Source organism: Desmodus rotundus, chromosome Y (genome assembly GCF_022682495.2).
Source record: "Desmodus rotundus isolate HL8 chromosome Y, HLdesRot8A.1, whole genome shotgun sequence".
Classification (NCBI taxonomy): domain Eukaryota; kingdom Metazoa; phylum Chordata; class Mammalia; order Chiroptera; family Phyllostomidae; genus Desmodus; species Desmodus rotundus.
In genome coordinates this window covers 1,361,015-1,428,436 of record NC_092332.1, presented here as the reverse complement: position 1 = coordinate 1,428,436, position 67,422 = coordinate 1,361,015, and the positions used below count along the sequence as shown (strand labels likewise).

The following is a 67,422-nucleotide window of genomic DNA, read 5'->3' as shown; positions in this document are numbered from 1 at the left end:
TCAGCACTGCGCACGGTCTGCTCTTCCGGGGGCCTCCCCCAACGCCGTGCATCCCAGGGGCGACCCGTGTCCACGGTAACCGGCTCCCCCCAGAAACTGGGAAACGCGGGCGGCAGACATCCCGCATTATCCGAAATGCGTCGTTTGTGCCGTGCGGCCGTGCGGCTGTGATTTAGCACAGTTTCCAGGTCCCGGCTGCAGGAAAATAACAAAGAGCTATAATAACAGGGATTTGCTGGCTGAGCTGGGAGCCTCCGGGCTGAGCTCTCCAAACTGGGCCCTAACTCCCCACCTGAGGATGCTCAGCCTGCTTTAAAAAAAAAAAAAAAATTATTTACTTTTAGAGAGAGGGGAGAGAGGGAGAGAAACATCCATGTGTGGTCGCATCTTGCGCCCCCTACTGGGGACCTGGCCTGCAACGCAGGCATGTGCCCTGACCGGGAATCAAACTGGCGACCCTTCGCTTCGCAGGCTGGTGGTCAGTCCACTGACCCACGCCAGACAGGGCTTAGCCTGTATTTTTTGATGTGGCTGAAGACACCTGTCGCTTTATAGGAGGAGACTCATCAGGGAGCCGCTTAGGTGTAGAGGAAGCATCACATGGCCACACACGTTGGTGCAGGTGTGGCCTCCCTCTCCCCACCAGCTGGGTCCCCGGCCCCAGCTGGACGCGGTGGCTGCTGGGTGCAGGGCCAGTGCGGCGGGGACCGGCTTCGATGTCGGCTCGGCCGCAGCCACCAGGCTCCGTGGAGCCCAGCAGTGGCATCGGAAAGCCAACACACAGCTACAGAAACACTCATCCGTCCACGGGCCAGGAGACCACCTGCGTGGAACACCTGCTGCCCACCGGCCACCTGGCCCCTCACGGTCCCACCCACACTACCACTGCGCCCCCTTGCAGCCCGGCCCCACCACCCCGCCCCCCATGTCCTCTCTCCCGGCCACAGTCCCACACGTGCCCTCCTGTGTCCACAAACATGTCACTGCCCACTCCGGCTGCAGGCCACGCGCCATGGTGCACGTGCTGGGGTGACGTTCCCCCAGGACAACGCTGAGCACCAGAACTTCGGGCACCCGACTCGTTCCAGCTCCTTCCCCGCCCAAGAGGGGCAGGGCCCACGTGTGGCAGCCCCTCTCTCCTCAGAATGTTCCAGAATTCAGATAACTTCTGCCTGTGATAAGATCGTCCCTCACACCCCGGGGTGAGGAGCTGGTGGGAAGGTGCCTCATCTTTACCTATGCGCAAACATCTTTTTGCAACTCCTGTCTCTTGGAGTCTGTGTAGGTTACAAATGCACAGCCCAGCAGGTGGGGGGTGGATTGCACTGTTGGCTTCAGCACAAACAGCCCCAGGGGGGATGGGGGGCGGGCAGGTCCCCCCTGCTGTGCCGACCCTGCTGTGCTCACTAATTCCTCCTGCTGCCCCCAACACCCAGCACTGCCAAGCATCCAGGAGGCAGCTCCCACGGGAGACCGATTCAACACAGAAGAGAGGAGGAAGCGTGAAGGACCAGTATCCTCGGGGTTTCATACACAACTTCGCTTTTGCAGGAAAAATGAAAAGAAAGGAACACACACTGCCTGATGCCTGTGTGTGCAGCAGACGGGGCTGGACGGGGCAGAGGATGGGGCAGGGATGGGGCAGCAGATGGGACTCGACGGGGCAGGGGCCTGCTTTTGCTCCAACACAGCTCCTTCCTGCCTGAGGTTCCAGTGGGGGCTCCGGGGTGATGCAGGGAGAGTCCCCGTGAGAACCATGGCCCAAAAGGGGAAGGACACCCAGGTTTCTGAATGCTCCATCAAGCGCCCCGAAACTGGCTGAGTGCCCCAGGGAGCTGGCACACAGCAAAACTCTGGGGCAGCCACCTCAATGCACAGTAGCAAGATGTAACCAGCCCTTTGCCATGAAGAGGAAAACTCTCTTCCACCCCCAGAAAAACCATCTCCGGTTGCGACTCTCTCCTGGCTCTCAAACCCCGAAATCGGAGGCGTCCTCAGCTGGGAGGAGGGACTCAGAAAAAATAAAATGTGAACACAAGTCGGAATCTGCCAGCGTCGCCAGCCGCCCCAGCAAAGCTGACGGCTGCTCCTTCCAGCAGCTGCCCTCCCAAAATAGAGCCGGTCTGCACTCCGATATCAAGTGGCGGCCAGAGGTGTGTGCGACAGATGCCGTGCCCTCGGTCAGAGGGACGCTTTTAGGGTGTTGAAATGCGGTCCACTTGTGCGGTGGCCACAAATAAACTGCCCCGCTCGGATCTGAGGCGCCCGGCAGCTGTGGGGGCGGCAGCGTCTCTTGCACAGATGGGGGCAGAGCTCAGGGAAGTCACCTTGTCCCACAGGGCCGCCCCGCCCCCCACCGGGCCCCATCCCGAGCGTTCACATCAAAGACTCCCTTTTCGTGATAAAAACACTCTTCTGCCTGCCGCTTCCCCCAGCAGCGTCACTCACCTCTGTCTGCACCACCATCTTTTTCTAAAACTGAATTGACTGTGAGAACTGCTTAGTAACATGATAGACACGTCTCGGGTGCAACATTGTAACTCAGCGCCTGTCTATCTCCTGCTCACCTGGCAGACTCCAGTTTCCAGATATTTCACCCTCCTCATCCAGTTTGGCTTTTTCCCACTCCGCCCTTTGGTCTTCTGTATCTGAGTATGTTTTGTTGCCTTGCTTGTTACTTTCTTGCTTTCTGTTCTACATTCATTGCAGCGCTGTTTGCAATAACCAAGACATGGAAACAACCCTTTATTTGGGAGCTAAAGCTGCAGCCCTGGGCTCCTTGGAGCTCTCAGCACCCGCGGTGGCCTGTCCTCTGAGCTCCAGGGACCTCGGCTGGCCGGGCTTGGAATGAGTCGCAAGCCCAGAGCCCAGCAGGCCAGAGCTGAGAGTGGCAGCCACATTGGGCTTGGGCCTCGATTTCGGCCCCATAACTGTCCCTGTGCACATGTGTGTGCCCCTGCCTGGAGAGGGGACAGTCTCTCCTGGGCACTCAGAGCATACGACACACAGATCTTCAAATGTTTGTGGGCAGAGCACACGTTTCTGAACGCGTGACACAGAAGGACGTCCGCTTTCAGTGACAACGTCGAATGGCGAATAACAGGTGGAAGCACAATTCCGCCGCCAGGTGGACATGCTTCCCAGGGACCGGGGGCAGCCCCTGCAGAGTGGGAGCGGGGCTTGGGGACACTCTCCACCACAGGGCCTCTCCGGCTCCCCCTCCAGCAGAGGGAGCCCCGGCCCCTCCCTGCAGCCTTCTGTGAGGTGAGGTCACCCTGCGGGACCCTCATCCATTTATCTATCACCTAGCATCGATCTACATTCTGTGTGTCGACCGTGTATGATCTCTGACCAATCTATCCATCCATGTACCTATTACGTATCTGTGGGTTTTCTATGTATCTACGTGTGGACCACTGGTCATGTCTGTACACCCAACAAGCTGTCTTCCATCCACCATCCGTCTGTCTGTCCGAGTTTATGCATCTGTTCATCTACCTGACTCCCTCCCTGCTCATCTGCGCCTGTCTGTCTGTGTGTCTGTCTGCCAGTCTGGAGCGCCTGCGTCTCTTTCTCCCCAAGCTCAGTCTCCGAGCCACTTCTCCAGCACTCGGGAGTCCTGCGTGTCAGAGCCTCTGCAGACAGCGCTGAAGTTGCTTAGGCCCCCGGTCAGGTTCTTGATCAGAGAGCGGCGGAAAGCACCCACTTCCTTCCCAGAACCGGCTCTGACGCTGCCACCAGATCCTTGGAACAGCACAGGCTGCGCCCAGCCCAGAGCCCGCGGAGAGGACGAGTCTGGAGGGCGCGCATCGCCCCGCGAGGCCGCGCATGGGAGGGTGGGAACGCTTCGCTCGTCCGTGAGCGCTGCGAAATGCCGCCCGCGCTTTGAGAGCTGGCGATCCGGCCACCACAAAGCCCGTGGAGCGGAGGCCTGGCGAGGTCCCACGCTGAGGACTGGGGGTTAATGACACCCCTGAGGTTCTGTGCGCACACAGCAGCCCAGCTTTCGGGCCCTGAGCACGGGCATTTCCTGACCTGCCGGCGCGGAAGCTTGGGGGCAGGAACCGGACCTGCTGCTGATTCTCAACAGGACACACCCCCAGATGTGTGCAGCCCCCGCAACACCTGATTCAGCTGCCCTGCTCCGTCGCTCCTCCACTGGCTCCCCCGAGACGGTGGCCCACACACAGTGGGTCAGCGTCTTCTTGGCCTTGGGGCCCCGGTGAGGTGTCCGGGCAGCTTCCTCTGACCCGTCTGTCCCCACACACCACACTGTGCTGTTTCAGAGCCTCATTCGGGGCTTCTGCTCACACACAGCAGTCGGGGGCGTGCTGTGCCCACGCCCGATGTCCCCCGCCATGACTGTCCTGGGCCTCTGTAATGAATGACCACCAGCCAGGGGCTCAAACCACAGGCATTCACCTTCCCTCGTCCTGGAGACCAGGAGTCTGAGGTCCAGGTGTACCAGGGCCGTGCTCCCTCCACAGGCTCCAGGGAGGGGCCTTCCCGCCTCTTCCAGCTCTGGGGCCCCAGGCGTCCCCGGGCTGGTGGCCGCATCCCTCCCGTGTCTGCCTCCATCTCCATGTGGCTTCTCCTCTGGGTCTGTGTCTCCTCTTCTGTCTCTTCTCAGGACACTGTCATTGGATGCAGGGCCCCCCTGACCCAGGACGACCTCCTCTCAGACCCTCCCCTCATCCTACCTGCAAAGGGCCTGTTTCCAGATGAGGCCCCATCTTGTAGGTGCAGAGCGTTCTGAGGGCCCCCCCATGCCAGCGGGGGGAATGTGCATCGTCATTCTGCAGCATGGGCTCTGATACAGGCAGCATCACCAGGGTGGAAACTGGGGGCATCCTGGCTGAGCCCCATCGTGGGGTCACGGAGGTCACCAGGACCCCGGCCAGCATCAGGGTCCCATTGAGGTCACATCTAAGAGCAGGTGAGGGCTGGGTGGGGTCTCAGAGCTCACAACCCAGGGGCAGGTTTTGGGGGCACAGATGGACACGCATGTGGACTGGCCATAGCTGGGTGTCCACAGTCGGCTTCAGCGCCCAGCTCACGGATGCGCAGAGAGGGCCCCTCCCCGCCCTTTTGTATCTGGGACCCTGGAAACTCCTGTTCCTCAGTGGAACTCGGACAGGAGTCTCATCTTCCTTCTGAGAAGGCCCCCAGAAAGCCCCGTGTCCCCCCTTGGGCAGCCTGCCTGGGCCCTTCCCCTCCCGCTGAAATGTCTCCCGCATGGTGGGAACAGCACACACGAAGCTGGCACCCAGCGTCACGGCGTAAATAAAAGATTGTTCACAGATGGCGCGTTCCCCATGCGCTCCCTCATGGGCACGGGGGTTAGAAGTGTGGACGATGGTCGTCGTCGTCACTGAGACTGAAACTGGAACGCGTTACAGGAGAACCGAAGGGGACGCCACTGGGATGGCCTTTCAGTCTTCGCCCGGTCCCCCTAAAGTAAAACGCCTTCCAAAGGGAGAGGCGGCCCCGTTTCCCTACGAACAGATACTGGGGAAGTGCTGACTCAGGCAGGAGCCCACACCGGGTCCCGATGAGGAGACACAGGGCTGGCACTTAGGAGAAGGGGGAGGGGACAAGGACACCCGCAGCAGGGAGGCGTGGCTGTGGGTGCAGATGACATGGCGTCGTGCTGCTGATTCTCAACAGTGTGTTTCATTCTCAGTCCTGTGCTCATCCGTCCACTCGTCACCCCATCTGCCTTCCTGTCACCTTTGCAGACAGCTCTGTGGGACACAGGTGGCTTAAGGCCCCGTGCGGAGGTCACTTTGTCCTGTTTTAACGCCCACAGGGTGGAGGCATCCGTCATGCAAGGCAGCTCCTCGGGGCTGGTGGCTCCGGCTCCATTTCCAAAGTGGCTTCGTTTATTTTATTGTTTACATCCCTAATATCTGTTTAAAATAATTAAACCACAGAGTACAGCTGCCTGAGCTCGGGTCTGCTGGTCCCAGTCTCCAAACTCATCTCCAGCCAGGAACTCTGGACCCGAATCCTGCACCCCCCGCCCCCAAGTTCTGCCGGGATGGGCCAGAAGCACCGTTCGCGTGCTTCCATCAAGGAAGCAGGATTTGCCGACGACAATCAGCTTCTAATTCTCCGTTGCGCCGAAAGGATCCATCTCCGCCCTTGTCTCATCTCAATCCTCCCTCGGAAACGCAGAGAACCTCACAGCTTGTCCTCATTCCTCACCAGGAGCCCCGCTCGCCGGCCCGCCGCGTTCGTTCGCGGAAATAGCGGCAGGCGGCTGCCACCTTTGCTCTGCGCACCTCCTGCATTTTACCTACTGTTCCCTGCATTAATTCTTAGTTTGTGACCACCTTCCCGGAAGGGGGGTGCGGGGGAGCTGTTCCGGGTGAGGTAATGAGAGAACGCGGGCTCTGGTTGTGGAATGTGCATCTCTGCCCTTTATGAGAATACCGAATAGACTTCATTATTCCTTCCCATCCCGGAGCGCGCGTCCCGCCGTTTGATTACGTGAACCAGAAGCATTTCCATACGCCATCCATCACCCTGACCAGGGCGAAGCGCTGAATATTCAGATTAAATTGGAACTTTTTCCCTATGAATAAGGAATTTGATTCTCTTCTGTAATATACACTGTCTCCGGGGACAGGAAATTGAGTTGAAGGTGGCTGTAGGCAAGTAAGGAAATTTTATTATCCAAATACGAGATTCTTTTCCTCATCATCAAAGCCCGGAACACCGCCGTGGGGAACCAAGGGGTCAGGAGAGAATTCAATTAGAGATGAAAATGGAAAAGGGGCATTTTTCAACTTACCTTTTATTCCCCCAAACAAGTGCCAGCGAGAAGCAGCAGGGATCAAAGGGGTGTTTGTCAAGGTCTGTGATCGACTCCCGACGGATCAGGCAGCCGCCACCGCGCGGAATCGCATTTGCCATCCCAGGGACTGCCAGCCCGGCCCTGACCCTGACCCTCACCCCAACACCGCCCACCTCCCCGTGCAGTGTGCTCAGCGACCATGCGGGCCCATCTCTGCTCCTGCAATTAATGCCATACACGTCCCCACATCTCAGCGGGACGGGGGCAGCCTCTTACCCCCCAACTCAAACATGCACCCGTACGCCACCAGTGGGTGGAGAAGACAAGGCACCAATTCCCCCTGCAGCCCACAGCAGGATCCCACCCCAGCGACTGAGACCTTGGGCTTCCGAGCCCCGGAACAGTGACAGGACACGGTTGTGTTGTGCTGAGCCCCTGAGGTGGTGGCAGTTGCTTATAGCAGCCAGAGGTCACTCATACATCGCAGCGGCCTCCTCACGGGCATCTCGAGGCCCACGCCTGCGGCGGATTGGGTCCTCCATGTCAGATGTAAGTGCCGCACCCATGTTCCGTGGTTTCAATTCCCTGGCTCGAAAACCTTCAGCGGCTCTGTGTTGGCTGTGTCCATCAGCTCACGGGGCGTAACAACCGTCCCAAACTCAGGACTTGGCTGATCCAGGCCGGTCCTTCTCTCTCACGTCCCTCACGGGGGTCCTGGTCACATCAGACTTCTTCCCTTGCCAGGAGCCCATTTGCCCACCTTCATTCTTCCAAACGTCTTCGCCTTTACCAGCTCTGGTCCCCAGAGCTGTGCCACAAGGGACACACTCATGATGGAACGGAATGACCCTGCCGTCTCCAGGCTGTCTGCCACATGTCTGCATTCTGCTTGCAAATGCTACGGTTGTCTCTTTCAAGAGCTCACTTGCCCAAGGCTGCAAGGAACAACCAGCCCCCAGGTGCGGTTTCTGACCCTCCCCCAGAGCTGCAGGTGCGCAGGGCACCTCTTCTGCCTCTGAGATTACCGGAAGCAACAGGTGGAGCTAACGTCTCGGCACAACAGAACACAGGGCATTCTGTCTGCAGCTTCCCAATGGAACAGGTCATACGTCAGAAAGTCCAAACCTCTTCACCAGGCGCAGAAAGCCTTTCACAGGAGAACCTCAAACGCTATTTCTACTTTCGTTTCTTCTGGGTTCTGTCCATGCATTCTGGTCTCCCGTGTTCACCGTCCTGAAAAATTCCATGTCCGCACCATGGCCCCTCACAGGCTCCTCTCCGCTCCCCCAGCCAGTCACTGCCCCCCCCCCCGTTTGTGTTCTGTCACACCACGTTGTGTTGGATAATTGCACAGTAAATTATCTAATTGCACAATCCCCTCTCCCTCCCCGTTACACCGCGCATCTGTGAGACCGTCCACTGTTTTATTCATCTCTGTCCTCAGGCCCCTGCGCGCATGCCGAACACCCGATCCTAACCAGTTTAATTAGGCTCTGCTCCAGCATAATAAACATGTTGTGAGTAAATTAACACAGAAAGGACTGGTAGAGGCAGGCAAGCGGATGGGAAGAGCTCACAGTGAATAACACGCATTTGGACGGTAGCTGGATAAAAACAAACCAAAAAAAAAAAAAAAAAGAAAGACAAGAAAAAGTATGGCCCCTCAGGGGACAGGGGGTCCCACAGGGGGGTTCACTTTTATTTATGTTTGTTTTTAGAGACAGGGTAAGAGAGGGAAAGAAACATCCATCAGCTGCCTCCTGTACGCGCCCGACCAGGGACTGAACCCGCAACCCAGGCAGGCACCCTGCCGGGGAATCAAACCAGCGACTTTCACGTTGTAGGATGACGCCCAACCCACGGAGCCGCACCACCCGGGGCTCCCCTCACGGCTGCAAACCGGGATGTGGGCTACAGCAAGTGAGTGAATGTTTGACAAGGTTCGCCACACGTGCTTAGGGAAAAAGCACAGAGTTACCTCAGTGAACGTCTTTCTTGTGGATGAAAGGGCAAAATTTGAGTGCGCCTCAAGATTTTTGGATTGGGTTTGGTTTTTTTTTTTTTCGGTTCTCTTTACTTTGGCTAGAACTGCTATCACTTAGTTACATTTTCCCTGATTTGTTCAACCCTCTCATCCTTCTAAGGTTTATCAAAACGGGCGCTAACAAAATAAAATTAGTGTTTTCAATGACCGGGGCCACCTAGCATTTCATCTGAAATGATACTGTTTGGGCAGAAATGTTAATGGGTTGCCCCGCTTTCTGTCCCGATCGCAGCGCGACGAGAGCCCATAAGGAACGGCCATAAAACTGTCTTGGCTGTAAAAACCTTCAAAGGCCATTTGATTCATCGTCCTGTCTGGCGAAACCTCTCCCGTAAAACCACTCTGCTTTTAATCAGGAAAGCAGGGCGCTGGGTGCTGGCTCGCCTGCGTGCGGCAGGAAGGGGGTGCCGGCTTCACAGGAAGGAAACGTTTCGGCGGCGACAGTAATGAAACATGCGACGTTCAAAGCGTGGACTGGGCCTGCCGGTCAGCGGCCCGTGCCCCGTGACGGGACGGACGGGACGGTCCCGGAAAGGAGCAAATCCCTGCACTTAAACGTTGCTCGGAAGGCAGGCTGATGGAGCCACAAACGAAACCAAATGTGGAAAAGGGAATCGGTCGGCAATAAAGCAAGTACCAGTGGGGAAGGGAAAGGCGGAGGTGGAATTCATAAGCGGCGCGAAGGCCCGCCAATCAGAACAGGACTCGGACAGAGGTTTCATTGAACGCCTCGTTAGCTGCTTGCAGAGGAAACGACTGGACATCAAACATGTGCACCGTGGTGGCAATGCCAGCGTCCGCTGCAAGGAGACAAAGATTCAAACAAAAGAAACTCATTTCCGTTCACACAGGTGGCAGACAAAGCTCAATCCGCTTCTGATCTCTGGTGGCACCCGTCACGTGTACTTGGCGCTCAAGGCCAAGTCCAGGGCCGGTGGGTTCCCCCTCCTTGCACACTTCCTCGGGGGTGTCTTCCCTTCTCACGCCCGAGGGTGCCACCAACCACTGGGGGCTCTGGTGCACGCAGATTGTGTGTGATTCACAGTGAGGGGATGGCATGACCTCCAGGCGCAGCGGAAGCTGCGGGTGTATCACCAGGTGTGGCACCAGGGCTCAGGTGGGCCAAGGAAGGGGGGATCCACCCTCCCACCTGACCTAGATAATACAGCTCGGAAGCAAGGCCATCCAGCTGGTGCTCGGGGCTCCTTACCGGCAGCCCTCCAAAATTCCTCTTCTGTGAGCACCGTCCCCACCCCCTCTTCTGTCCCTAGGCCCTCTCACCACCCCTGGGAGACAGTAGGAACCAGCTCAGCTTCTTCCCCCTCCCCCTGGCTCCTGCTGGGGCTGTCGGTGCCCGTTCCCCCAGGCCTCCAGGCCACAGCCCCTCTTTGTGCTCCGGGGGCAGCTCGGCCAAGCCCGAACACACCGAGGGTGCGTTCTGTGCCTCTCCTGCCGTGGAGCTCTGTCCGCCTGGCAGCCGCACAGGCTCTCCCTTGGCCTCCCCGCTGCGCCCGGGTGGATAAAGCCGTCTTGTGCAGCAGCTCCAAAAGCCCTCTGCCCCCCAAACCGCTGATGAATGGAGCTCTGACAGGCAGCTCATTACAGACCCCGAGTGAAAGGCAGCCTTGTTCTGGGACAAGAGGGCTGTATGCGATACTCAGACAGACAGCTGTGCGCATGCGTCCTTCTCGCCAGAAGGGACAGCGTCGGGCACAGGGGCATGTGCTTCCCGGTGCGTGGACCTAACTCTCAGAACCCCTGCCGTGGTGCTGTGCAGACTCTGGGCCCACGGATCTCCCTCTCCAGTCGGGGACACGAGTTGAGCGTGGAATCGTTGACTTAAAACAGTTAGGTCGTCGGTCCGGCTGTCTGCACCCTGTGCAGAAGTATTTAGCAGAACCCGGCTCGTTGCACCCTGCAACTACCCCTAAAAACAGACCAGAAACCAGCAAAAACTTCAGAAAACTTTTATTTAAAAAAAACTGTACAAAATAAGAGCAGGAATGAAGGAAAGAGGTGCATGTGTGCAATGCAGATGATTTACCGACCCTGGAAGAAGCATAATCTGGAATAAACTAGGCATGGGGCAAAGGCATGTAATTAACTCCAGATTTATTATTTTTGCAGTCGTGAAAGCAGTTAAAAAAGAAACAAAACAGTCCACCCTCATCCTAACAGACCAGCGTTGTGCTGCACGCCCCCAACGCATCATTATCGGTTGATAAATTAAATTAACGTAAACCGGGCGCCTGCGCTCAGAACTTGCTGGTTTCATTGAGGGCTGGTTTCATCGCGCGTGCTCGCTCCCGTGCTCGGGGAACGCACTGCGCGTGCCCGGCCGCTCTCGGGGAGCACGCACAGCGCAAGCCCGTCCTCCTGTCTCTCTCTTCCCCTCCCCTCAAGCACTGCCCGACCTCCAGCTTGCAGTCGCTGGACACGCAGTGCGCATGCTCGACCCACCGACCTACTCCCCGCCCACCCCAGACCCCGGCGACCACGCTCAGCGCATGCTCGCACCTCCCAGGCCGTGGGGTTGTGTCGTCCACGCGGGTCGCACCCCTAAGAAGCCCCCAAACAGAAAAACGTGTCTTGGGGCGGCCGCCACTCCCCGGCCCCGCACCCACCCCAGCTCCTACACGCCCCCGGCCCCACCAATTACCCCGGCAGAACCCCGGCTGCCGGCGCCAATGTCAGCAGCGCCGCGCGCCGCCATGATGACGCCACGCGCCGCGGTGACGCGCGACGTAGGCGACTGTGTTTGGGAAGGCGGCTGGCGCGGCCGTTTTGAAGCTGCTCTGAGGTACGCGCGTTCTGCCTGGGCCGCCTCCGCCGGCATCCCCGAGTCCGTGCAAACCGCCAGAGGCGCGGGCGCCGCCCGCCGCGTCCGGACCGCAAAGCCTCGTCAGGCCGGCCGCCGCCTCAGCCCGGCCGGACGCCGCCTACACTTGTGTCCTGTATCCCCGAGGTCCCCGGCGGCCGCACTTGGGCCCCTGGCGTGAGCATAGGGGCTCCCAGGAAGGCGGGGCCGAGCCTCGGAGATGCCGCCCGGCAAAGCCCTCCAGCCCGTGCTGAAGATGAAGGTGGACGAGCTGTTCCTGCGCTGGCTCAGCGAGGCCGGCACGCAGGCCATGCTGCGGGACTGTCTGCAGAGGATCCGCGCGCCCGGCCGGGCCGACTGCGGCGGTGGCGACGCGGGGCGGTCCCGGCCCGCGGCCGCAGCCCCGGCCCCCGCGGCGCCCGCGCTGCCCGTGGGGGCCGCCTCCAGCCCCAGGCATGGGCCGCATGTCCGCGGGACTCGCAGGTCGGCGGGGCCGAGAGGAGTAAGTGTCTCTTCCTTCCGCTAACGCCTGCCCAGGGCCAGGTCACTCGGGGCGCCGTCGCGTGGCAGCGGGTGGCCGCGGCCGACGCGAGCGCTGGCGCAGGTTGTGTGTCCCGCCCCGCCCCCTAAAGAAGACAGCCGTGCATGCTGGAAATGCAGGTTCCCACGTTGGCTGTAATTTTGGAGTTTTGTTCAGGTGGTGTGAAATGGTTTTTTTCCCCCCCCACTGGACAGAGAAAGATCTATGTGTCGCTTTACTCAATCATGCATTCACGTGTCGCTTCTCGTGTGCGCCCCGACTCGTACCACCCAGTTTCACAGGGTCCCCGCCAAAATGCAGCCGTCGCCCAGGGGACAGTGGCAGGTGGACGTCCATCCCACGGCGGGCGCTTGGCTCTGACTTGACGGTGGTGTTCTGTGTCCTGTCGGATCCAGGACTTTCTCTGGAAAGTGAGTGTCTGAGGAGCGTGTGTGCAGTGGGGCTGGGGCCAGCTTCGCAGACCTCCCAGTGTAGACCCCCCCCCAGAGGAGCGCAGCAGGAGGCCTGTTGGGACCCCCAGGAACGCCAGTCCCACGGGAGGGTCGCTGAGCTCTGCCGTGGAGCCCTTCCCAGCGAACACAGAACCTGCACGGCGGAGCCTGGCCTGAGTCTGAGCCTTTGCACCGGGCCGTGCACCCGGGCCGGGCTCGGGACGCTTGCTCCAATACTGACGGTGTTTCCTGCCCTGCTGGTGTCCGTCTGTCTGTACTGTCCGTCCATACTCCCCGGACTGCCCTGGACTGCTCACGTCTTCTTTACGGAGCTCCCCACGGCATCCCTCACTGTGTCCCCGGCACAAGGCCCAGCAGCGCTCCAAGGGGCATTCCTGCATTTGGGGCCCTGTGCCCGAGTCCCCGCAGGACTGGGGACGCAGAGTACGGACAGGTCAGCTCTGTGCGAGGAGGCGGCTGGGAGCCTGCGAGGGTCTGCAGGCATGTCTCGGAGGCCCTGGGACCCTGGCCTGTGACCCCGCAGTCCAGCGAGGGGTCCTTGGCTGGCACAGGGCCTTGCCTTCTGTGTGGGAAGAGCCAGCACTGTTGTGGTGTGGTCCATCCAGGGCTGCCGGGGCTTCTGCAGAGCAGGCAACGGGCCCGCAAGCGCAGGTCCAGGTTGTTTCTGTCTCCCTGCGCACTGGCTCCTTGTGGACTGGAGGGTCCCGCTCAGGGGAGGCGGGAGGGGGCGCTGGGCACCCCTCCAGGAAGGGGCTTCCCAGTGGGATCATGGGGCCCGGGCTCGGAGAAGGGCAGCGAGGGGCGGGGTCTGAGACCTGGGTGGCGGCCGACCCTTGCGTGCCTGTGGTCAGAGGACGGCCCTCCTGCACCAGGAGGTGGGCCGGTGGGGCAGCGCAGGGCCAGCTTTCCCAGCAGCAGGAGCAGCACCTCCTCTCCAGCTCTGCAGGGAAGGAGGAGGATGAGAGCCCCTCAGCAGGAAGCCAGCCGGCGCGCAGGGACTGCACCTGTCTGGGGGTGCACCTGGCCGCCCCGCCGCCACCTGGGTGCCAGTCTGGCTGCAGTCCCCCAACCAGCATCACCCTGAATGCTGCCCATCTGCAGCGCGGTCCTGAGCGGCCTCCTGCATGCGGCCCCTGGGTGTCGGGGCGGTGGAGCTCGAGCACCCACTCGGCGTGACAGCCAGCTCCCAGGGCACCCGGCCCCCTGTCTTCCGTCCCTGTCGTGAGGGTGTCACATCCCAGCTGGCTGTCTGGGCACTTCGAGGGGGTCATACCCTGAGGCCTTCGCAACATTCACAGAGTGGCCAGGAAGGTGGCCTTGCGCAGACACGGGGCGAGGCAGGACCAGGAACCCGAAGGGGGGCCCAGAGAAAGGAATGGGGGTTCAGATGGTGCGGACACTGAAGGAAGAGGGAGAGGCAGCCAGGGCCCCTCCTGTGTGCCCCCAACTCGGTGACAAGTGAGAGGGGTCAGAACTTGGGGTGCTGAGCGATCAGAGGTGGCCGGGGTGGGTGGGGATGAAAGGGACCACCGGTCGAGGAACTGTGTGTGGGTGCGGCGGAGAACATGCTTTGGGGGCGGGGGGCACTGCAGTGCAGCCCCTCCAAGCAGCATGTGAACAGTGGGGCGGGCTGGAGCCCACGGGGGGTGGGGGGGCGAGTGCTCCCTGCCCAGCAAGTGTGACCGCAGGCCGCTGGAGAAGAGGAGGCCATGCATGGAGCAGAGACACGGGGTGGGCAGTGGTGAGGCTGCTGTGCTCTGTGGACCCAGCTTGCTCGGTTCTGGCGCCGCCGTCCCCAGTGGCAGGGGCACGGCGGCATCTGCCTGTTGGGAGCCTGTCACCGTGAGGCTGGGGGCTTGGCGCAGGGAGCTGGCAACCCCTCTGCACCTGGTGCTGGATCCGGCAGGCCCCGGGGCCCTGGGGGACAAAGCGTGGCCACACACGGCCGCCCGTGGGGGGTTTCACTGAGGGGAGCACCCTGAACTGTTCCCAGGGGAAGAGGGTTCCTCCTGGGCAGTAGGCGTGGGCAGGCACCACCCAGGGCCGGGCTGCGAGGGCACGGACCCTGACTGTTTTGGGGTGTGGGACCCAGATGGAGTGAGGCGCTGCCCAGCGTGTGCCTGGCCACACTGGCTTGGAGAGGTCTGCCACTGCGAGGCTGTCTTTCCTCTTGGGCGGCTGATGTCCCGTGACCCCCGCCCCACCCCACCCAAGGCCGCGGTCCTGGCGTCCTGGTGTGAGCACACGGGTCCGGGAGGCCTGCTGCCCCCCGCCCAGCAGAGCCCAGCTCTGTCACAGGCAGGGCCCCTCCCGGGCTCCCCTCTGGGCAGCAGTGGAACTTCCTTCTGTGTCCGCTGTCTGTTCCATGCCCTTCCCTGTGGCAGGGGGTGAGGATACTCTGTGGCCTCGGGGGTGTGAACCTGCATTATTGCTGGCAGAGGTTTCCCTCGGAGCCCCCACGTGGGACCTCCCTGGGCTTTGTGGATGCACCTTTCCTCCCACTGGGGCGGCCTGGGCTGTGAACTCAGCATCTGGTTCCGACCCCTGCCGTCCCCCCACTCATCTGCCTCACGGTCAGGAGGTCCCACCCCAGGGTCTCCGCATCACGTCCCAGAGCTGAGTGGCGTGGCCGCAACGCCCAGAGTCCATGCCTGCCCCTCATCGCCGGGCGGATGGCCTGAGCCTGCCCTGGGGAGTTGAGATGCGTGTGGGCGCTGAACTGGCCGGGGGGAGGGGGCGGAGCCGGTGGAGCCCGCGTCTGTGCATCTGGGGAGGGAGCAGCCGCCCCCGGTCCTCGGCCAGCACAGAACCGCAGGGCCGGTGCGCGCTGCGGGACAGGTCCCGTCTGCTGCTGGACAGCCTCCCCTTCTCTGGAGCGAGCCTTTGTCCCCTCCCTCCTGGGAACTTGCAGGCGCTATCCCTGCGTCGTCTCCGCCACCGCCCTGCTCACTCTCTGTCCCAGTCTCTCAGGCGGGCTGAGCTGTGCCCAGAGCTGCCTCTGCACCCCTCCCGCCACCGGCAGACAACAGCTCCGGCAGCCGCCCCGGGCTCCCTCGTTCCCCCTCCTCCACTGCCGGCCGCCGGGCCCCCAGCTCAGCCGCGCTGCCCTGCCGGCCCTGCCTCCCCCACCCTCCAGCCATGTGCCCGCCTCAGCCTGTGGAATGCGTGCGGCCCAGGGCCGGCCCCCAGAGCGCCCGCCCGGCCGCGCATGGAGCGCGCTGAGCCCGGACAGCCTCTCCGTCCCACCCGGCACAGCTGCCGCCTTGAGCCCCCCGCCCCGGCCCGGCCCCGAGACCCCGGGCCCCTGCGGCCCGTGCGCGTGGACATGCGGCTCCGGGACCTGTCCCTGCGCCAGGACCCGGACCTCCGGCAGGAGCTGGCCTCGCTGGCCCGCGGCTGCGACTTCGTGCTGCCCTCCCGCTTCAAGAAGAGGCTCAAGGCCTTCCAGCAGGTGCAGGTCGGCACGTCCTCCGTCCGTCCACTGTCTGTCTGTGTCCCCGTGGGTCCTCATGTGGTCCCTCGCTCGTCCCTGGGGAGGGGGCTGCTCCCAGTCCCAGGTGCCTTGCAGCTGCTCCGCTGGGGGTCAGTGCTGGCTCCGAACTTTGCTGGGGCAGAGTCCCCTCGGGAAGCGGCTGTGCTGTCTCTCCCGCGGTCTGGCTGCCCTGCTGTGGGGCTGGCTTCAGTGAGCGCCACACGGCCAGGGCATGGAGTCGGTGGGGCTCGGCCCTTTGTCGGGGCCCAGACGCACTGTCCCCGCACAGACACAGTGCTCTGTGTGCACGTGTGTGCCAGCGACGCCTCACTGGGGCGGGCGGCACTGTGCCGTGGGCTGCGGTGCATTTTAAGGGGTTACGGAGACAGTCACACCCCGTGCCACCCGGAGAACAGAGTTCAGTGCTTTGAGGGACCAGTTGGTGGCTGGGCTTGGCCATGACCCCTGTGAGCACCCAGAGAGGTGCGGTGGGGCTCCAGGTCCACTCGCCCTGTGTGTTCCGTGAGTTAGTGTGGGCAGCCATGCAGGGTCCCCGCAATGCCTGTGCACCCACCCCGTGACGGGCGGTTCTCCCGGGGGCCGGGCCGCACCCTGCCCTCCCGTTCTCTGTGGGCAAATGCCCTGTGGTGGCCGGGACACAAGGCTGCATCAGACCACTCGGTTCACTCTGGGGCAGAGGCCCGCCGTCTGCTGGGGTTCCGGCTGGGGTGCTTTCTGGGGTCACACGGCAGCTCGTACGCAGCTTCGGCTTCCTCCTGTCTGCCCCGTGTTCCCGAGGTCCAGGCGCTGTCTGCCAGTGGCTTGGGGCTGCGGTTTGCCCCTCCTCGTGAAGGGGAGTCTGTCCAAACTCATCTGAACGTGGGGCCCTCACGGTGGACGCAACGAGGCGTGCCCTTGCTGGGCACAGACGGAAGGCGGCTGTGTGGCCGTCAGCACCCTGTGGGGCGGTTGGAGAGCGTGTGGTACGTTGGTGCCTGCTCCTCGCGTTGCCGGCTCCGCCACAGGCCCCCGTGTCCTAGTCTGCACTGTGTTAGGGCCACTGCTCAGGCAGATATGTCACCGTCTGGGGAGCAGAGCCCCCGAGTCCCCTGACGGGACGTCGCTTCTCATTGCGTGGCTCTCGGGACCACGGCGGTTCCAGGGAGGACAGTGCGTGTCGCGTGGGGTGAGGGTTCCCGTGGGCAGGGAAGAACCAGAGGGCCTTTCCTGTGGGGGGTGGGGCGGGAGGAGGAACCTCACCCAGGTGTTTCCGCCCGGTGTGGTTCAGCGTGCGGGGCTGCCCGGCCTCAGCAGGCTGGAATAGTGCGTGGTTGGGAATGGGGACGATGGGCCCCTGGACTGTGAGGAGCCCGCAGGGTGATAGTGAGGGTGGGGTCCGACGTGACAGGGATGCCGCGCTGCCCGCCAGGCAGGCTGCACAGCGTCCGGGCCGTGGGGGGCCTGGAGCATGGCGGCGAGGTCCCTGGGCCACGTCCACCCACCCACCCAGCACTGTGCTTTGAGACTGTCACAGGCTCAGCAGGTCACAGTGCCGGGCAGGGGGTCCTGGGCACCTCCCACTCTGGGGCCCCCAGGGTCCCTGAGCATGAGGCCAGGGCACAGACCCCCACGTGCTGCTCCCCATGCATGGCACGCGGCTGGCACCGCCTGTGCCGCGTCCCCCTGCCCTGTGTTCTCCGTGGACAGGCACACCGCCACCTCCGCCTGTATTGTAGCCATGGGTGCCCATCTCCCCCGGGACGTGTTCACTGACTTTGTAGAAAGGAGGAGACGGGGAGACAGATGTGCGTGAGAGAGACACCTGCCTGGGGCAGAAGCACAGGCTTCCTGAGTCCGGGTCGGCGCTCCCATCTCTAAGCCTCCCGGCCAGGGTGCAGGCCGGCGGCCGCTGAATGAACCTTTGCGTGTGGCCTGCTTTCTTACTTTGTTTCTGGCCCCTCTGGGGTAGACACGGGCCTGGTCGCTCACCGTGTTCATCGGGTGGCCCCCGGGGGTGTGGGGGCCCCGGGCGCCCAGACGGAAGCTGTGGTCTCCTGCCAGGAGAGGCAGCAGCACTGTGGGCACCCGGCTCGCCCGGAACCCTCGTGCTGCCACGCTGAGCCATACGGCCCGGGCCCAGCATGGTGGCCGGTTCTCGTGTCGTGCTGGCGTCCGCCCTGGCACACCGCGCTGCTTCATGGCCACGCGGCCCTGCTGCCCGGCCTGCCGGGCCCCTCCCACGTGCCACGGCTGCCCTGCCCGGCCTGTGCGGTGCAGGGGCGGGCTCACTTCCCAAGTCCCGCACATGCCTGGGGCACCTGGGCCCGGCCCCCGGTGGGAAGCAGTGTATCCCCAGGCCCGGCCTGGCCCGGCCGCTGTCTCGGGGGGCGGGGGGGGGGGCTCCCTGCGCTGCTGGCCCGCCGCCCGCATACACACACGGCTCGCCGTCTACGGGGCGTGTTTGCAGGTGGCACGCTGTGTTCTGGGAGGCCACAGGCATCCCTGCGATTCCCGGAATTGGGTCGGGTCTGAAATAGCTCTGTGTGGGGAGGTCGCTGTCTTTACCGGGGACAGGGCGGGCGGCAGCGGCCGGTGAGGAGCGGGCTGTACGGAGGCTCCTTGCCGCCCGTCCTCCCTGGGAGGCCCGAGGCCCACCGGACGGTCCTCCTGCCCCGCGCACACACTCACGTCCTCGCGCCCGCCCGGCTGCTCTGTGCTCCGGGCTGGCGCGCAGCCCGGCCACCCTGCGGTCAGGAAACGCTGTCCACGCGGCACAGTCCCCGCGGCAGCTGGCCAGCTCCCGGCAGGGTGGGAAGAGAGTGTTCCGCAGCTGTGCCGGGCGGCTCTATTTCTGTCCCGGACGTTAAGCCTGCAAATCCCCGGGTCCACACCGGCCTGTGCTGCTTCTCCTCCTCCCGCCAGCTGGGGGTGGGGCCCGCCCTGGGCACGGCCTCCCTCTGTGCTGGGCTTCGGCCCTTCCCGCCAGCGCCTGCCCTCCGCCCGGCACTGCATGCTCGCTCGCGGTGTCACGGTTCCCATCCACCCCCGGGACATGGGGGCACTCTTGTTCCAGGGCGCACCTCCTCCACCTGCCCGTGGGCACAGCAGCGTCCCCCTCAGCTTGCCGTGGGGTCACACGCCCGCAAACCCGTCGTGACGTGGAAATGCCGTACTCTGAACGTGCACTTAACGTGCGGCCATCGCGGCCTGGCCCGCTTCCACCGAGTGCATTCAGACGCCCCGGCCTACCGCTCGCTGCTGTGTCCCCACCCTTTCTCTGTCTTCTCAGAAAACGTCCCCCTCACTGTCCTCCCGTGTCTCTCCCAGATAAACGAGGTCGTCTCCAGGCTGGCCTGTGTCTTTGGGGCAGCATATTCACCCATCTACAGGCCCCATCAGTCTTCCCCGTTCTGGTCCGTTTTCAGCCTCATCTGCTGTCCATTCCCGTCCTTTCTCGGGTCCTCTTTACTGCTTCCTCGCCCACCGTGGAGCACACCCTTCTCCCGGCTCACTGCTTGTCCTGGACGTGGGGGCCGCTCTCGTTCCCTCAGTGCTCAGTGGGTGTCCCCCCCCCACACGCAGAAGTGGCTGCCGTCCTGCGGGTTGCAGCGGGGGCGAGGTTGCGTCCTCGTGCCAGTCCCCGTGCTTGGGGTGTGTGGCCCCACTCCCCACCCATGGAGCTGCAGCAGCTCCCTGGCCCCTCCTTCCTCAGTGCTGTTCAGGCCGTGTTTGGGGCCCTGGACGCCGACCGACCCGACACGCGGCCCACGGCGTTTCCTCGCACTGTGTCTGCTGCTGGTGAGCCCATCATTTCTCTCTGGCTTTGCGTTTCTGAGCAGAGCCAGCACGAGCCCCAGGGGTGCCGCACACCTGCACGGCCTCTCAGGGTGTGCTTGTGTGTGTGCCCTCAGCAACAGGGGTCGGTGCCAGGCGCCTGTTCCCAAGGCTCAGCCCGCGGGAGCCCAGGCTCCCCGCCCCGGGGACGGCCTGTCGGCCCCTTGCGTCGTTGCCCGAGTAGCCTGGGGTGGGCGAGGCACACGCGTGTGAACGCACTTCCAGTCCGAGTAGACTGAGTCCCAAAGCTGTGGCTTTGTGGCCACTGCTCAGGACACGTCCACCGCTGTCCACAGAAGGGACAGTGGTGGGCAGCAGGTCATGACCTGGTGTGCCCAGGATGTGCACGGCAGAGCCCACGCCTGTCCTTTTACGGCCCGACATGGGGGTCCGCAGCACAGAGTCCCCAGAATGGGGCTGAGGCCGGCATCGGCTGGGGCTGGGGCTGGGGGAGGGCCAGGGCCAGCATTGGGGGGCATCCTGATGTTGTGAGGACACAGGACAACCAGGACCCTTGTGAGCTGCATACAAGGCCCCCCACCCTCATGGGAGCACGTACGGCCCACCTGTGCAGCCCTGACCCCCAGGGGGGGAAACGGGCAGTAGGTTCTGCACAGCACAGGGTGGCCTCAGCAGCCGGGGTGGCAGCCGTCCCTGCGCTGGGGTCCCCCTGCCCCGGGCAGGGCGCAGGGCCATGTGGATCGGGCCCCACGTGGCACTCGCTGCGGGAGCGTCGCCTGCTGTGTGTGTGGCTCGAGCTGCAGGCAACCGCAGGGCCAGTGAGAGTCCCCTGTCCACACTCAGGGCAGGTGGCTCGGGGCCAAGTCCCAGTGGTCTGTCACGCGTGGGTGCGAGGCACACTTTGTACCCTGAGGTCTAACGGAGCTGCCTCCTGTCCTGTCTCCCAGGTCCAGACGAGGAAGGAGGAGCCCCGGCCACCAGCCTCCAGCCAAAGCATTCCCGCCTTCTACTTTCCCCGCGGTCGGCCGCAGGACACGGCGAACACGGACGCCATCATCGCCAAGATCGAGAGGACCTTCGCCCAGTTTCCACACGAGAGGGCCACCATGGAGGACATGGGCAGAGTGGCCAAGGTGGGCGTGCCGCGGTGGTCGCGCTCACAGCTGGTGGCCCGGTGCCGCCCCCTTCAGGCGGGAGGGTCAGGCACGCAGGGCCTTGGGTTCACTTCTGCCCGAATGTCAGGGAGCAGGCGAGTGTGTGCATCACCTCCCAGGGGAGCGAGGGTGCCGCCCGCGTGAGGTAGGGCAGCAGCCGCGTGCCGCCAGGTGCGAGTCCTGTGTCCAGGTGCGGCTGCACGCCCTCCCGGCCCGGCCTCGTCTTCTTGTCCCCGTGCCGGGGTCTGTGCATTGTGGGCGTCCTCAGTGCCGGCAGAGTGGCTCTACCTCGCTCTGCACGACGCCCTACGGGTGCGTCCTGCGTCCCAAAGCCGCGAATCCTGGCCCTGCCGCGCCTCCCGCGGGTCCTGCGCTGGGGTGGGAGGCTTGGTTCCCACCCGGAGGGCCCGGCTGCATTTCCGCTTGGTCTTCTGCGTCGGGCGCTGTGGCCCGTGGGCGTGTTCGCGTGGGGAACAGCGTCTCTCCACAAGAGTTGGTCACAGGCGCGGCTGACCACTTTCTGGACTCTGCCTGGTGCGGCCACCCACAGGAGCTTCGGCCACAGGCGCCTCATCAGCTCTGCTGGGGCGGCAGCTCTGCCTCCCCACGCAGGAGAGAGGTGACCGCCCCGCTGCTTGGGGTCCCCGTGCGCCTCAGAGTCACCTCGGCCTCTGCACAGCCGCCTCAGCGCTGCTGTTGGGCGGCCTCCGGGGTGCGGGTGCAGGCCCCTTCCCGGACAGAGTCGGCCAGCTCCGACCTCCGCAGGCGTCCATTTGGGGGCGTCGTCAGCACGGCTGCGTGCTGCGCCCAGGCTTTTCCTGTTCAGGCCTTCTTCCTCCTTCAGCAAATGCGTGGTCCCTGGGTGTCACCCCGCGGGTCGTGTTGGGCATGGTGTTGGGCACGACAGGGTTGTACCTCGGCAGGACAGCGCCCCGCAGGGCACACCCCGGGTGTGGACTTGGGTGCGTGACCGTGTGCCTTGTGGGCGGAGCCCCCTCTCGTGTTGGACCCCGCGCTCCCACGGACGCACAGGTCCCCTCGACCCCTGTGTGGCCGGCGTGGAGGGTGCCTGGTCTGTGCTTGTGCGGCAGCATCTGCTGTGTGGGCGTCAGGGCGCCTGGTGCTGGGTCCCGCAGGGATGTGTTCATTCCCGTGTGTCCCGGAGCCGCTTCCTCACCGTGGGTGCAGCTTCTCAGCGGACAGCGTGCTGAGCTCAGCAAGGAAGCTGTTTGGGGGGGGGCTGGTCCTGGCTGCTCACTTTGTCCCGATGACAACTTGTTTACAGTGGGGGACGCAGCTGGGAGACTGCATGTCTGGGCTCTCAGCTGGCGGCTCAGCGGCTCATGTGTTTTTTATCAGATTCTACAGCTGTAGGGTCTCCGGTGACCTCGTCCCCGCCACTTCTTACGCGGACACGCGGATCCCATCTCTTTATTCTCCACCCCTCTGCCCACAGTGTTTTAGTTTTCTGATCTTTCCTGAAGTATAGTGTTCCGTTTCAGTGCTCTTTCTGTTACGCGGATTTCCAGGCTTTTCTGTGCCACGTCCCCTTTCCTGCAGACACGGGGTCTGTCTCCTCTCAGCAGCGTCTCCCTGCGCAGCCGCGCCCGCCCTCCCTTCGTCCTAGGCGCCCCGCTGTGCAGGGTGGACTCACTCCGGAGCACGGCCCCGGGGGCACACACGCGCAGCTGTGGGGTTTCTCAGTTCTGTCCTGTGGTCGTGGGGTCGCACTGTCCTGCCACGTCTCCCGTGAGCAGGAGTCATGTGGACGGTGGTGCTGCTGGTTTTTATGTTTCTCAGCTCCTTGCACGGCCGGCCTCGGTGGGTGTTCGACTTACCCCGTGTCGGCTGGCATGGGCTCTGACTGCCTGCGTTTCCGCAACCAGGACTTGTTTCGGGGTGCGGGGTGGCCCAGCTCGGTTCGCAGCCTGGGGCACGGGGACGGGCGTCCCGCTGGGAGAGGAGTGTGCATGCCCTTGGCTGCCGCTCTCTGAGCTGCGCGTGTGCCTGGGAGCGACCTGTGCTTACCCGGCCTGCGGGCGGGTGGGTGCTGCGCTGATCCCGGTCACTGCGTGTGTGTGCTCCTGCTCTCAGGCCCTCTGGGGTCCCTGCCCGCTATGCCTGCTGGCGCAGGTGGGGTCAGGACATGCTGAGGGTCTCTGCGTCCGCTGAGCCTCCGTCCTCGCAGGACCCTCCGGTCTCTGGGTGCCACTGCTCTGAGCAGCTTGAGGGCGTTAGGTCCACAGTGGACAGAGACTGAGTGCTGAAGGAGAGTTGTGTTTCCTTCCCTGCCACGCTGTGGGCGTGGGCAGCGGACAGGGACGGAGGACAGGCCGTGGGCGTGGGCAGCGGACAGGGACGGAGGACAGGCTGTGTGTGCGGACGGGAGGCACAAAGACCAGACCGACCACTGAGAGGACGTCGGCCTTTCTGTTGTGTCCCTGTGGGGCACACGCGCTCATCTGCTGTCTGTGCACGTTACTCGGTGACTGGTTGGTTGGCGTCGAGGTATCCGGCCTGTGCGTCCCCTCGGTCAGCCGCTCTGGAGTCCGAGGTGGCCGTGACCCTGGGCACCGGTGTTCGGTTTCTGCCCGCGGAGGGTTGTGGAGTTCCCCTTGATTGTTCCAAGCTTTTCAGGCTGCGCACTTCGGGTTTGGTTGGTCTTCCCACTTGAGTACTTGCTTTCTCTCTCATGCCTGCCTTTCCTCCTTGCTGAGCGGAGGTTGCGTGCCTGGGTCAGCCTCCTTTCGCAGTGCGGGGACGAGGGTCTGGGCCTCGTCCTGGTCGTCTGTGTTGTGCAAGGAGTGAGGTGGCCATTGTTGCCGCACTCACGCTATTCCCCAGCGTACACTGTCCTTGGCTCCCTGGTGGCTTACCAGCTGCTGCTTCGCCTCTAGGTTGAGGGACCGGCTGCTTGCTGCTGTCCAGGTGCTGCCCTGCTCGGGGTGGTGGCCCCGCAGTGGGAGCCACTGGGGCGCCCGGCACAGCGGCACGAGCGCGTGCTGCATCCCGGGTGTGCAGGGGGCGCGCGCTCACGCCGGTGCCCTGTGCGCAGGCCTGCGGCTGCCCGCTGTACTGGAAGGGGCCCCTCTTCTGCTGCGCCGGCGGGGAGCGCACGGGTTCCGTCTCTGTCCACAAGTTCGTCGCCATGTGGAGAAAGTGAGTCCTGGGTGGCGTGGGCTGGGCGGCCGGTCGGGCCACCCCTGTCACAGCTCGTCCCGCGGGGCCCTGTTCATGCCCCGCATGGCAGCGCCCCGTCCCCGGGGCGGGCAGTGTGCACCCATGGGTGTGAGCAGGACACGCGGACGCCCTCCCTGCCCCCAGGATCCTGCAGAACTGCCACGACGACGCGGCCCGGTTTGTCCACCTGCTCATGAGCCCCGGCTGCAACTACCTGGTGCAGGAGGACTTCGTCCCCTTCCTGCAGGTTCGGGTTCGGCCTCGGCCACCGCCCCTCCTCCGCCCCTTACCCCCGACAGTCCACAGCTCACACGCCCCGCCCCACGGCCACCCCGTGCACCCCCTCACGGAGCGCTGCAGCGTGGACACCCACACAGGCTGGCCTCCTGGCCACGCCCGCGGGGGCTCCCACCACCCCCCAGAGCTGGCTCAGCGAGCGGCCCCTCAGCTCTGAGTGCAGACGGCACAGGCGTGTCCCTACAGGCCGTGCCTTATGGGACGTGGTGTCCCTGAGCTGGAGGGCAGAGCACCGGCGTGGGGCTCCTTGGTGCGTGGGCACGTAGTCGTATGTAACCGCGTGTCTGGGCCTGCACACGCAGCCCTCGGAGCAGCGGAACGGGGCCGGGTCCAGGGGCGGGGCCGGGGCCGGTGTGCACAGCCCCTGCGGCGGCCCCGAGTGCCCAGCTGCGCCCTGTCCCCTGTGCAGGATGTGGTGAACACCCACCCCGGCCTGGCCTTCCTGAAGGAGGCGTCGGAGTTCCACTCGCGCTACATCACCACCGTGAGTACCCGCGGCTCGCACGGGCTCCAGTCCTCACCCAGACCCCACCTCCTGGCCCTGGATGAGCTCTCTGGTCAGGGTGGAGCGGGGCCAGGGCCAGGGCTGGGGAGGGGCATGCTCTCGGCCAGGCCCCAGGGCGTCCCCAGTCAGCAGCACAGTGAGGCACGGGAGTGCCAGACCCCTGCCTTCCCCCTGCTGCGCAGGACCTGACGCTCCCTCCCATGATGCGTGCAGCTCTCCAGCGACTGCTTTGGTTGGAAGCACCCATCCTGTAACACCCAGGGGCCGGGGGTTGTGATGCACACTCAGCCCGCCCGTCACCGTCACGGGGTGGTCACGGGGCCGGGACCTCGGACAGAGAGCAGACAAGGGTCTGTGGCCGGTCACACGAGGGGTGCTGCAGGCACGCGTGTCCACACGGCACAGGGCCGGGGTGGGGGGCATCCTGGGGCACGGACAGCTGGGGGCGCGCAGGGCTGGCCTCCGTGTGTGCTGGGACGTGCTCTAGCCCAGCCTTCAGTGCCCGCTGTTGCTGCGGTGCTGAGTTACTGGGGAGTGTTTGGAGCTGATTGTGGTTTCACCAAACGCAGCCCCACCACCGAAGCCCAGGTGTGTCTGTCTCAGGCACAGGCCCCGCCCACCTGTCTCTTCTGCGGCGCCCTCTGTTGGCGGCGGGTGGCTCTGCAGCCGTGTGCCCTTCTCTGCTGACGCTCTCCTGCCCCGCAGGTCATCCAGAGGATATTCTACGCTGTGAACAGGTCCTGGTCCGGGAGGATCACCTGTGCCGAGCTGCGCAGGAGCACCTTCCTGCAGGTGGGGGGCTGCGGCGGGGCGGGGCCTGAGCTTCACCACTCTCCGTCCCTCTGACCGTCTGTTCTTCCTGCCAGCTGTGCAGGAGGCAGAGCCTGCGGGACGGGGGAGCACCCTGCACACCGGGGGCGTGTGGGCACGTGGGCCTGGGGGACCGCGGAGCGGGGCTGACCCCGGGGGCGGCTGTGCTCCCACCCGCACGCAGGTCCTGGGCCCCGTGGCTTCCGGGGGGGTTTCTGGGGCCCCCACGCGGGAGGCCCGCACCTCCCTCCGGAACAGCAGCAGCCTCTGGGGTCCTTTGCAGAACGTGGCGCTGCTGGAGGAGGAGGCGGACATCAACCAGCTGACGGAGTTCTTCTCCTACGAGCACTTCTACGTCATCTACTGCAAGTTCTGGGAGCTGGACGCCGACCACGACCTGCTCATCGACCCGCAGGACCTGGCCCGGCACAATGACCACGGTGAGCGGCGGGCGGCTCGGGGGGGCCACGGGCAGCAAGGTCGCGGCCAGTGCGCTGCTCCCTGGGAGCCAGCTGGGGCACTTGTCACCACACGTGTCCCCGGGGTGACCCTGGCTGTGCGGGGGCCTCCGACTGTCAGGGTCAGGCCAGGGCTGCCGGGTGAATCCTCACTCGCCGAGTGCGGGTGTCTGCACGGGTGCCTTCCCTTCGTCAGCCACTGGCCACGCCTGAGGGGCTCCCGCAGGAGCAGCCGCAGGGGCCCCCCTACATCACCCCCCGTCCTGGAGAGGGCCCGGCGGAGGGCTCCGTGGGCCCGTCCTGTGCGCCCCAGACTCATTTCCTCACCTGCTCCGTGGTGGTAGCTGACCTGCTTCCCGGAGCGGTCCTGCTGGGGACCCGACGACAGGAAGCTGTGCTGTCATGTCGCGCCTCTGGAGAGCAGACCTGCACATTGAGCTAGTGAATGAAGGGGCTGCCCCCGGAGGGCGTGGAGGACGCTCTGCCCACACACAACCACGTCCTCATGCTTAACGCGCGCCCTCCCCATCACCTGCACACTGCACTTCTGAGCTCCAGGCGCCCCTGGGCTGGTGGCCGCACCCCTCCTGTCATTACCCGTCTCCACGTGGCTTGTCCTCTGGGTGTGCCTGTCCTCTGTCACTTCTCAGGACACTGTCACTGGACGCAGGGCCACCCCGACCCAGGATGACGGCCTCCCAGACCCTTCACTCACCCCACCTGCAGACACCCTGTTGACAGATAAGGTGCCGTTCACAGGTCTTGAGGGTCAGGACAGGGACGTACGTTTTTGGAAAACAGGGTCTGCTCTCCCACCTGCACTGATCCCCACGCCGTGATCCCCACGTGCACTGAGCCCCGCCGAGGCAGAGTGCGTGGGGGACGGGCACAGGCTGCCTCCCTCCCGGTCTCCTGGACGCGGTGCTGCCTGTGGACTCAACCGTGTCCTTGGAAACGAGCGTGTGTCGGGGTCCTCACCCGCAGGACCTCAGGGTGCGACCGTCGGGGTGTGGGTCAAGAGGGGGGATGGTGGCATGGGGTCACTAAGGTGGCCCTGATCCCACAGGACTGGGGTCCTTGTAAGAAGAGATGGGGACACAGGCACACCCTGAGGGACACCCGTGTGGACTGGGGGATGATGGCCGTCCACACGCCCAGGAGAGAGGCCTCGGGGAGCCAGCCCTGCCCGGCCCTGGGGCTCAGCCTCCAGCCTGCAGGGTGGGGAGACATCAGCGTGTCTCCTTTGATCCACCTCGTGTGGGGCTCCTTTGGCGGCACCGCAGCCTGTAACGCGGTGCTTTTTGCTCACGCTGACGAGTAATGGTGACCATGGCCGGAATGCGTTTCTATTCTGGTCCCAGAGAAGGTGACGCGGGCCCTGCGCTGTGACGACAGACCCACCCTGTCTGCCCTCCACCCTGTCGCAGGGCCTGGGGGGCCGCCTGGCACGCCCGTGCCTGCGAGTGGGCTCAGCGCGGCCTCAGGAGTGCACGGGGCGTTTGTGACACGTTCAGTTCCCGGGTCCGCCCGCCAATCCTGGTGATTCCGACCCTGTGCCGCTGGCTCTGCATGTGAGGCCGCAGCCGGGCACTCACGCCCGTCTCTCCCACAGCCATCTCCACACGCATGGTCGAGAGGATCTTCTCCGGAGCCGTGACGCGGTACGTGTCTGGGCTGGGCCATTATCCTCCTTGGGGTGTGGCCGCGGGCCTGGGCGAGTGTTCAGTTCTGGGTCCCTCACAGCCCAGCCGTGTGCGCTGCAGGGACAGGAGGTCAGAGGAGGCGACACGAGCTGTCCCACAGGCCTTGCAGGGTCACAGATGACACACACAGTCACGTCACACAAGGTCATGGGGAAGGGCTGGTATGTACTATGGTCACAGGACACCATACAGGGGGGACACGTGGGCACCCACGGCAGTGGCCCATGTCCTGCCCCGGACATCGAGGGAGCCTGCAGCTGGGCCCCTGCAGCCATGAGGCAGTGTGGGCGAGGCCTCGGCAGCCGCTCTCCTCCCCCATCCCGGGTGCAGGAGCCAGCCCCAGGCCCTGGCAGGGGGCACAGGCCGGTGCAACTGGCCCAGCAGGCAGACCAGGGCTGCCTCCTGATGCTGCTTCCTGGACACGGCCTTCTCTCTCGATCCCCCAAATGCAGAGGCAGGAAAGTGCAGAAGGAGGGGAAGATAAGCTACGCCGACTTTGTCTGGTTCCTCATCTCCGAAGAAGACAAGAAGACCCCGACCAGGTAGGGCTGGTGCTGCCACGGACACGTGGGCCCGCGAGTATCTCCTGCCCTGAGCGAGAATGCCCCCGGAGCTGTGCTGGGGGGTGCTTGTCCCAGGGCTGTATCCCTGGGAGTCGGGGTGGGGGGCCGTCACCTGGGTTCTGGAAGGAGGGCTGCGTCTCTGGCAGCCAGACTGAGCTCACCGCCCCCCACCCCCGGCAGCATCGAGTACTGGTTCCGCTGCATGGATCTGGACGGGGACGGGGCGCTGTCCATGTTCGAGCTGCAGTACTTCTACGAGGAGCAGAGCCGCCGGCTGGAGGGCGTGGGCATCGAGGCCCTGCCGTTCGAGGACTGCCTCTGCCAGATGCTGGACCTGGTGCAGCCCGAGTGCCCAGGTGTGGCCGCCGGTGCCCGTCTGAGGGTGGGAGACGGCTTGTGGTGGGGCAGGCCTGTGTGAGCCAGGGCGCCCCGGCCGAGAAGGGACGCCTGTGGGGAGGCCCACGCCTGGCACCTGACGTGCGCGGCAGGGCCCCGGGCCCCGGCACCAGGCACGTCCCCGTGGTGACCGCCTGGGGTGGCCTGTGGGACATGTGCAGTGTGCTGTTGGCGGGGGCCGCCCTTCTCACTGCAGTCAGGGTGCTCCCCCCATCCTGTCCCCTCTGTCCCCTCCGTCCCCTCCGTCCCCCAGCCCTCCCCACGACGGGGTCCTGTCTGCTGCAGAGCAGGCGGAGCCAAGAGGCTGGATGTCCCCGACCACGGATCCGCCTACTCGGTTTCCTGGTCACACCTGTGGGGACTAACCGTAGCCCTAACCCTTCCTGGAGAAGGTGGCCAGCAGGGCTCTAGGATGGACACGGGGCCCCTGGGGTCGGAGAGACGAGGACAGAGGGACACAGTGTGTGGACTCAGACACACCGCCCTTCAGTGTCGCGTGTGTTGAATCGGGGCATGTGAACGGAATCGTCCTGGGACCCTCCGTCTCTGCCCGGGATCCTCTGCTGTCCTTTCCCCGCAGCCCAGACTGTGTGCACAGCGCCCCCTGGTGGCCACAGTGCCCGCGTCCTCAGCCCACTGCTGCCTCGCGGTTGCCTGGGACCCCAGGACTCTGTCCTCTGTCCCCCACCCCGACCATTCCATCTGTGTCCCCCCGACCGACTTCCCGACTCGGACCTCACCTGGGACGAGCTGCCACCTGCACTGCTCCCGTCCCTCCCTCTGGGTCGGCACGTGTGGTCCTGGGTGGGCTGGAGCTTGGCTCTCGTGCCTGTGCCCGGGAAGGCGCCCCAGGCCTCAGTGTCCCCTTGTCCCATAGGGAGGGTCACGCTGCGCGATCTCAAGCGGTGCAAGCTCGCCCATGTCTTCTTCGACACCTTCTTCAACATCGAGAAGTACCTGGACCACGAGCAGAGGGAGCAGGTGTCCCTGCTCAGGGTGAGTGCAGCCAGCCCCAGGGCGCTGCCGCCGCCCGGGCATCTGTCCGCCCACCCACCCGTGTGACACGCATGTCCCCGCAGGAAGCGGAGACGGAAGGCCCCGAGCTGTCGGACTGGGAGAGGTACGCGGCCGAGGAGTACGACATCCTGGTGGCTGAGGAGGCTGCCGGGGACCCCTGGGAGGACGGGTGAGTGTGGTGTGGGAGGGAGGGAGGGAGGGAGGGAGGGAGGCGGGGCCAGGGGCATGGGGCGGGGCCGCGGACAGGCTAGGGCCTCCGGAGGCGGGGGCTGTCCACACACTGCTGTGGAGGGGCCCGGGCCCAGGGACCCTAGTCCGTGCGTTCACCTGTGCGGCCTGTGGGCGGCGTCCACGTGGAGGGAGGACCGTCTCCATCTCAGGACAGGTTTTGGACCACGGGGTCGGGGTGGCCCCCCCCTCCCCAGGTCGCTGTCCACCCGGCCACAGTTCCACACATCCCTGGGCAGGCCGTCCCATCGGCGTCCACACGTCTGTGTGCTTCCGTCTCTCCCCGGCCTCCCGACCGCACGGCTTTGGGGGGTTTGAGGCTCCTTGTGCTGCGGTGGTCCCCAGCCGCCCTGCTCCTGTCCTGGGCGCCGCGTCCTGTCTCCCAGCCCCACCGCGGTCCGTGGAAAAGTGTCTCCCACGACGCCACACCCTGGTGCCAGGTCGGCTGGGGACCGCTGGTGTCCTGGACACAAGCCCTGTACTGGGTGAGAGGTGTGGGCGTTCTGCCCGGGTTGGAGAGCTGTCTGCTCCTGCCCTCACACGTCACCTCTCGATCGTGACGCACAGCGGTCGTTGATCTGTGTGTGGGTGTCCTGGGCTGCGCTCGCTGCCTCCCGTCGCAGACACCACGCCGGGTGAAGGCAGGGACGCTGCGCTGCACACGCAGGCTGCCCGGGGGCGTGGCGACGGCCCGCACAGCGCTCTCCCACCCCGCGGGATGCAGGCGCTGCCCCTGCGGCGTGCTCACAGCCCATGCCCAGCCGCGGCGTGTTTCCTGGACAGCATGGACCTGCCCTGGACAGCCTCCCAAGTCCCCGCGCGTCCTCACAGAGCCCCGCCCCTGTCCCCACCTCGGGCCCCACGTGCCCAGCGGCCCCCTCGCGCTCTCACCGCGGCCCCTACCCCAGGTACGAGGCGGAGCTGAGCCCCGTGGAGCAGAAGCTGAGCGCTCTGCGGACGCCGCTGGCCCAGAGGCCCTTCTTTGAGACCCCGTCTGCCCTGGGCGCTGCCGACCTGGAGGAGGACGAGGACGAGGAGGAGGGCAGTGACGATGACTTGCAGCCCTCGTGACCAGCTCCCGAGGGCCGTGGGCGCGGCCGGCACGCAGCAGCTCCTGTGTGGAAGCGACACTGTGGGTGACGGTTTTGGAGGGTGAGCTCTTTACGGAACACGAGGTCCCCTCGCTCGGAGTGATGAGTCTATTTATTTATTCGGCGCCGCTGAGGCTGGTCGCAGCTGGGCCTGGAAGGGGGCCGCCCCCTGGCCCGGCGGGCAGAGCGGATGCTGGCCCGGGAGACGGTGGGGCCACCTGTGAGTGGGGCCGCCCTCGGCTCCATGGTCTGGCTTCCGCTGGAGCTGTTTGGAGATGGACCGGGCTCGGCTGATGGGTGATGCCCCAGGGAACCCGGTTCTGTCCCAGGAGGACCTACCTGCTCGTGGGACCTGCCCCTGCCCGGTCAGCTGCATCGCTGTGTGCGCCTGGTCGGCAGCGAGCACGCCCGGCCCTGCTCCCCGTGTCCACCCCGCGGCCCGGGCACTGGGCTGCCCCCCGCGGTGCTTCTGCGATCCTTCCCTCCTGAATGTACAAACTATGTACAGTTAACGTGTATTTGCTGTGGAGCGCGATTTTAAAAAGTTTTACGAGATCACATTTGTATTTTCCAATAAATAATTTAAGGGTTTTCAGCCTCAGGCTCTACTCGGCCCGCCAGCAGCCCACGGCCCACAGCAGACAGGCCAGGCGGCCGGGTGCTCCACCCTCAGCTCTGGGTTCTGGCAGTGGGGACGCCCCCACCCCCCCAGGACAGAGGGCGTTTCATCACACAGTCTGGGGGTCCTGGGAGTGTGGGCGCAGAGGGGCAGGCGGGCCCAATGAGACACCTGTGGGGCACCCCGCTTCTCCAGCTGTGTCCTCCTTCAGCCTGTGTCTCAGACCCGGGGGCACTCCCTCTTCCGTGAAAAGCTTGAACCATGAGCTCAAACTCCTTGTGGGCCGGCTGGCAGGGTCCCGCCTCCTACAGTGTACCTGGGCGCCTCCCCTGCCTGCCCGCGGGCCTCTGTCCCCCAGACCCCCATACTGGGTGTGGACGCTGTCCCAGGGCCACAACAGGACAGGTCGCCTGCACTCACCTCAGCCGGGTCAGCCGGGGTGGCCGTCACGCGCAGGGCTGACGCAGAGCACTGTGGCCATGAGGGGCCCATGCACGGCATGGGAACCGCCGTCCTGCCCCAGCTGCTCCCCGGAGCCGCACAGACTTGCCCTCAGCCTCTCCCAGGAGGTCTGGGCCCCAGGACCGCTGGGACGAATGTTGTTTTCCTGTGATCACAGAGAGCAAAGGGGGACAACTGGAGCCCCGGAGGCCCAGACCCTGCTGGGATGGGCCTCACGGACCAACGTCTTGGCTGTGGGGGCCAGGGGCCTCCCCAGAGCTCCCACTCGGTCCACAGGAGGGTCCACAGGCACCGTCGGCATCTCGTAGTGCTTGGCAGGCCCCGAGACCACGGGGCCAGCAGGTCTGGTCTTGGGGTCCCCCCACTGCCCAACAGCTGCAGAGCGGCCAAGACACGGCCTGGCGGGGCTGCTGCGTCGTGGCCTGGAGCATCGCCCCGATAGCCCACGGGGGCCGGTTCCCTCCTGCGTCAGAGCACAGACAAGGTGCGCAGTGGCGCATCAATGAGAGGAACCAGAAGGCGCCCCCCTGTCTCTCCCCACTCCCTTCCTCTTTCGAACCAATAAACACAAAGTAAAGATGTTGGAAAGGCAAGCAGCTGGTGCCAGAGGCTGCGGAGGGGCCGGCATCTGTCGGACCAGCGGAGAAGGTTCTGGCCAGGCGGGTATAGTGGCCCTCAGCCCCAGGCGAGCAGCCAAAGCCCAGGCTCTGCCCTGAAGCCGCCTCCCACCGTCCAAACTGAGACGGAGGAACGACTCTTGCTAATTACGGAGCTTCCCCTGCGACCCCACTGTCACAAATGGGCGAAGTCCCGTAGGGACGTTCCTGTGCCCTCCTGGAGCTCACGGGCCCACCGTTGGGCAGCCGGTCTGTGCTGCGTTCCTGCCACGGGGACCCGGGACGGCAGCCCCCCGGATAAGAGGACCCAGACCGGCCTTAGTGGCCCCGCCTCCCCACAGACAAGACCTCACAGTCTGCAGCAGCCCGACAGGACCCGCACGCTGCGCGAAGACACTAAGCAGAGCCAGGTGCTCTCGCGGACGAGAGACGTACCCAGAAAAAGTGGGTGAGGACCGCGTGGTCCCCTGGACCCTGACCCCACGGTCACACGTCCTGCCCACCGGGTGGCCCACCTGCCAGGTCCCGCGGGGACGCAGCTCCGGACTCCCCCTGGTGGACGCGTCTACCCACGAGGAAAGCAGAGGCCCAGGTGCAGAACCGCCGCCGCCGCCGCCGCCCACGGGCCTCCCGCCCCTTTCCTCGCTCCCAGCAACTAGTTCATGAGGGCAACCTGCCCTGACTCGCCCTGTTCGCGCTGCGGGAATTGGCCTAAATCGCCCATTAGCCCCCCTTGCAGTCTCCTCGTGACCCACCCTCCCCCTCAACCACGAGCGCGGGGAAGCGAGACCTGTGGGGGGAACCCAGCAGGCGCTACCAGGGCAGGCGCAGTCCCAGGATACAGAGCGGCTGTCGCTGCATCAGGTCTCCCGTGTGCGCCCTGCAGCACCTGTGCTCCACCTCGCAGCGCGCCTAGTCCTCCCGCCCCGCCCGCCTCAGCGCGCAGCGTTCACGCTAGCGCCCCGGCCCTCTGTGCGCCCACCCCGCCCCCGGTGCGCGCCCCCAGCATTGCTTAAAAGGTTCTTGTTGACGATAAAAGCCAAAAATGAGAAACTCCTGTGCTTTTAGCGATTTCTCCAGGTCAACCAGAACACACACTGTTGGGGGCTGCTACTTCCTTACGATGTGCGGGTGCAGTGACTAAGAAACCGTGACCTCAGCACGTTGTGCTCACACCTCCGTGAACATAGAAGCCCAGTTAACAAACTGGGTTAATTATCAGAAATCCACTGGATCACATTCTGGGCTGCCAATATGCAGTGCTACATAGTTTTTGAAAGTATATACTCAGGATACATTTTTTTTAAAAGGTTTTATTTCTTTTTAGACAGAGAAGAGAGGGAAACAAGAATGTGTGGCCACGTCACGGGCACCTCCTACTAGGGACCTGGCCCCACTACCCAGGCTTGTGCCTGACTGGGAATCCAACGTGTGACCCTTTGGTTCCACACCAGGCAGGACCTGGATAGATTTTAAGTTAAAAAAATTTTTAAACAATATACAGGGTGGGGCAAAAGTACACTTATAGTTGTATGTGAAAGTTTGTTTTTTGTATCATTTATTATTGTATTACCCTCCATGTGAACAACTGGAAACCTGTATATATGTTATTTTGGGTAAAAATTGAAAATACATATACACTAACACGGAGGCATGGGCCCTCCATATCCGTGGGTTCTGCGCCGGCGAATTCATCCCAGCAGAGATGGAAAACATCCAGGATCAGGATGAGGAAAACTCCGGGTGCTGCTGCCCAGCACTGTGCAGTTAGCAAATGTTACCTTGTTGCCATGTGGTTAGGTCTAACGTGGCTGCGTATGTACCGATCACACACAGACCTTTTCCTTGTCCTTATTTCTGAAACGATACAGTGTAGCACTGACCCAGCATTCACATTGTATCCGGTAATCCAGACACAATTTTACAGTCTACGGGGGGAGGGTGTGCATGGCGTGTACCCTAAGATTCCGTTTCATGTAAGGCACTGGGGCACCCGCGCATTTCGGTGTCCGAGGGTGGCCCTGGGACCCACCCCCGTGGACACCGGGGGACGACTGCAGGCATGTGCATGTGTGCATAAATGCCTGGAAGAATAGACACAAAATCTCGAGTTATTTCTGTGTGGTCACATTTTAACGGATTTTCGTGTCCTTCTGCATTCTTTCCCGCACCTCCTCATCACTCTGCTGGAATATGTCACCTTTTCCCCCGCGGAGCAAAACAGGACTCAGACACAAGGTGACCAGAACACGTGCCCAGATTCCCATCACGGCAAATTCTCCGGGAACAATCAGTGACACTCTCGTGGACACTGTGTTTGGACACAGACGCGGGGTTTATCCCATCGTGGCCACACCGCCCACCAGCCGTAAGGAAAGTCCAATTCCTACGAGGCCGCTGAGGCTGTAAACCGTGGAATGCACGACCGCGAACTCACGCGTTCGATCTTTCTCAAGAGTGCAGGCCCTGGGGCGCACTGGGACGCCCCCAAGGTTGGATGTGGGACTCCCGGGGATGGGAAGGGACCCCAGGGCCACACTCGGGCTACCAAGGTACACTCAGGAGCCCCTCGGCTGGATTCCGAATACCCACCCCAGACGCCCTGCAGACCGCGACCCGCAGCAGGGGCCATCGGGGACAGGCTCGCGCCCCGAGGCCAAACCTGGGACCGCGGGGTCCGCGCTGTGTCCCCCAAGGCAGGATCCGGGACCCCAGGACCCGCGCCGCACCCGGGCGCGGGAAGGCGCCGGGTGTGCAGAGCGCGCGCCGAGAGGCTGGGCCAGAACCCGGCCCTGCCCGCGCTGTTTCTAGTCCTCGGATCAGATGCGAGCAGCCCGCGCGGACGTGAGTCGCGTCCTAGGCGCCCACAGCGCCAGCCCCTTTTCTTCTCGCCGCGACCTCACGTCCCTCGAGCGGCCGCGCACACGTGACACGCACAGCCAATGGAGAGTCGGCACAGACGCTTGACCCTCGAGGCCCCGCCCCCTGGCGCACGCGCGGCCGCGAGATGTGGACCCTGCGGGCCGCCGTCCGCCTGAGGGCCGTGCTCTCTGGCGTGGTTCGCGGCCGGCCGGCTCTGAGGGTCGCGCCTTCGCCGCTGTTTCCCTGCCTTGCTCGCGCGCTCGCTGCCCTCGGTCCCAGCGGCCCGGGGGGCCTGCACGGGCGAGGGAGCGGTGGCCGGGGTCCCTGTGCGGATGGCCGGAGCGGCGGAGCCGGGCCGGCGGGGGAGAAGGAGGAGCCAGAAGATGCAGAGAACGAGGAAGAGGAGGAGGAACTGCTGCGGAGAGAGCCCTTGCTGCCGGCGGGGGCACAGCGCGTGTGCCTCGTTCACCCAGAGGTCAAATGGGGACCGGGGAAGCCGCAGCTGACGCGAGGTGAGCGGGCGCGGGGCGCCGAGGGGCGGGGCTTCAGGGACCTACTCAAAACGGGGAGACGGGAGGCGGGGCTGTAATGGCGGAACCTGACGGGGACCCGGCGCCGAGGGGGCGGGGCTGCGTGTCTGGAACTCAGGCCGGGAAGGGGCTTCGGAGGCTGAAATTCAGCGCGGGGACCGCCAATGCTGGGGGCTTGGAAGGCTGGTTTTCGGAAGGTGGGGAACCGAGGGGCCGGGACTTTATGGGGCGGAGCGATGAGGGGCGGGGCTTCATGGCTGGACTTTTGGGGGCGGGAAGCCGGGGGCGGGGCTTCCTGGACGGCTGTCCAATTGCCAAAAGTCCTATGGTGGAAGTTTGAGGCTGCGGGCTCGGGCTCTTAGGATGAGAGGCCGAGGGGCTAGGCTCTGAGGGCAGGAACTCAGAGGCTGGTGTTCCTGAGAAGGGGGCTGGCTACCTGTGGCGGGGCAGGGGCTGAGGGGCTTCAGTGAACCCCCTCCCAAGCTGCCCTGAGCTGGCTGGAAGCGGCCGTTGTCAAGGATGCTTCTCTCCCGGAAGCCGAGTGGCAGGTGGCGGAGGCGAGAGCTCTGGTCCACACGCTGGACCACTGGTCGGTGGTGGAGACAATGGTGGTGCCGACCAAAACGCCTGAGAGGAAGCTCATCTTCGGCAAAGGGACCTTGGAGGACCTGACAGGTGGGTGTGGTGCGTGCGCCCCTGCCTTTCCCCAGAGGAATAGCAACCGCAGGCTGTTGCTGGGACTTGGATCTGACGTTGAAGAGCCTCTAGCCACATCAGAACTCGATGGATCCGCTGGGGCGGTTGGTTCGGAGAGGGCTGCCCCAGCCCTGCCCTCCCTTTCAGCTGCCCATTCTCAATGTCTGATGTGGGTCCTGCCTGTGAAGCCCGCTCTCCTGGGACCCTGACAGTCCCCACGTCAGGCCATCGTGGGCTCACGGTTCAGAGCAGGTAGTTGGAAGGGGGTGCTCCCTGCCTGTCTGTCTCCCTGAGCCTTGGGTGCATTCACTGCCGGTGGGGACCTGGGCCCCAGGCTTTCCCTGGACCCCAGACCACACCTCAGCTGTCCCGAACCCCTTGCTGAGAGGGCCTGGTGGCACGGCCAGCAGAGGTGCGGGCTGTACCTGGGACAGAAGTTGTGCAGCGGGACCCCTGACGTGACCTTCTCTCCTCAGAGAAGATCAGAGGGTTGCCGGAAGTCACAGCTGTCTTCCTGAACGTGGAGAGGGTGTCTGCATCCACCAAGGTACTCGGGACCTGCTGTGTGCCGTCCACCCCTGCGCGGTGGGGGCACAGGACACAGGGTTCGGGACAGCGCCAGGTCCCCTCACCTGAGGTCCAGTGATGGGGCGGGGCTTCCCCTGCAGTGCTTCACACGCTGTCCCTTTCCAGAAAGAACTGGAGGCCGCCTGGGGTGTGCAGGTGTTCGACCGCTTCACTGTGGTTCTGCACATTTTTCGCTGCAACGCCCGGACCAAGGAGGCGCGACTGCAGGTGGCCCTGGCCGAGCTCCCCCTGCTCAGGTGCTGGCATAGTGTCGGGTGTCTCCACAGGCAGCTGGGCCTCCTCCCTGTTTTCCTGGGTCCGACTGTCGCTGGGGCGTGGGATCCACAGGGTGTGGCTGGCCCCACCCCCTGGACAGCAGAGCTAGTTGGACACCCGATGGGGCTCGTCCCTGCATGGGAACATCACCCAGTGTGGGACCCTGTGTCACGGACAGTGAAGGGAGGCCCCCAGCCCACCAGCCATCTCCGCTCAGGCCACACCCAGCGTGCCACCCTCACCCGCACCCGTGCTGTGAGGCGTCCATGCCCTTCTCCCCGGACGGGCCTCTGCATCTTCTTCCATCCACAGAGTTACCCTGTTCCCACGACAGGTCGAACCTGAAGAACATGGTAGCCCACCCAGACGGACGTGTAGGGAGCTCTCGCTACATCATGGGGTCAGGTAACGTGTCTGCAGTCTGCTCACCAGCTGCCGGGAAGGGGGAGGTGCCGGCAGCCTCCACTGGGAAGGGGACAACATCCCTGCACGATCCCAATGCGGCAGGGGCTGTGCATGGGCCTCGTCTGCGGTCCCATCCAACGAGCTGGGGGTCCGGGTGGCCGTTGTGACACAGGACCACACAGCCCTGCTGAAAACCACAGCAGCTGCCCTGGCTGGTGTGGCACCGTGGCTGAGAGCCAGCCTGCGAACCGAAAGGTCGCGGCTGCTACTCTCGGTCAAGGGTGTGGAAGGGGCAGCCAGTCAATGTTTCTCTCCCTGTCTTTTTCCCTTCGCTCTTTTCTCTCTAAAACATAACTTTAAAAAAGTCATTTAAGAAACAATAATCGTGCTACAAAATAAAACAAACAAAAAAAAACCCAACCAAATTTACATCCCCCTCGGCCCCTGACCTGGAGACCAGTGTCTGAGGCCCAGGTGTCCCAGGGCTGTGCTCCCTCCACAGGCTCCAGGGAGGGTCCTTCCCACCTCTTCCATCTCTGGGGACTCCAGGCGTCCCTGGGCTGGTGACCGTGTCCCTCCCGTCTGCCTCCGTCTCCACGTGGCTTCTCCTCTGGGTCTGCATCTCCTCTTCTGTCCCTTCTCAGGACACTGTCCCTGGATGTGGGGCCACCCTGACGCAGGACGACCTCCTCCCAGATCCCTCACTAATCCCACTTGCAAAGACCCTGTTTCCAAACAAGGTCCCCCACCCAGGTTCTGAGGGTCAGGAGGTGGTACATTCTGGGGCTACCACGCAGCCCACTGGCGGTATCGGGGGCTGTTCTCCCAAGGCTCTCACTTCCTGCCAAGTGAAGGCGACCTCAGACGTTGGAGGGACACGCCTGGCCCCGGGAAGCGCTGTGGGTCAGACGTGAGGTGCTGGGTGCAGCTGCCCGGCGTGGTGGAGCTCACCTGCCCTGCACCCGCGGGGCCTCTGTCCACACGGCCGCCTCGTGCGTTGTCCTGCGTTGCCTGCGCACTGACTCAGTGTCCTGGGGTTGCAGGAGAATCCTTCATGCAGGTGCGACAGCGCCTCCTGAAGGAGAAGGAGATGAAGATCCGTCAGGCCCTGGAGAGGCTGCGCAGGAAGAGGCAGCTCCTGGGGCGGCAGCGGCAGCGGCGGGAGTTCCCGGTGGTCTCCGTGGTGGGATACACCAACAGTGGTGAGCAGGCGGCGGGTGAGGGGGGGCCTTCCCTGTGCGGAGACCCCACGTCTCTGCTTGGACCAGCTGGGCTCCTGGCCAGGCCCCGCGAGAGGCAGCGTGTTCACGGCTCCCTCCACCATCCCCCCACCGCCAAGCACGTGCAGAGTCCGCTGAGGCCCGGCCCTCTCTGGGTGCCGTGGCAGCTCCCTGTCCTGGGTCGGGCCTTGGTGTCTGCCTGCAGACAAGGGTAGTTCCCTCAGATCCTGCAGCACGGCTGGGTACGTCCAGGCGACAAAACCGCAAGTGTACGCGTGTGAACCCCGGGCTCCCAGGGAGTGCAAACACAGTTTGTCGCCATGTGGGACAGTCCCCGGGGACCCGGGGGGTGCGGGGTACCGGGGAGGGCTCGTGACGCAGCGGTGTCCCCGTGCCCGACGTGCAGGGAAGACCACGCTGATCAAGGCTCTGACCGGAGATGACGCCGCGCAGCCCCGGGACCAGCTGTTCGCGACGCTGGACATCACGGCGCACGCGGGGTGGCTGCCCTGCCGCATGGCCGTGCTCTACATGGACACCATCGGCTTCCTGTCGCAGCTGCCGCACGGCCTCATCGAGTCCTTCTCCGCCACCCTGGAGGACGTGGCCCGCTCGGTGCGCAGGGCTGGGGGGCATAGCAGCCAGGCCGTCGGGGCCGGGTCCCCGAAACACAGCCCAGGGGAGGCCGGTACCCTCCATAAGACATGTCTTTTTCCAGTAGCCAAGTGAGAGGTGGCTCGTTTTTTTCTCTTTCTTTTTTTCTTTAAGAATTTATTTATTTTTAGAGAGAGGGGAAGAAAGGGAAACACCAATGTGTGGTTGCCTCTCGTGCGCCCCCTACTGGGGAACCTGGGCTGCAGCAGGGGTGGGGACAGGCGCCGGGGCCCCTGAGTCCTGTGCACCTGGGGCTGCCAGGCAGCACCCCACGAGGAACCTGTCCCCCCGCCCAGCTCTGCAGTCTCGGGAGCCCAGCGCTTGCTGCGCGCGGGCCTGGGGACGGCGTGGGGCAGCTCCCCCTCTCCATCCAGGCCCTGAGCGGGCCTCCGTGCAGAGCTGACACTGGCATCCTCACGTCCTGCCACGTGGCTGTCGGTCCGCAGGACGTCATCGTGCACGTGAGAGACGTGAGCCACCCGGAGACCGAGCTGCAGAAAGTCAGCGTGCTCTCGGCCCTGCGCGGCCTGCGCCTGCCCGACTCACTGGTGGACTCTGCGCTGGAGGTCCACAACAAGGTGGACCTGGTGCCTGGGTGAGCTGCGCCCGCCTGCCCCGTCCCCGCCCACGACTGGTGAACCCCACTCCCAGGGGGACCCAAGAGCCTATCAGGTGGTAGCGAGTGCTGCCCCTCGTGCAGGTGAGGCCATGTGCATGGCGGCCGGGCCTGCTCGGGAACAGGGGTGCTGGGATGCCCTCGACCCAGCTGTGGTGTGTCACGTGTGACCGGCAGCGAGCCCCCAGAGCGGGCGCCCTGCCTGCACCCGGCACAGCCACGTTTCACCGCAGGCCTTTCCCAGTCTTCCCTCCATTGGCCCCTCGGAGAGGCAGTGTCCCCACCTGGGGCGGCCTGAGGAGGTCACGGCTGGGGCCCCGGTGGCAGGGGCCCTGTGGGGACCCGCGCTCGGCTGGCTGCGGCTGAGCCAGGCCCCTGGCCGCCCCCACCCAGGTACAGCCCATCGGAGCCGGGCGCCCTGGCCGTGTCCGCCCGCCTGGGGCTGGGGCTGGAGCAGCTGAAGGCCGCGCTGGAAGACGCCGTGCTGCGAGCAACGGGCAGACGGGTGCTGACCCTGCGTGTCCGCCTGGCGGGGCCGCAGCTGAGGTGGGTGTGGTGGTGGGGTGGGCAGGGTGGCCGTTGGACCTCGCTGCCGGCAGGCACTGGGACAGCTGCGTTCTGAGGGGCGGCGTGGCCTCCATGCGTCCCGGTCGGTCCCTCCGCAAGGTTACTGTGACTCGCTCCGCGTCCCACGCCGCCCCCTAAGCCGGCCCTCCCCGCAGCTGGCTGCACCAGGAGTCCACGGTGCAGGACGTGCGTGTGGTCCCCGAGGCCGGCGTGGCTGACGTCACGGCCATCATCAGCAACTCCGCCTACGGCAGATTCCGGAAGCTCTTCCCACAGTGAGCAGGCAACTGAGACCCAGACCGTGCTCCGCGCCTGAGAGGGAGGCAGGTCCCGCGTGGAGGGGGCAGCTGCAAGTCGGAGGTCAGCCGGGCAGACCCAGCGCTGCCAGGTCAGTGGGCCCGCGGCAACTCGAGTGGACGGGGTTTGCTCCCAGAAGTTTCCGCCGCGGGACTGGAACCCTCCGTTCCCCAGTCCCTCCTCCAGCTTCCACCTGGGGAAACGAAGCACCGGGTGCCGCTGCACAAGCAGGAAGGTGCTTCCGGGAGCCAGACTGCTGCAGAGGTGGCTGCTGCTGAGCACAGAGGGTTCAAGACAGAGGCCAGGTGCAGAGCTGACTGGGGGTCCTGCGGCTTCCACAGAGACTTGCGTGCCTCTCGGAGCCCAGACAGCCCAGCGCGCCTCCAAACTGGAGTGCTCAGTGGGCGCAAGGAAGGGGTCTGTCTGTGCTTCTTGTCCCGCGAGGAGTCTCTGTGCATCTTCCCTTAGACTGGTCCTCGCCATCCCGTCCGAGTGCGGTGTCTGTGTGGCCCAGAATGCCGGCCTTGGGGCGATGGGAGGTGAGCTCTGCCCCGTGCTGAGCTGAGCCCGCTGCAGGGGCCTGCACTGGACTGAAACAGCGCAGCCCCTCCTCGTCTCCCGAGACTCCGCGATGCCCACACCGCGGACTGGCCCCATCACTCCGGTCTCCTGCCCACCACCGGCCTCAGCCCTGGACTTCCCACACCTGCTGCCCACCGTGGCCGTCCTCAGCTCCGAACGCAGAGAATAAATCTGGGAGGCCGGAAGCTGCCGGTGGTGGTCATGCGTCCCAGCGGCCCGGGGAAGGCCGCACACGTGGGATCATGGATGCGGGACACAGTGTCAGGACTGCCTGCAGCCCCCAGGTGTGGCAACCCCACCCACCCGTGCCCGAGAGCCTGGGCCACAGGGTGCCGGCCAGTCTCCGTCAGCTTGGCCTCCAGATGAGACCCCTGGGGTCTCTGAGCTCAAGGGGACTTCAAGGAGTCCCCCATGGGTGGGCGTCTCCCACGGGGGCCATGCCCCCTGGGCTCTGAGGTCCAGCCCACAGCAGTGCCCCGTGGCCAGCTTGGGGGCATCCTGTTCCCACTGCAGTGGCTGTCCCTCCACCCCCAGTTCCTCCCTGGTGGGAGCGTGAGGCAGGGGCATTCTGGTCCCTGGGCCCCTGCCCTCCCGCTGCTACCCCCACCGCCCACTGTCTCCTCCCTGCTCCCAGCGTCCCCACCCGAAGGAGAAGGGGTGAGAGCTCGTGCAGAGGCCGGCTGCCCGCAGGCTCAACATGCCACAGCGGGAGCTCAGTGAGGTGTGCATGAGGGGGTGGGGCCCCTGGGAGTCCGGAGTCTGGGCTGGGGCCCCAGGAACCCCAGGAGAGGGTGCTCCTGAGAGGGAGCATCAGGCTTCCTTGGGGGAAGCAGGTGCTAACTGCTCCCCACTGCAGACAGGCTCGGGTCCCCTTGTGGTTCAGGGGGCCTCTGTGCCCGGAGGAGCCTGATCCCTGAGCATAGTTCTGGGGGTGGGAGGCAGCGCAGCCGCGGTCAGCAGCCCAGCAGCTTCTCATTGAGCCTGATGACGTCGCTGACGAAGGTGTCTGCTCCGATGAAGTCACCCGCGATGATGTTGGTGCAGCGAGGGCCGGGCCCCGGGCACTGCTCCCGCACCCAGGCGCCCAGCCGCGGGAGGCCGCGCAGCGTCATCTTCCTCAGCGACTGGGACGGGTGTGCCAGAATGTACTGCAGGTTCTCCGTGAGGTTGATGCCCGCCACAAACACGCCGTCTGCGGGGGTGGGAGGGGGGCAGTGACTGCGGGTCCCTGTGAGCGGTGCCTGCCCCATCTGTGGCCCCTGCGGGCCCCCCACCCCCAGGGTTCCAACTCCCCCTCCAGAAATGAGAGCTCGGAGCGCGGGGCTGGACGACACTGTGGAATCTGCTCTCGTCATGGAGCACGCCGGGCCGAAACGGCCACAGAGACCCCACGTCCGGGTCCCCGTGTGGGGACAGAGCCGCATCCCCAGAGACTCCACGTCATAATGGCCACATGCACGTGTGTGGACAGGCATGTGCGCACGTATCTGCATATGCTCACACTTGCACACACGTCCTGTGGGGGGGTGTGCACGGATGTGGGACACACCTGTGCACGCAGACACACGCACTGGCCTGCCGTCCCCCTCCCGTTGGGCCCAGCCCGCCCATGGGACCTGCCTTCTGCACCCACCTGGGCGGCCGCAGCTCTTCATGTGCTCCAGGTAGCAGATGAGCTTCTCGGGCTTCACCTGGTCGCCCCACCAGTAGGGCGCACCAGGCCACAGCACGCGGTGCCGGCTCCGGGCGGCCTCGTCCTCGTAGGACAGTAGCACCTGCTGGCCCCGCGCCCAGAGCTGCCGCAGCGTCGGCACCTCCTGTGGGGCAGGGCGGGGGCGGGTCAGAGCCGGGGCACGTGTCGGGGGTCTGTGGCCTCTGTGTCTGCATGGTGGCGGCGGTTTGTCACTGCACATGGACGCTCCTTTCCATGCGGCCTGGCCCCACTCGGTTCGTGACAGGACGGGTCGCCGGGAGTCCGTGCCACACGTGAAGAGGGCCACTCCGCCATCCCTGTGTGTCTGCAAGTCCTGTGTCCCCAGCTCCCCACCCCGCCCTCGGTGCCATCCCCAGGGAGACTCGGGACGGCTGGCGCAGCCTCTCCCCCAGGTGCCCTCTCGGGGCTGGACCAGGTGTCCCCTGACACACGGCAGCACTCCTGCCTGGTTTGGCCCAGACCCGTTAGGGTCCGGCTGTGCTGCCCGACTGGGTGTCACTGGGGCGGTGCCAGGCCCAGGGTGGGGTTGTGTGGCGGGGTCGTGGGCGTGTGGTCGGCCTACACGCCCGGGTTGAACTCCTCTGGCTCCCCGGGGAGGGAGAGGACGCAGGCCAGACGCCCACAGCCAACGCAGAAACTTTCTGCTTAATGAAACCACAGTGGGGGCGTGGGCTGAGCCGTGTCCCAAAGTTCACACATCAGAACGCTGACCTCACAGGTCCTCATAGACGTGATGGAGGTGACGAGGTCCCCAGGGTGGCCCTGATCCCACAGGACTGGGGTCCTTGTAAGAAGAGGAGCTGGGGACGCAGACACACCCAGAGGAACGCCCGTGTGAGGACACAGGGAAGACGACATTCTGGAAGCCCGTGAGCAGACGCAGCCTGCGCTGTGGCCCGTCCCCTACCCCTCCCGAGGCCCAGCCCATCTCACCCCTCGGGGACACAGCATGTCCCCAAAGATGTTCTTGATGCAGGTGACCAGGTACTCATGCAGGTCCTTCGTCATGCCCTCGAAGTTCCTGCACGCCAGGATGACCACCTCCCGGGGGTGGCCCTCCAGCCACTCGCAGATCTCCGTGAGCGTGTCCTGGACAGGGGCAGGGGTGCTCGGTCTGACCCGGCCTGGCCCCACAGTCACACAGCCTGACACCACAGTCACACAGCCTGACCCAGCCCGGAATGCAGGGACAACCCCTCCCATCAAGTGGCTTCCCAGGCACAGTCAGTCAGCACACGGGCTGGGTCCCGAGTAGCAAACAGAGAGCACCTGGCTGCCCTCTGGGACTCAGCTGCCTGAGGGACAGCTGGACGGACTGGCCACGGGGGTGGGGAGAAGTGTGTGTGTGGCTGTGTGCATGTGAGTCCGTGGGTACCGCCCACACCGAGGCGGCTCCGGGGCACATGCCAGGCCCGCAGGTGACGTGCAGAGGAAGGTGTGGGGACACTCCTCCCAACCCCAGGGGTCTGCAGCGGGGCCCAGCGCAGCCGTGAAGCGGACGGTGACCGTCATATTGAGGCTTCGGGAACACCTGTGCAGCTGCTGCCAGCAGGAGGGACTGAGACCGTCTGCACCGGCGGCAGAAAGTCCATGCGGAAGCATGTCTGCACAACCCCCAGGCAGCCCCGGGGAACAGGGGCGTGGGGGCCGGTGCAGGCTCAGAGACACAGAGGGGAGTGGCCGGCCGCATTCCGCCAGAGGCCTTGCCGCCACCGTCCCCCGCCGCCTACCTCCACCAGCAGGGTCGTGTACATCATGTGAACGAAGTGCAGGTTCTTCGCGGAGCCTTCCGGCATGTGCGCGATCCGCAGGTCCAGGTACCGCACCCCCGCATCCAGCTGCTCCGTGACGGTCAGCACCTACGCACGGAGGGGGTCACCACTGCGTGGGCGGTGCTGGGTGGCGGCTCCCACCTCGCTCCGCGCTGCCTTGCTCGCTCATTGGCGCCCCGTGCGGGCTGCGTCGCCCAGGGTCGGGTCACAGCACAGGCAGCCACGGGGACCCAGGTCTTCCCTGTGGGTCCCACTCTTCAGGGGACATGGCCAGTGGAGCCACACAGCATACCTGGGCTGGGGCCTGTCCTGGGAAGCGGCTGGGCCGGCCCCCAGCAGACAATGTGCCCTTGGCTCGGCCCTGGACTGGAGGTCCCTTCAGGGTCCCTCCTCACCCTCCCTCCAGGCCCTCACTGGAAGCAGTCCCACACCCGGGGGCCACAGCAGTCCCAGGCCGGCGTCCCGGACCTTCCTGCTGGACCCTGGGAGGTCAGAGCGTGTTCAGGAAGGTTGACTCCAGTGGGGACTGTCCACCCACGAACCGCTGCAGCAAAGGCAAGAAGGAATCCAGCGACAAGAACGGGAGGAAAGGCTGTGAACCCTCCGCCCAGGGGAACCGCGGGAAGAGCTAGGCTAACACAACACGCAGAGAACCCTGCGGCCGCTGCCCCCACCCACAGAGGGACGAGGGAGAACAGAAAATTAATGCGAAGCTAGGAAGTGGGAAACGAAATGGCATTTTCCCTCTGTCCCAAGCAATAACAGAAAAGGTAAGAAGGAATAGTCACAAAACACCCAATAAAACAAAATGGTAGTCTGCTCCCTGCAGAAACAAAAATGGAAAAAGCAAAATGCACATAAAGGAAAAGAAGCAGGAACGAAGAGCTCTGCCCAGAAGAACAGAAGAAGTGAGAAATGTTAGCCGCGAGACCGTCCGCGCTGACGGGCTCTGCACTCAGAGCGATGACGGAAACTCCAGGAACCGCTGTGCACACCAGGTCTGCAGCCCGCGCGCCCTGCAGGGAGCCCGGGCTTCTGCCGCGCGCGCCACCCCGGGCTGCGGAGGCCTGAGCCGCACCGAGCGCAGGGCGGGGCGCACTGTCGCCCCCGTGCGGCTGCACGTTGAAGTGCAGCCTGCGGTTCTTCCTCCGCCGATTCCCGGGAGGCTGGCAGCCCTCGCAGCCGCCGCCCCGGTTCCGGCCCCCACCCAGCCCGCCTGCTTCCCGAAAGGCTGCGGGCTGACTCTTCCGAGGCTCCCCGGCTCCCGGGCACCTGACAGATCCAGGAATGCGGCTTCCCCGCGTTCCACAGCGGGCTCCCCGCCCCGGCGCGTGCGCGTGGGCTGCCCACCCCCACTGCGTTGCGTGGGCTGAAAGTCAGCGCCACGCAGTCACGGAGCCGGTTTCTGTGGCAAATGGGCCCTCGTCTGCTGCCCCAGCGCGGAGGGCGCGGCCGGAGGGAGCTTTGTTTCCATCGCCTTCCCAGGCGGGGTGACTGCTCGGCGGGAGCCTGGGCGCCGCGCGGGCTCACCTGGGTGACCGACCACTTGAGCACGGTGGGCAGGGTGACGCAGGGCAGCGCCTTGGCCAGCAGCTGCAGCAGCGGGGACTGCGTGTGGGAGATGGGGCACCTCCTGTTCAGGCTGTAGGTCATCGTGTCGTGGCTGCCTGGAAGGAAGCCGGCACGGCCGCCGTGAGCCCCCCCACCCCACGGTGCGCATGGAGCTCTGACCGGCGACAGGCAGGGGACACGCCGAGAACACTGGGGGGGGGGGCAGCCCCAGAGTCACGCCCTCCCAGAGCTGCTCGTTGAACCCGCAGGGACACGGGGCCTTTGCAGGTGGGATGAGGGGAGGGTCTGAGAGGAGGTCGTCCTGGATCGGGGGGCCCTGCGTCCAATGACCGTGTCCTGAGAAGAGACAGAAGAGGAGACGCAGACCCAGAGGAGAAGCCACATGGAGACGGAGGCAGACACGGGAGGGATGCGGCCACCAGCCCGGGGACGCCTGGAGCCCCCAGAGCTGGAAGAGGTGGGAAGGCCCCTCCCTGGAGCCTCTGGAGGGAGCGCGGCCCCGGGACCCCCTCAGGACCCATCCTGCAGCTGCGTCCCCGCCTCCATCTCACCCCCACAGACACGCGCTCACCTGGGATGGCCAGGTGGTGCAGCGGGATGTCCCAGAGCCGGGGACACAGCGCTGACATCCAGTCCTCGTTGCCATTCTTCGTGGGGCAGGGCAGGCCCGGGCGGCTGCCCTCCGACCTCTCCTGCCCGCCCGCGGGCATCATGGTGGGGACTGGGGGGCGCCGAGGAGCTGAGGAGGGACGGGAGGTCGTGCCCAGTGAAACCCGGGGCACCTCCGACGCTCTTCTCGCCGCACTGGGGCAGCGGCTTTGAGAGAAAAGAAATCACACTTCTTCCAGGGCTGGTTGGGAGGCTGAGAGGGTACGAACGGGAGTAGGGAGAGTTCCTGACAGACAGAGCAGACAGACAGACAGAGAGGCAGGGTCATGGACAGGGGGATACGAAGAGGCAGACAGGAGGACCCAGCAGCCCCACAGCCGCTTTCCCAGGGGGACTGCGCACCGTGGGGTCGCACTGGCGCCCAGGGGTGGTGCAGAGCTCAGTCGCAGGGTCTGAGCTGCGGGTCTTTGGTCCCTGGGGAGGTGCAGACGGGGGGACGCGGTGAGCGCCCGGGCCCCGTGGGGCTGGGCCAAAGCAGGAAGTCTTGAGCTCTGGAGGGCAGGTCCGGGGTCGGTTGGTCGGGGCGGTAGCTGGAGGAGACGCGAGCTCTTTCTCGGCACGAGCAGAGGAGGGGAGATGCTCCTGTCGGGGCTGCGAGGGTCAGGACGCGCCCACGGGGCTCTGAGGCTGACACACGGGCGCCCTGGGCTTCCCGGGGACATGGGGCACCAGCTGGGGCAGCGTCCTGCCAACCTGACCGGCGAGAGACACCAGAGGCTCCGTGGGCCCAGCGCCTGTGCGCGGGGGCGCTGGGAACCCGCTTCCAGCATCGCTGGCAGGTGAATAATCGGAAGGGTGAGCAGCTGCCCTGGCACTCGGTGCGCTTCCGGCCCGCCCGGCCCTGCAGCTGGGCCGAGGGACCCTCCCCGCCGGGCAGACACAGGTAGCGGCCCTGGAGCCCCGGGCACCCAGCAGTTCGGGGCCCAGAGAGTTCCTACTCTCCAGCCCGGCCGCGGCTCCCTCTGCCCCGCGCTGCTGCATCGGATCTGGCACCGGACAGCGGGCTACGCGGAGCCGCGGCCCGCCCACCCATCTCCCTGAGGGGACTCGGGTCCCCCGAGGAGCAACACCCACCTGCGCGGTGCCTCGGTCCTCGCAGCAAAGCCCCCTCTGTGGCCTCGGTCCCTGCGCGGTCCCAGCCGAGACTCGGCGCTTCCGAGAGCAGCTCCCCGCTCATTGGCTGCGCGCTGTGCCCGCCCGGGAGGAGGCGCCGGAGGAGGGGCTGGGTGTCAGCAGGGGACTCCACCCAGGCCACAGCGGGGTGGTGGGGGCGCACAGTGGCACCCCGAGTCCGGAGCAGGCCCTGAAGTGAGGCCCCGCGGTGGGAACAGCCCTGCCCAGGAGAAGAGGGTCCCACCCTCACAGCCCCAGATTCTCGTGGGCACGATGGGGACACCCGGGCCATTGCTGCGAGTGACAGAAGACGGGACAGGAGGGTGTCCTGGGGTGCCCCCAGGGTCAGTGCTCAGAGGCCAGGGTGTGACCTGACAGCCCGACCCCTGTGACCTCTGTCCCCGCCTGCAGTCACTCTGGGCCCCAGGCTAGAGCAAACCTGGCTTGCGCCCAGGGCTCTGGTTGCATCAGGCCTGCGGCCTGACCTCACCCCAGTGACCTCTGCCATAAGTGTCCGGCCCTTCAGCCCCAAGTGGCCCTCATCCTGGGCCCACCAGGGCGTGTCGCCTGAGTGTGGGGAGTGCATTTCCAGGACATGGAGAGTGGATTTCCAGATGTGTCCACCCCGCCAGCTTCTCAGCCCTGTCCCTGAGGTGGCCAGGAGCCCAGCCAGCCAGCACCCTCGCCCTCCTCCCTCTCTGGCCCCCTCTCTGTGACTCAGTGGGTCATCCTCTCAGCAAAGTGCCTCCTGCCAGCCCAGAATGGACAGAGCCGGGGGCGGGGCTGGTGGGCAGGCAACCACCGTGGAGGGACGTACCAGTAGGGCCAGAGGGCCGGGCGATTCCGGTGCAATTCTTTCTCTAACCCTCTGGAGCAGACGCCTGTCCTCTGACCTGGGGAGGGGGCTTACCTCCTGGCTCCCAGCTGCTCTTCCACGTGCCCCGTCTCCCAAAGCCCCCCACCCCCCGTGTTCGAAGAGGTAATAATGAGATTTTCACCCAAACGACATGCAAACTCTACGACCCCAAGCTGAAAAAGGACAGCACGTTTACACAAACCATAGTAAGTTTGCGCTACTCCAGAACAAATGAGAAGAGGCGCTCGGCCTGCCTGCGGTTCTGACGGTCCCGATGGTCCGGCCCGGTCCCGGAGTCCTTCTCAGACCCAGCCCGTCCACCCCCCTTGGCCCGCCCGTCAGTCCCTTCTCTCCCGTCCCAGTGGCCGCTGGACCTGGACGCGCGGGCGGACTTACCTGCGTGGGCGGAGGGGCGTCAGCGGGGCTGGGGAGGCGAGGGTCCCTGGAAGGAGATAGGAGGGGGCGCGGCGATGCGCACTCGGTGACTTCGAGAACACAATGGGGAAGAGTAACCGGGACGCTGCCCGGTGAGCGACAGAGGGGCTGGGGCGGGGTGTTAGGACTGCGGAGGTGCAGGCGGGGTGCGATCCCCGCGGGTCAGGGTCGGGGGTCGGAGCCCCAGTGGGAAGGGGCTGTCCGCGTGTGTCTGGAAGGAGGACGGAACCCTGGTGGGAAGAGGCGGGTACGGGAGAACGTGGACCCGAGACGCCCGGGGAGGTTTGAACAGGCTACATGACGGGGAAGCAGGGGGAAGGGCCCACGAAGCATTTGGGTGGAGCGCAGAGAGCTGAGGTTTGGGGACAGGGACCTGCGGGTGGGCGGAGGTTCGGGAGACCGTGAGACACTCGAGGAGGGTCTGGGAGGAAAGGAGATGGGGCGGGAGGAGGAACGGGGTCGCGCGCTCACACAGGTTTGGGGGTCCCCCACCCGGTGGGAAGGAAAGGAGAGCGGAGCGCAGCGGCCTCACCGCGAATAACGCTGCGCGCCCGGCCTCTGCCTCTCACGCGCGCGCGGGAATCAGCGTGGTCCCTGGGTTCGAGGAGCCGGAGCGGGCTGAGGGTTCACGTGGATGCTCTCCCCTAGATCGACTAGCTCATCCCTCTCTTTCCTGGTTATGAAAAGAAGAAAAAACGGGAAAACCAGGGAGCGTCCAGGGAGTGTAGTGAAGGAGGAAGGACTTCTTCCGTTTTCCGTGGTGCAAGAATCGAGTCCCGCTGCGCTGAGGGCTAACCTTTTGCACTTGGCAGGTTGATTATAAACTGGCTGTTAAGGAAGGGAAGGCTGAGAAATTACGTAGGATTGTCATCTCATTTCTTCCTAAGAGGTTTAGTTGCCACAGTTTGGTTTAGGAAGAGAGCTTCAGCACCATCACCTCAGCTTCAGATAGTGACACTCCTAGCAAGAGCTTGTTGACCCTCTTACCGTCTCCTTGTGTCTTAAGGTTTTGGGAATTGCCCGACAGAAATCAATCTGCCAGGTATGCTGGTTTTTTTCTAAATTGCCTGCATGTTCCCCATTTACCTTTGAAATCTAAGACTCTGTTCTTCCATTCTCCAAAATACCCTGTATACCCAATATCATCTCCTTATGTTTGGTATTCATTTGAATATGAATTCCCCTTGCCCATGTGTTTGACATTGAATACCTCCCGTTAATCAGATTATGTTAATTTGATTGTTATCCCAGCTCTTAGAACTTAGAAGGTATGGCAAAAATAATGTTTTAAACCCCGCAGTGTTGGTGAGCTGGCTGTGTGACATGCATGGCCGGGACACTAACTTCTGGAAAGTGCAGCCTCTGAGAGATCATGGACATCTGCTGGCAAAAGTAAGCATTAATATTATTTCTTTGCTCTGTCAGCCTTTTTGGTCTATTTCTGCAGGGTTTGGTATAATTTAGTATTGCTGAGACTTATTTTCTTCTCTTGTATACTTACATTGGCATGAAACCCTATTTCTGAGGCCAGCTGCTCAGACTTAAAGACTCAGGAATGTTTTTTATGGGCTCCTGGCTCTGTTTACATTGTGAGGACTCGGTTCTGCTCCTGCATGTGGCAGCTGGGCTCCATTGTCCAGCTGTAACCCTGGAGTGTGGCTGTGGGATCCTGGTTACACATCTGGGTTCTGTCTCCTGGGTCTGTGGCCTGGGGTTGAATCTGTGTCTGTGTATCTGGGATCTGGAGGCTCTGTGTGTGTGGCTTCGTGTCCTGGGTTGGTGTTTGGGGTCCGTGTGCAGCTCTGGCTCTAGGGTCTCATGTATGGAGCCTGGCGTCCAGGGTTCTGTCAGTCTCTGGTGTCGAGTGTCTGGTATTCAGGGTTCATGGTCTGGCCTGGGTCGTGGGGACAGTTAGGGATTGGGGCCGGGGTCTGGGGTTCAGCTTTTGGTTCCAGATCTGGTCTGGGGTCCAGGTTCTGGACCCAAGGGCCTGTGTTCTGTCCTGAGTCTGTCTGTGGCATCTGGCATCTGTGAAGTGGTGGTCATTGGCTCCAATTCAATGCCAGCAGGACTTCTGGAGTTGGGGTGTGGGGAAGAAGGAAACTGTAAGTAGTGCAAATAGCTCCGTTTTGAAAGTAATGGCTGTGAGCGCAGCAAGGCTGTTAGGAAGCTCGGGATTGTTCCAGGTGAATCATGAGGCAGCACCTCTGTGGGTCAGCCCAATGGTGCTGCTGCTTAGTTGTGAAAGCATCGTGGTTGTGAGGGGGCCCTGAAGTGAGGCAGCCCCGGGGCAAGTTCCCCCTCACCCTGTGCTGCTCAGCGTTTCTCTGCTCTTTCTGGTCTGGTCCCGTCATTTCCTCTCTGCTCGGCTGCATTTGCACACAAAGAAGTGTACATTGGAAAATGGGCCCCTGTGAATGTGGAGATTGGGCTGGCTGAGCAGAGAAAAGGTCTCTGGTGTTGTCACCAGAGCAGTCTAGGTTATTTTTATTCTTAAATTATGCCAAGTTTTCATCTCATACTTTTTTTTTTAACCCAAACTGAGACTGCCTTTTTTGTGGCAGCTTACTTAAATTATACAGAAAAATAAAAATTAATTCAAAATACTACCCAAACAGGTAACAACTGCTATTGTTTTAACTATATACCCTTCCAGACAGCTCTCCTTGCCTATTTCCATTCTTCTACTTTCTCTGGATTTAATTTATTTTTCTGCGTTTGTTATATGGATGCAGAACATGTGAATTTGCAACTGTTTCCCACTAATGTGCAGATTCGTGACTATGTTTGCGCATAGATTTTTAATGTATCATTTTAAATATTATTCAGTTGAAATGATTTTTAACTTCAATTGTGATTCATTTTGAGTGCTATTTAGAAGTATATTTCATAACTTCTAAATGTAAGAATTTTGTGGTTATTTTTACAACTGATTTCTAAATTATTTACAGTGAGAGCAAGAAACTTCATGTAATTTCAATGCTTTGAAATTTTTTTAAAACTTCATTACAATATGGTCAATGTAAAAAAACGTTGTAAGCATGCCTCTCTGCTGCCGTCTCGTGGTCATTTTGGGAATAACACCTTAGGGCCGGCCACCAGGAAAAGCTGTGTATAGTCGGTTATCTGTGAATGTTGAACGTAATTTGCTGCTCTTGGTGTTTCTTACACCCTTACTGAATTTTTTGAGGTGGTCTTTTGTTTCTGAAAGAGGAATGCTGTATTCCTGATGAGAGAGGTTTGTTAAATCTATTAGGATTATACATTTTTGTTTGTGTCTGTGTTCTATATAATTTAAGTTTATGACATTAAGTACATGGTGAATTTGGATATTCTGGGTAAATTAAACTTTTTGATAGGAAGTACTCATCCTCTGTAGTCATGCTTTTTACCTTCAAGTCTACTGCATGTTATTATGTAATTTTCATGTGGTTTATGTTTCCGTAATACAGGGTGGGCAAAAGCAGGTTTAGAGAGACAAAGCTTATTGTTGTCTTATTATTTAATAATTATGATATTAGTTTCCATGTGAACAACTGTAAAGCTGCTTTTGCAGCATCCTGTGTATCTGTTCCCATTCTTTGATTTTCAATCTTCTTTCACCCTATGGTTTAGGTAATTGACATGTTCTTCCAGTTTGTGTCTTTTCTTTTTATTGTCTGAACAAGTTCTTTTTCAGAGTTGTCCTTAATTTTATAAAGTACATACTATTAATGTATTTCGTCATTAAACAGCGTGTTCACAAGTGTACTTGATTCCTGGCTATTTTGGTTGAAAAAGACCACTAAAAATGAAAGCTACATATGAGGGGCGGGGCCTGTCTGAGGTCAGAGGCAGGACTGGCCTGGAGGTGAGAGGGGGCCGCAGATGTGGGTGGGGCTGGGTGGGAGGCCGAATACCCCTGCTATCCAAAGTCATTCGTGTTCCCCTGGAATCAACCACTTATCCTGCTGACTTGTACTGAGGTGTCATTCCTCATAATGGCCACGTGATGGCAGCAGGACCAGCATTTGGAATACATAGTGCACTAATGCCAGGGCCAAAAATTTTGTTTGCTTTTCACCATCAGATGCCATGACAGAGACAATTTTCATTTTCCCCCAAACGACGGGACTGAACAACTATTGGACTGCGTTGTCACCGTTTTGTTCCACTGCCCTCTGCCGCCTTTCAAGCTACTTCACCATTCCGTCGTCCCATAACATTGTCCTCTTTCAGACCAGAGAACTCTTCCAAGTGTCTTCTGCAGTCTTGCAGGGAAGGGAAATTTCTTTCCAATAAGAGAAATTCACAAAGACCAAACTAAAGGGTCATGCAAAGGCGCAAGCTCTGGTGAGGATTGCTGATGAACAACGACTGCCCAGCCAGGCTGGAACAGCTTTCCCCTGGTCACCAAAGAGAAGCGGGTGCACTCCTGCCTTATCCTGAAGCTCCCCTGTCATTCCTGACAAATTCTGGACATTTTCCCTCAGGTGGCTTTCACTTGGTCTAACAGAGATCAGTACTTGTTGGGAGAAGTCCTCTGGGTTTCTGCAAGGAGCTCCCACTGCAGGACATTACCTCCTTCGGATGAAGACCACCCTTTGGAGGGGCTGCTGGTGGTTCCTGGGCTTCCCTCAATATCTCCTGCTCCACATTATTCTCAGATATCAACGGTTCATCCCCTCACACTTGGTCTTGGAAATGGAATGTTTCCCTTCCGCATGTGGAAATTCAGTCAAGATGGGATCCCCACGACCCAGCTAGACTTCTGCGGAACCCAAATGTCAAAGAGATTAACATAACGAAGCTGCTGCAAATGCTTTTCGACACTGTATTGGGACACTTGGAGTATATTGCCTGTCTCCCGCGTGCCATAACGTGGTCTGTCTTCTGTTAACGTCTGCCCTGGATGGCTCTCCCTGCACCTGGTCTGCCTACCCGTGGGGCAACTGCACATGAGAAATCTCCCATGTGAATCTTTGCAGCCCACTTCTCACACGTTCCATCAGAGTCAGCATCTTCTCCGTACACACCAAGCATCTTTTCTTGCCTTACACTTGCGCTTGTACCTTTCTGGAAATGACACAGACTGAGGGGCCAAAATCGTTCCTATGTTCATGCATCTTCAGTGGGAAGAGGGCCACACACACATTCAACAGTTGTCATGAGGTTTTTCATCCCACGGGGATATGACAGCTGTCACGATACTGTCTAAAAACAGTTTCAAATGGCATTAAAGGCAAGTATGTGGGAACGGCGCCAGGTGACATGCTGGGGGCAACACAGAGGTGGTGCAGTTGTGGGGGACCGAACTGACTTTTTGGACAATCCCATTTAAAGCAAGTTTCCACCATCATCACAGCCTCGAAAGCCTATACAATATGTTTTCTGCTCTAATGGCACTTGAGCTGGCATTCACGGGGAATGGATGAGGACAAAGTTCTGCTGCACAGACCTTCTCAAATAGACTCCTACAGAACCTCCAAAATGAACCACTATTTGAATTACAAAGTAACTTGACCTGAATGATGCTAAAGATGCTACGGACCAAAACCCGAGAAAGAAATTCTCACCCTTGAATGCACACATTAGAAACAGAGGCTTAAAATGCACAAGTTTTGCACCCATACAAGGAATCTGAAATGGTAAACAAAGTCCGGGCAGAGTGGAGGAAACGAGCCTGTAGACATGTCCAGAAGGGCACATACATACAATGATGGCGCTTGTATTTTACTCTTTCTTTTTTTGTACCTCTTAGTGCAAAATTATGAATAAATTTTACCTCCACGTTGTTTAAGGAAGCTGCAACCGACAAAGCCAATGACAAATGATTTTGAAGCACACCTGCAACTTTTAACAAGTTGATTACAGTATAAAGCCAGTTCAAAAAATGTCACATAAACCACGTTTATTGTTCCCTTGGCCATTACTCTGGAAACCAGTCTCGAGGTAACTGGTTTGCCCTTACACTTAGGTGTTTTGAAATGTACTTCTAAATACCACTGCCATCAACAGTCATTGATATTCCACTGGATTCAACCACTTTTCCTGACCCAACTAAGATGTCATTCCCTAGAATGCCCACAAGATGGCAGCAGTACACACACTTAGAACATTTTGGAAATGACCCTATTGTACCATCCCTGTGTTCTCAACCAACTTCAAAGGACTGAAATTATACAAAATATGTTTCAGCCTCATTGCTGCTAATGTAGAACTCAGAAACAAAAGGTAACTAGAAAGTCCTTTCATTTAAATGTAATGAAAGACACTTCTCAAATAACATTCCACAAACCCTTAGTAGATAATTCACTATAGCCAATGACTTTTCCTGCCGACCCGCGCGAAGCTGTTATTCCCAACTGACACACGAGGTGGCAGCAGAGAGACACACCTGGGACAATTTTCAAAGGGACCATCCTGTGCTAAGGCAAGTTTAACGGATTTCAAAGGGCTGAAATTACCTATAGTATGTTTCCTACTGTCATCGCTGTTAATATAGAAATCAGGAACAAAGTGTAACTAGTAAGTCCTGATATTTAAAAGTTACTAAATACACGTCTAAATGACATCGCAATCAACATTCATTGATGTTCTAACTACACTCAGTTTTCCTGCTCACCTGCCCCTAACATGTTATTCCTCAAATGCCCACGAGATGGCAGCAGAGATGCACACTTGGAACACTGTACTATTTGCTTGGCTAAAAGGTTCATCCAGTGTTTATGCTAAGACGCAAAGGAAGACACGTTTTTCATTTTCACCAATAACTGTATTGAACAATGTATTCACCGTTTTGTTCCACTGCTTTCTGCAATATTGCAGGCCTCTTCATAATTCCATCTTCCCAAAAGGTTTTAGCGGTTGGCCAAGCCAATATAAAGCCAGTTTCAACAACCATCGCAGCAGTGAAATTATATACAATGTTTCTGAAGTGCTCTCATTGCACTTCAGCCAGAATTCACTTTCCAGAAATGGGACTCTGGAAAGTCCTTATATTTGGTAGTTTACTATAATATACTCATAAACAACCTCAAAGGTAAAACACAATTTCAATTACAAAATAATTGAAAATGAATGGTGATAAAGATACTACGTACCAAAACTTATGAAAAACATGTTCGCCTTTAAATTCACATTATCAGAAATAAAAGCTGAAAATTTACAAGTTTTATACCCATATTAGGAACCTAAAATAGTCAATTAAATCCAGAGAAAGTAGACAAAAACGTGCACAGGAGGTGAGAGGGGGCCACAGATGTGGGTGGGGCTGGGTGGGAGGCCAATTTAGGCTGGGGGGCGTGAGGGGCTGGCAATTCTGGGGGAGAGATGAGCAACCACGCGGGCTGGAAGTTCGGTGCTGCCGACTGCAAGTGGCTGCTGGTCTCCGTGGTCCCGAGGTGTTGCTCACAGCCTATGTTGACGCAAGCAACGCAATCCAGGGACAGGAGCTGAGCTGTGTGGGGGCTATGAGGTTGGGGGGTGTTGAGGGTAGACATAGCCACCCTATGGGGAGCAGAAAAGGGGGGCCAGACTGTTTCTGGGGTACATGTCTCAGGTTCCAATTTAGCTGACCACTTACTGTGGGGCCACTTTTCTATGTTTATCTAGAGTATATTTCAGTTATAGATAACTTTGGTCTATGGATATACAATGATACCCATTTTTAACCCAAAAACAAGATGATATTTTCCATTTGCTAAAGTTCCTGTTATTGGGTAGCAATTTCCCATTTCGTTCATACAGATCCTGTCCATTGTTGTTAAGTTTATTCCCAGGGCTTTTTTACCTGTTTTGTTGCTATTGAGTCTTTAAAAAAAAATTGTATCTTGAATTTACTATTTCTGCATATTTATTTCTGCATGTTATTTTCGCATCACAGCACTAAATTCTATATGTGATACTTTTCCGCTGATTCTCATGAGTTATGAAGGTAAAAATGCTCTCATGCAATAATGATCGTCGTCACATGGTTGTAGCTGTAGGTGACGTAGAAATAGTTAAAGCTCGAAAGAACACAGGAAGTGAGGTAATGTGAGGGGACAGAAAAATTTTCTTTGTTAGTCATACATACTCAATAAAATAGTAACATCCTTCTTAGCATTTTAAATGAGTTTGGGGCCTGGAAGCATGGTGTTCTAGAAACCAGAAGTATTTTGTTACAGGGAATGTGCCCTGGGGAGGTAATCTGAGGAACACAGAGTGTGGCAAATGTCCACATTTTCAAAGAGGAAAACTTGAGACGGTGAAATGTGGAATCTAACAGAGTAAGAATCTTTGTTCTAAGTGACATTATGAAGAAGTTATTACAGTGACATAGGAGCAGTGGAGAGAAGCAGGGATCCTCAGATGAATACTGTGTTTAATCACAGTGTGATTTGGTCTCCTAAGTGGATGAGTCTTCCTTTGCCTCCCGATCTATTGTCTGGGACACTTCTCCCCGACATTTGTCAGGTGGCTGGCCTTTTTTATTCTTTAAGTTTTATCTTCCATGCTTCCTGTTCCAAGAAAGGCAGCATTTCCCATGTAGGATGCAGAGGGACATGCTGTTTGTATTCTAAGGGACTCTTCAGGATACAGAGCAGGGTTTGTCATTCTCAGCACTATGGACCTTGTGGGTCACATAATTCATTCACCTGGGGGATGGTCCTCTGCATTGTAGGTGCTTATTAGCATCCTGTACCTCTATTCTCTGCCCACACCCTGGCTTCCCTTCCCCTCAGGACAGTCTAAAATGACTCAGCACATTGCCTCAAGCCCCCTTGGGTGCAGAAATCACCTTTGGTTGAGAAACAGTTGGAAGCTTTTATCATTTTTGAAAGCAGAAAGATCTTGGTTTGGTATGTAGGGTTTTTATTATTTTTCTATGTAAATTATTTCCCAGTCCGACTGTGATTCATTTTGGGAAGGTATTTAGAAGAGTGTTTTAAATCATCTAAATATAGGGACTTTCTAATTACCTTGTGACTGGTTTCCAGATCAATGGCAAAGAGAGCAATAAATAGTTTGTGAGACATTTGTTGAAACCTGGTTTATAGCTAACTATAGTAATGTTTTAAAAGCTCCAAGTGCGCCTGAAAATCATTTTTAGTTTACTTTGTTGCTGCTTACTTTAACAGTCAGAAAATTTTATTCACAATTCTACCCCAAAAGTTAAACAGAACTGCTATCATTTTACGTGCATACACTTGAGGAGATGTCGACGTGCACATTTCTGTCTACTTTCTCTGGATTTAATTGACTATTTTAGGTTCTAAGTATGGGCACAAAACTTGTATATTTTAAGCTTTTATTTTTGATACTGTGCATTTAAGGTGAAGATTTTTCCATAAGTTTTGGTATGCAGTATCTTTATCACCATTCAGTTTACTTTGTGATTCAAATTGACGTGCATTCGGCTATTGGTTCTGGCTCTACTCCGGGGTCCAAGTTCCAGACTCCAGGGCCTGTGTATGTTTTGGCATCGGGTGTCTGTGAACTTGATGCGGATCCCGGCCCGCGGGATCTGTGTGCTGTGGCAGCAATAGACAAATTCACAGGGACTACAAAAACCCTGTGGGGAGAAAGGGATGGCATGGCCACTCTCTAAGTGAGAGAGCGCGTGAGGGCCAGAGAGAGCCCCTGAGAAAGCCCGATCCCTGCCTGGACAGGCTTTTACTGCTTTTCTGGGCAGTTTACATAGAGGATGGTCCACATTTACTGTGCCCATGTTCACTGTAGGTGACTACCTTTTACACACAACCAAGAACAGAATGCTGCTCATTACATCAAAGAGAAGGATGTTACAGTTCCGGGGGGGGGGGGGGGAAGTGGTTGAACTGGTGACACTCCATACTTGGGTGGTTTAGCACAGACTTTAGGAAGTTAAAGATACTCAGTCAACATTTGCTGCCTCAATCCAGGGTGAGGGAGTTTCTGGGAAAGCAAGTCTCAGAGCAGCCTAGGTACAGGGAAGGTCTGATTCCCCACAGAAGTAGTTGTCCATGGGCGTGGGTCCTGCCTGCCAGGCCTTATTCCCACTGGCTTTTCCGAGTGGGATCTAGACTACATTTCTCCCGCGTGGAACAGTTCCCTATACTCCATTTGGTGGGTAGTCCCTGGTTCTACCCTTTTGCACTTTGCCTTTATGTGGGTGGGAGACATGCTTGGAAATGTGGTCTCTGAAAAATGTGTGGTCCTCTGGACAGTAGGGAAAGCATGCAGCTGTTGGGAAGCGCCCTGCCCGGTGTCAGAAGCTGTAAACCCCCATGGCTAAGGCTGAGTGAAAGACCTTGGGACCATAAGCCATTAAGGAGACAAAGCTTATCTCCCTGGAGGGGCACTGCCCCTGCCCAATTTACTTTACCCTGCTTGACCCTGAGCCTGACCAGTTAGCCAATGACGGGTAAGATTCCTCAAGGGAGGGATGACCTCAGACAGGCATGGTCAGGAAGAGGCCCTCAGGGAAGGACTTGGGGGGCTATAGAAAAAGGGGGGATGGACCCTCGCCCCTCAGCTTTGACATAGTCTGAGTCCTCATTCTGTCTGCAAGAAGTCACCTAATCTCTTGGCTGCCTTACTTCCCCTGCCTGACTGAAGCCTGAAACAGTGACAGAGGGCAGTGCAGCCCTGTGCTGGACAGGGCAGATTCCCTGGGGGCGATGAGGCCTAAGACAGAATAAAAAACCCTGTGAAACCTGCTTTGCTAAGAATGCCCTCAGTTTTCTCCTAAGGGTCCAAGCATGAAATGAGTTTGTTTCCCAAAGTTTCATAGCCCTTTAGCTAACTGACCCTGACTGAGAATAAGCCCTCAGAGTTCTTTGAATGTTACCTATTGTTTGATTCTTATTGCCTGACCATGACTGATGAGCTTTACCTGTATTCCTGTGCAAATCGCACCCAATAAAAGCCCATTGAGGAAAAGGCTCTTATCCCTCCTCCTTGGAGAGATGGGCCACCTTTCCTCCCCAAGCAGATCATGTCTCGGTAGACTTCTTCTCATCTGAGGTGGACGGGGGGCTCTATGGGCAAAGCTGATATAATAGACACTGTACTGTCTAATAAAAACGGTTTTGAATGATGTTAAGGGCAGGTATGGGCAACCGGAGACAAGTGATGGGGAGGGGGGTTGCAGGCTGAACTGACTTGTGGCTGAACTGACTTTTCAGCCAAATAGACTTATTGGCCAAATGGACTTTCTCACCAAACAGGCTTTTTGTCCAAAGAGGCTGTTGGCTGACCCGATTTAAGGCAAGGTTCAACCGGCATCACAGCCGCAAAATAGCATGCAGTCCATTTTTTGCTACCAAAGCATTTAACCTAGTATTCACAGAGAACAGATGAATAGACAGTTCTGTTGTTCAGCACTTCCGAAAGAGACTCCTACAGAACCTCCAAAATGAACCACCATATGAATTACATGATAACCTGACCCGAATGACGCTAAAGATGCTAATTACCAATTCTTGATAAAGAATTCTTCACCCCTCAATGCAGAGGTCAGAAGCAGAAACTGGAAATGTACAAGGTTTGCCCATGTGGGAGGAACCGAAAAAGGAAAAGGAAGTTCAGGCAAAGTTGAGGAAACAAGAGTACATACACCGATAGCGCTGATATTTTACTTTGATTTTCTTCTGCACCTCTTGGATGGCTCTTCCCAGTCCCCTTCCCCTTTGAAGATACACCACTTTTCCTCCCCCAGCAGATCATGTCTCGGTAGACGTATTTGCATCCCCAGCAGACTGGGAGATCTGCACGCAAAGTCCCCACACACACAGTGCTAAAAACACAGTCACGAGGACTCTGCAAACCTGGGATGATGACTCAGGAGTGGGGGGCATTGCCCCGCAGAAGACAGGAATTGTTTCTGGGGAGGCTTCTAAACTAGGGTCCCTGCACGTACCTGGCCCCAGGCCTGCCCTGAAATGAGCCAGCCGAGTCTGTGAATAATATATCTCCTGGGACAATACTCTGTTTCTCGGTACCAAAGGGGGGAACGCCTTATGGATGGAAGAACAGGGGATCTTCACGGTGGGGAGGAAGGGACGGAGGGGTCTGAGGGTCTCCCCCAACATAGGCCAGTTTCTCCCACCCCGGCTCCATGTGTCCGAGCCCCATGGAGGCAGAGGGCTGCTTATCGCAGGATGCAGGTGTCCTGCGGGGGTCAAGGGACGACGTGGGCACTCCCCGGGTGAGAGAGGGTGCCTGGTCCCCGAGAGAGCCCCCGCAAAAATCCGCAGCCCTGGCCCCAGTGGCTCCAGTGGCCTCCCCAGGCTCCTGCCCTGGGGCCTGGTCCCGCTCAGTGGGGCCCAGGTTCGCCCCAGGTGAATGCCTTTACGGACACCAAGGACAGGAGGCCTCCGATACCTTCACGGAGAGGGGGGGTACCAGCGCTGGGGGACCGGAGTCGGGGTGGTCACAGTCCTTTCTCGCGTAGTTTAGCCCAGACTTTAGAGACTTGAAGCCGCTGGGTCCAAGTTTGGCGCCTCAGGGCAGAGTGGGGCCATTTGAGCCAAAGCAAGAATCTTAGCCGCCTAGGTGGGGTGCAGGCCTGAGTTCCCACGGGAGAACGCGTCCGTGGGCGTGCGTTCTGCCCACCCTGGCCCGCTGCAACTGGCGCGGAACCGTGTCCGGCCCCAGGTCCCCAGGTCTTCCCACGGCGCGCTGCCTCTGCAGGGGTGGGAGACCTGCTGGGAAGTGTGGTCCTGGGGAAAACCGGCGGTCCTCTGGGGTGCAGGGAGGGCTTCCAGTTCCCCGGACACGAGCCCAGGGACCCTGTGACCCAGGCCTGATATGTCAAGGGTGGGGCACGTTGGCCCGCTGCAGGCTTGTGGTGGGGGGGGGGCCTGCCTGCGCCTGCGCGGCCCTGCGTCTTGGCCCGAAACCAGCCAGCCGCGGTTGGGCGAAAGCCATCTCCTGGGGCCTCCCCCCTGTTCTTCCATCCGTAAAGGGGGGTCCCCTTTACGGATGGAAGAACAGTGGGATCTTCGCAGTAGTGGGGATGGGATGGAAGGGTCACGGGTTTGCCGCAACGTAGGCCAGTTGCTCGCACCCCAACCCCATGTTCCCCAGCCCCGTGGAGGCAGAGGGTCGCTTATCGGGGGATGCAGGTGTCCTGTGGTGGTTAAGGGTCGGTTGGGCTTTCTCCAGGCGACAGAGGCCGCCTGGGCCCTAGAGAGCCCCCGGGGATAGCGCGAGTCCTTGCCACAGATGCTCCTGTTGCCTTTTTGGGCACATTACACCCATGGGAGAACCGGTCCTTTGTCTTTTGTCCTTTCTGTCACACCCAGCTCACACTGCCTTTTCCGAAAGTGTTCTGGGTTACATTTCACATACAAGGAATTGTTCCCTCTATCAACTAATGGTCATTGACCCCAATTCAATGTCAGTATGTGTTCCAGTGTTGGGGTGTGGGAAAGAAGGGGCCGTTACTTTTTGGAGTTGCTCCGTTTTGGTACAGAATAGCTGTGAGTGCATCATGGCTGAGAGGAATCCCAGTACTGTTCCAGGTGACTCATGAAGCAGCACCTTTGTGGTTCAGGTGTGTAGTGTTGCTGCTTAGTTGTGAAGCAGCAGGGTTGAGCAGGCCCTGCAGTGAGTCAGCCCCGGGGCAAGTTCCCCCTCAGGTTGTGCTGCTCATTCTGCTCTGGTCCTGTCACTTCCTCTCTGCTCGGCTGCATTTGCACACAAAGAAACACACTTTGGAGAATGGGCCCCTCTGAGTGCGGAGATCGGGCTGGGTGAGCAGAGAAAAGGCCTCTGGTGGTGTCACCACAGCAATCTAGGTTACTTTTATTCTTAAATTTTGGCACGTTTTTCCCTCGTATTTTTTTTAACCCAAAGTGAGGATGACTTTTTTTTTGTTACAGATTATTTAAATTATACAGAAAAGTGAAAAATTAATTCAAAATTCTACAAAAACTGCCAATAACTGCTATTGTTTTAAGTATATACCCTTCAGACATCTCTCCTGGCCTATTTCCATTCTTCTACTTGCTCTGGATGTAATTTATTATTCTGGGTTTGTAATATGGATGCAGAACATGGGAATTTTCAGCTGTTTCCCCCTAGTGTGCAGGTTCATCACTACTTTTCCCATATGTTTTTGATGTATTATTTTTATTATTATTCAGTTCCAATAATTTTTTATCTCCAATTGTGACTTATTTTGAGGGTTATTTAGAAGTGTATTTCATCAGTTTTAAATGTAAGAACTTTCTAGTTACCTTTTACAAATGATTTCTAGATTGATTATCTACAATGCGAGCAAGAAACATACTTCATCTAATTTCAGTCCTTCGAATTTTCATTGACACTGGCCTCATAACAATATGGTGGATATAAAAAAATCTCCCAAGCTGCATCTCTTCATTTTGGAAATATCACCTTTGTGCAGGTGAGCAGGAAAAGTTGTGTATACTCGGTTGTCTGTGAATGCTGAATCCAGTTTGCTGCTCACGGTGTTTCTTACATCCTTACTGAATTTTTTGAGGTGCTCTCTTGTTTGTGAAAGGAATGCTCTATTCCTGATGAGAGAGGTTTGTTAAATCTAGTATGATTATAAATATTTTTGTGTCTCTGTTCTATATAATTTAAGTTTATGATATCAAGTACATGGTGAATTTGGATCTGCCTGGTAAATTAAACCTATTGATATAAAGTGCTCTTCATCTCTGCTAATTCTGTTTACCTTGAGGTCCACTGCATGTTATTACGTAATTTTCATGTGGTTTATGTTTGCGTAATACAGGATGGGAGAAAAATAGGGTCAGAGTTGCGAGTACGAGAATCAAAGTTTATCGTTGTCTTATTATTTAATAATTACGATATCATTTTCCATGTGAACAACTGTAAAGCTGCTTTTGCACCACCCTGTGTATCTGCTCCCGTTCTTTCACTTTCTGTCTTTTTGTACCCTGTGTTTTAGGTAATCCATATTTTCTCACACTTTGTGTCTTTCCCTTTTCTTCTCTGAACTTTTTCAGAGTACTCTTTAATTTTATAAAGTATACATCATTTATGTCTGTCCACAGGTATAGTCGATTCCTGACTGATTTTGTTTAAGTGGACCACCAAAAATCAAACCCACAGATGAGGGGCGGGGCCTGTCTGAGGTCAGAGGCAGGACTGGGCTGCAGGTAAGAGGGGTGGCCAGCCCAGAGATGTGGGTGGGGTGGGTGGGAGGCCAATTTAGGCTGGCAGGTCTGAGGGGCTGGCAGTTCTGGACCAGAGATGAGCATCCACGCGGACCCGAGGTTAGGCGCTGCTGCTGGCCGCGGGTCTCTGCTGTCACAAGGTGATGCTCCTGGCCAAACGTGATGCAAGCAACCAACGCAATCCAGGTACAGGAGGTGAGCTGCGGGGGGTGGGTATGAGGTGAGGGGACTGGGGGCCAGATACAGCCACCCTGTTGGTGTTGCACCCACTGACACAAGAAACAGACGTTCGGAGACTTTCAGGACGTTTTCAGAGATGTTACTTTAATGGCCAACTCTTTTAACCTGCGCAGGGGTGGACTCGCGATGTGTCCCGGAGACACGGTGCTCAGAAGAGCTGCAGATGAGAGCCGCCCCGAACGCTCACAGGGTAGCCGTTTTATACGTGCGCAAAGCAAGCAAGCAAGCTACAAAAGCGGAGGTTGCGGTTATCTCTGCATAGCTCTGGGGTCAGGAGGAACTATCTGTCTGTCTCCTGTTGATAAGAACCATCTGTCTGTCTCCTGTTGATAAGCTTATTTTGGATGACGATTTGTTTCTCTTCCTTATCCATTCTAGTGACCTTCAAGAGGTTTTCTGCTTAGCAATACTGATAATTGCCTAGCTCTCTTGCCTAGCCCTCAACATTCCCCCATTTCCTTGTTGGCACTTATGAGTCAAATCCTTGAATCATACTAATGACGATGGGGCTACAAGTTAAACAGAGGAGTATAATTAATAAAGGCCCACTAATAGAGGAAATCAGGGTAGTCAGCTATGGGGACATCTTATAGATTCCTGCGTACTATGTTGGTTTTTCCAGCTTTTCTTGTTCTTTCAGTCTCTGGGTTAAGACCTTAATACTATCTCTAATTATCCCTGAATGATTAGCATAAAAGCAACAAGTTTCTCCTAATGCTGCGCATAATCCTTCTTTCCTTAAGAACAATACATCTAATCCTCTCCGATTTTGGAGAGCTACCTCTGCTAAGGAGTCTCCTTGTCTTTCTAAATCAGCTACCTGATCTTGCAGCAGAGATATGTCCTTAGGGAAAGTCTTCGAAAGCTGTCTTAACTCTAATTCTCCCCGAATGAGGGCTGCGGCACTGAGTGCGGGGGACCCTAAGATCCCAACAGTGGCTACTATGGGTATAAGAAGGGGAGTTCTCTTCTCCCTAGTCCTAGAGGGGAGAACAAAATCTGGGTTTCCTGCATAGAGATACACTTGGGGAATTATGTACCCAGTTACACAAAACTCTGGATAAGAAATTGGTGGCAAACAACGGTATATTCCTTGGAGGCATATAAACCAAATGCCCTCAGGGGCTTTCAGTAATCCTGGATTCTTCTCGGAGGAGTGGGTCATGTTCCTTGTTGTCAAACAACAATTTCTATAATCGGCTTACCTAAAATGGTGGTGCACCCACATGGCTTGGTATCCAACCCCCAACATTCATACAGGCTCAGCTTATAGAGCCTAGGGGTTTGCTTCCTCCCCAAACCTGAGCACAGGTTCCCTTAGTGCCACCTGGGCTCACTGAACCTGTAAGTGAGCAGCCAGGGGCAACCTGGAAGCAGCATAGTAACTGGGAGCAGCATACTAACCAAACCATTATCCACCACATTCCCCCCTTTTGATGCTAAAAGTCGTTCTCGGCTCCTTTAGCATCACTATAGAGCTGGCCATAGTTCTGGGTATCAGTAAACTGCCGTAGTTTCTGGTACCGATACTGATAATTCTGAAGGGCCAGCACCTTAGCTACTGCACTACGAGTGACTGTGGCTTCTAGATTCTGAACTAGGGTCTGTAGGATGCAAGGCCCTAGGCTTAATCCCCAGAAGA

The 67,422-nt window shown here is 60.3% G+C and overlaps 3 protein-coding genes and 2 long non-coding RNA genes across 7 annotated transcripts; 2 read left to right on the top strand and 3 right to left on the bottom strand.

Annotated features, from left to right (window-relative positions):
* Positions 1-11,578: 11,578 nt before the first annotated feature.
* On the top strand, positions 11,579-31,422 carry LOC112313320 (serine/threonine-protein phosphatase 2A regulatory subunit B'' subunit beta). Its single transcript, XM_053917055.2, has 13 exons — positions 11,579-12,163; positions 20,869-21,054; positions 24,131-24,234; positions 24,400-24,502; positions 24,962-25,036; positions 25,763-25,849; positions 26,151-26,307; positions 27,938-27,986; positions 28,481-28,570; positions 28,772-28,947; positions 29,865-29,983; positions 30,067-30,173; positions 31,141-31,422. Exons 1-13 carry the CDS (start codon positions 11,882-11,884, stop codon positions 31,301-31,303), a joined length of 1,698 nt encoding a protein of 565 aa, XP_053773030.1. The 5' UTR covers positions 11,579-11,881; the 3' UTR covers positions 31,304-31,422.
* On the bottom strand, positions 26,201-29,913 carry LOC139440574 (uncharacterized). Of its 2 annotated transcripts, XR_011650813.1 has the most exons (5): positions 29,728-29,913; positions 27,142-28,967; positions 26,923-27,056; positions 26,653-26,751; positions 26,201-26,285 (listed from the first exon to the last, which is right to left on the bottom strand). It is a non-coding gene; the product is annotated as an uncharacterized lncRNA (long non-coding RNA). The 2 variants fall into 2 exon arrangements; XR_011650812.1 differs by having other exon boundaries at positions 26,653-27,056.
* Positions 30,167-32,686, bottom strand: LOC128779959 (uncharacterized). Its single transcript, XR_008425985.2, has 3 exons — positions 32,363-32,686; positions 31,136-31,346; positions 30,167-30,713 (listed from the first exon to the last, which is right to left on the bottom strand). It is a non-coding gene; the product is annotated as an uncharacterized lncRNA (long non-coding RNA).
* A 3,315-nt stretch (positions 32,687-36,001) lies between these two features.
* Positions 36,002-42,478, top strand: LOC139440244 (putative GTP-binding protein 6). Its single transcript, XM_071220365.1, has 10 exons — positions 36,002-36,395; positions 36,951-37,088; positions 37,586-37,656; positions 37,803-37,933; positions 38,287-38,357; positions 39,401-39,559; positions 39,984-40,192; positions 40,678-40,826; positions 41,241-41,393; positions 41,570-42,478. Exons 1-10 carry the CDS (start codon positions 36,029-36,031, stop codon positions 41,691-41,693), a joined length of 1,572 nt encoding a protein of 523 aa, XP_071076466.1. The 5' UTR covers positions 36,002-36,028; the 3' UTR covers positions 41,694-42,478.
* A 137-nt stretch (positions 42,479-42,615) lies between these two features.
* On the bottom strand, positions 42,616-48,065 carry LOC139440573 (PI-PLC X domain-containing protein 1-like). Of its 2 annotated transcripts, none has more exons than XM_071220366.1 (6): positions 47,923-48,065; positions 47,310-47,446; positions 45,738-45,866; positions 44,941-45,096; positions 43,927-44,110; positions 42,616-43,485 (listed from the first exon to the last, which is right to left on the bottom strand). In XM_071220366.1, exons 1-6 carry the CDS (start codon positions 48,062-48,064, stop codon positions 43,247-43,249), a joined length of 987 nt encoding a protein of 328 aa, XP_071076467.1. In that variant the 5' UTR covers position 48,065; the 3' UTR covers positions 42,616-43,246. The 2 variants fall into 2 exon arrangements, with proteins under 2 accessions (XP_071076467.1, XP_071076468.1); XM_071220367.1 differs by having other exon boundaries at positions 47,310-47,442; positions 47,923-47,972.
* Positions 48,066-67,422: the final 19,357 nt, after the last annotated feature.

Excerpts from the sequence above, each read along its gene's own strand:
- LOC112313320 (XM_053917055.2), top strand. The coding sequence starts at position 11,882 with ATGCCGCCCGGCAAAGCCCTCCAGCCCGTGCTGAAGATGAAGGTGGAC. Across the intron at positions 24,235-24,399 it reads TTCGTCGCCATGTGGAGAAA|GATCCTGCAGAACTGCCACG; the intron begins GTGAGTCCTGGG and ends CCCTGCCCCCAG. Across the intron at positions 26,308-27,937 it reads GGCCCGGCACAATGACCACG|CCATCTCCACACGCATGGTC; the intron begins GTGAGCGGCGGG and ends TCTCTCCCACAG.
- LOC139440244 (XM_071220365.1), top strand. The coding sequence starts at position 36,029 with ATGTGGACCCTGCGGGCCGCCGTCCGCCTGAGGGCCGTGCTCTCTGGC. Across the intron at positions 36,396-36,950 it reads GAAGCCGCAGCTGACGCGAG|CCGAGTGGCAGGTGGCGGAG; the intron begins GTGAGCGGGCGC and ends CTCTCCCGGAAG. Across the intron at positions 39,560-39,983 it reads GGTGGGATACACCAACAGTG|GGAAGACCACGCTGATCAAG; the intron begins GTGAGCAGGCGG and ends CCCGACGTGCAG.
- LOC139440573 (XM_071220366.1), bottom strand. The coding sequence starts at position 48,064 with ATGATGCCCGCGGGCGGGCAGGAGAGGTCGGAGGGCAGCCGCCCGGGC. Across the intron at positions 47,447-47,922 it reads GCACCACCTGGCCATCCCAG|GCAGCCACGACACGATGACC; the intron begins GTGAGCGCGTGT and ends GCTTCCTTCCAG. Across the intron at positions 44,111-44,940 it reads ACATGCTGTGTCCCCGAGGG|GAGGTGCCGACGCTGCGGCA; the intron begins GTGAGATGGGCT and ends CCTGCCCCACAG.